Source organism: Zingiber officinale, chromosome 8B, assembly GCF_018446385.1.
Source record: "Zingiber officinale cultivar Zhangliang chromosome 8B, Zo_v1.1, whole genome shotgun sequence".
NCBI lineage: Eukaryota > Viridiplantae > Streptophyta > Magnoliopsida > Zingiberales > Zingiberaceae > Zingiber > Zingiber officinale.
This window is the reverse complement of record NC_056001.1, coordinates 49,444,284-49,516,167: the sequence shown is the minus strand read 5'-3', so window position 1 is coordinate 49,516,167 and position 71,884 is coordinate 49,444,284. Positions and strand designations below refer to the sequence as shown.

Below are 71,884 nucleotides of genomic sequence, written 5' to 3'. Positions count from 1 at the left end.
ATAATTCTCTTTTATTAGTTTCTACAAAAGATTGAGAAAATATTTGATATCTTTCCTTATTTGTAGATTAAAAGAGATTTTAATTTTTAGAGATAACTTTCTTTTTATCCACATGTTTAAAAGAAAGATTTTAATTTATTAAATTTTCTTTTTATAAACCAATCATGAAGGGATTAAATTATTGGAGAAATTTTATAAATTTCTGGAGACAAATTAGGAAGTTTTAATTAATTAAAACTCTCCTTGTTTGTAGCTTTTATGTGGCCGGCCAAATAAAATTGAGAAAGAAAATTATTTTAATTAAATAATTTTTCCTTTTCAATGGAAAAAGAATTAAGGAAATTTTTATTAAATTTTCCTTATTTGTCAGGATCAAGGATTATAAAAGAGGTGGTAGAGGAGGCTTCAAGGCTAACGACTCTATTCTATTTTTCTCCCTCTTTTCCTTGGTGGTGTGGCCGGCCCTATTTCTCTCCTCTCCTCTTGTTGGCCGAAACTCATCTCTTGGTGGAGCTTTTGTTTGTGGCCGGATCAAGGAAGGAGAAGAAGGAGAGAAAGCAAGCCTCGTCTCTAGCATCCCTTGGAGCATTGGTGGTGGCCGAAATTCTTCATCCTTGGAGGAGTTTATTGTGGCCGAAATCTAGAAGAAAGAAGGAAGGTGGAAAGGTGGTTCTCATCTCGGAAGATCATTGTCCACACAACGTCCGAGGTTAGAAGAGGAATACGGTAGAAGATCAAGAGGTTTTTCTAAAAGGTATAACTAGTATTTTTTCTTTCCGCATCATACTAGTTATTTTTGGAAATAATACTAAATACAAGAGGCATACGATTCTAGAGTTTCGAATTTGTTTTCGATATAGTGTTCTTTTGTTTTTCTTTTCCTTGTGATTTGATTGTTCTTTTCGGTTAACCTAAAGTTATTTTAGGAAATTAAATATTAACTTTCCATAAAAGGTTTTGTCTAGTCGGTGGTGGTTGCTCACATATCCAAGAAGGTCATGTGCCTCGCCACGTCAGTACTGGGAACCAATTATGGAAATTAATATTTAATGGAATTAATAACTTAAGGTGACTTGGGTCGAACGTGTTAAGTTTCGCAGGAGATCCAAGTCAAAACCTAAAAGAACAAATAGATTAAGTTTTGGATCAAACGTGTTAAGTTCCGCAGGCAATCCAAAATTTAATTTAAAAGAACACATGGTAGCTAGGAAAAGGTTCAGACCTTTGTACAAATTTTTGTACAGTGGAACTTCTAGGTTTTCCGAGTAGCAACCAACAAAGACTTAGTTATACACCTTGGATAAGGAGTTTTTGCTCCGTGCCAATTGGCACGGAACAGTGCACCTTATTTGTATTCAATGAACAACAACCGAGAGAGGAGAAACTTTAATATATATATATATATATATATTCTTATTTTATCTAAATTTTTTTTAGTTATTCAAAATAGTAATTTTTTAGCTCATATTGTATCGATTTATTTTATTCTATATATTACTCCTTTTTTAGGATATTTACTTTTCTTCAAATTATCATTCAGTAGGAAGGTTTGAGAAGGGAGGAGCTATGGATTTTAATGCACACCTTTTAAGTTACGAGAACCAACAACCATCGTTTTATTTTTAAGTCAAATATTAGGCAGAGATTAAAGCAATGTTACAATACTATTAGCTATATTTCACTCCCCTCGTTGTAGACTTAAAGCCCATGGTAGCATGTTTTTAGGTTATAGAATGGAGAGATAGTATCAAATTTTTTGAAACCTATCAGGCTCATGTTGGGTCTGATATGGTACCATATCAGACCCAATATGAGGCTAAAATTTTTTCAGAACATGTTACCACCCCTAGAGAGTTGTACATCAGTAATGGATAGCACCGTTGGAGTCCTTGCAATACCAGAATCTAACCATACTTTGAATGAGTCCAATTAAAGGTGTCTAGGTCCATCAGTGAATTTTGACCAAAACCCACTGATGGCCTTACGCTGCTTGGGTTTACTTGAAATCAGGTTCCCTATGAAGGTTTGAGAGGGGAGATGATATATATGGTGTCAAGACTTAGTTATACACCTTGAATAAGAAGTTCTTGCTTCATGCCATTTGGCATGGAACTGTGCACCTATTTTTTTTCAATGAACGACAACCAGTGTCCAATTTTATTTTTCAAGCATAACAACAATCATTTTGTCTAAGTTTTAACTTATTTATAGTTTAAAACAAATTTGCATGACTTTGAAATTAACAACCCCTATCTGTTGAATTGAAATGCAGAGATGGACTAAGCATATTATATTTCTGAATATTCACAACTACTAGCGCATTTTTATTTTACAAAATAGAGATATGGTGTGAAGTATTAGTTTTGCCTTGCTGGGGTTGGTTTACACTTCTCATACCATAGATAACACCGTATTATAAAATAAATACTACATACAGAGATATAATAGTAATATCACTTTGCACAACTATTTTTCTTACAATTCTATGGATGTACTGCATACAAAATGTCAAAATATATTGATCAACACCTCCAATTTACAAGTATGTTAAGACCCAGGGGTTGATGACATTCTACAGGTCCTCCGATTATGGCCCAGTTGTTTGCACCGACTGCATTTAATTTTTACCTTCCCATTATATTTCGACTCGATCTGTGCCTTCTTTCGCCTACCTGGCTGCACAAGGCTACGGGGGCATAGAACTATAATGTTGTTTACTCCCCTAGGCCAAAATTCCTTGCTTCAACAGGGGTAAATACGATCCATGTATGTCGCATTCCAATTCTATGAATGAAAATAATGTTCACAATATGAGAGTGTATCCATGTTCCGGTGAATGATGATGGTAATTGCATGTGAGCAAGGCAATCCTGAAATTTGAAACACCCCGCAGTTACAATATTTTCTCTCCAACTCAATAATGAATGAAGCACCCCATGTCTCTACTTCCATTTCAGATTGAGAGTAGGGGTGGACTTTATATCGTCTAGCTTTCTCCCTCCTTGAATCCATTTCTTTGGTAGCATGAGGTGTCAAAGCAACATACCATTTCGAGACTTCCTCCATACGGTTAAAGAACCATTGAGCTACCTTTCTTCTGGTATTATCAATTAACCTATTTATGGGAAGTTCAAGTTGTTGGTGCGGTTAGCACTAACGGTCTAACTCAGGTTTTGATGAATGACAAATCAGGTTAAGTTAGGTTTGTTGTTGTCTGACACTTTTATCAAGTGTGCAGGAAAAGTCCAGCTAGGTCGACGGGCTGACCGGATAGCTGGCGAGAAGTCCAAGCGGGTCGACGGGCTGACCGGACGCTTGGCGAGAAGTCCAGCTAGGTCGACGGGCTGACCGGATAGCTGGCGAGAAGTCCAAGCGGGTCGACGGGCTGACCGGACGCTTGGCGAGAAGTCCAGACGGGTCGACGGGCTGACCGGACGTCTGGCAGGTAAGTGAGGTAAGTCACTGGAGGGGAGTGACTGCGAGGACGCGTTCCCGGGTAGGGAACATTAGGTGTCGATCCGGCTTAGATCCATTTCGGATATCTAAGTCGAGATCGTGACTAGATTCCGGTCTCGGAAAGACGGAATCTAAGTCATACTTTGCTCATCTATAAAACTGTGCTAACACTCTTTGCTGCAGGGTACGTTTGCCTCGGACTAACCTTTTCTTGCAGGAGAAGGACTTTCTGGAGAAGAGGGGTCCGGGCGCCCGGAGGGGATCCGGGCGCCCGGAGGGGATCCGGGCGCCCGGAAGGCAAATTTCATCCAGCTGAGTCGTCGCCACGTGGAGCATCATGGTTTGTGCAGCTACGTCACATTCCAGGCGCCCGGAAGGGATCCAGGCGCCCGGGACAGCATATAAAAGAAGCCCCAGACAGGAGCTTCAGTATCAATCTTCAACTGAGAACTTTTCGACTGCTGGTCCTGCTGCTCTACGTTCCTGCGACGCTAACAAAGCTCCGACAAAGTGCTTCTTCGTTTTCCTTAATTTCCTTGTCGGTATTACTTTGTTTCATTAGCATTTTCTGTATTCATTTTGTAATTATATTCGAATTGCTAGTGATTGCCCAACGAAAGTGGTCAAGGACCACGGGCCTTCGAGTAGGAGTCGTCACAGGCTCCGAACGAAGTAAAAACAACTGTGTCTACTTTACTTTTCCGCTGCGCATATACTCGATATTTTCGAATCGATATTCACCCCCCCTCTGTCGAATCTAACGGTCTTACAAGTGGTATCAGAGCAAAATTCTAAATAACCAAAAGGCATGCTATAATAAAACCGGACTTGGATATAAGTCAAAATCAAACAAAACCTTTAAATCATTATTAACCCAACACAAAGCAACTAAACAAGCCTGGGTCCCGAAAGCATGCTTAACCACGCAAGTAGGACTTAATCAATTCTACATACCTAAAGATAAAATACATTATATAAACTTGAATAAATCAGATCAAAAACTAAAAAATAAATTTAACTTAAAATCAAAATTCAAAACTCAACAAAATTTAGACTATCACCAAGTTGATTATAACTATAAAAAGAATCGACACAAACCCAAAATCTAAATAAATGGCCAATAATTCAGGGGGAGGCTCCAGAATAGCTGGCACCTCCAAAACTAACATACCCGACAGGGTAACCCAAAACAAACTAACCCGACAGGGTAATCAGGATTAGTTAAAAAGAGACCGAGGTTAACTTGACTCATGGTACTGGTGAAGTTTTTGGATGATAGTACGTTAGGGAAGCTTGGGCATCGCATGTCTAGAAAGATATGGCTTCGATCTGGTGCATTTGGCCAAGTGGAACTGACCGAAGCTACCCTTAAACGAATCCTAACCAGTTAGACCAAGATTTAGTACTAAGTTCCGTGGATAGGACTATTCGGAAAACTTCGAAAGGTTGGTTACTTCTAATGATGTCCCTGTGACTCACCAAGCTTAGAAGTTTATCCGAAGAATGCCTATTTGTGGAAACCAAAACTAAATCTGAATCTAACACAAGTTAAACCAAAAGTCTGTAATCAAACCAATTTCATCTCACAAAATCATAGGATTCCCTGATTGATAATATAGATCGGGTGAGATGAATAAGGCCTAATTTAATTTTAAACTTAAAAATTAATTTTAAAAATTTTAATTTTAAACTTAAAAATTAATTTCAAAAATTTCAAACTTAAAAATTATTTTTAAAATTTTAAACTTTAAAATTAATTTCAAAAATTTTAATTTTAAACTTAAAAATTAATTTCAAAAATTTTAATTTTAAACTTAAAAATTAATTTCAAAAATTTTAATTTTAAACTTAAAAATTAATTTCAAAAATTTTAATTTTAAACTTAAAAACTTATTTCAAAATTTTAATTTTAAACTTAAAAATTAATTTCAAAAATTTTAATTTTAAACTTAAAAATTAATTTCAAAAATTTTAATTTTAAACTTAAAAATTTATTTCAAAAATTTAATTTTAAACTTAAAAATTAATTTCAAAAATTTTAATTTTAAACTTAAAATTAATTTCAAAATTTTAATTTTAAACTTAAAATTTATTTCAAAATTTAATTTTAAACTTAAAATTAATTTCAAAATTTTAATTTTAAACTTAAAATTAATTTCAAAATTTTAATTTTAAACTTAAAATTAATTTCAAAATTTTAATTTTAAACTTAAAATTAATTTCAAAATTTTAATTTTAAACTTAAAATTAATTTCAAAATTTTAATTTTAAACTTAAAATTTATTTCAAAATTTTAATTTTAAACTTAAAATTAATTTCAAAATTTTAATTTTAAACTTAAAATTAATTTCAAAATTTTAATTTTAAATTTAAAATTAATTTCAAAATTTTTAATTTTAAACTTAAAATTTATTTCAAAATTTTAATTTTAAACTTAAAATTAATTTCAAAAATTTTAATTTTAAACTTAAAAACTTATTTCAAAAATTTAATTTTAAACTTAAAAATTAATTTCAAAAATTTTAATTTTAAACTTAAAAATTAATTTCAAAAATTTTAATTTTAAACTTAAAAATTTATTTCAAAAATTTAATTTTAAACTTAAAAATTAATTTCAAAAATTTTAATTTTAAACTTAAAAATTAATTTCAAAAATTTTAATTTAAAAATAATTTCAAAAATTTTAATTTTAAACTTAAAAATTAATTTCAAAAATTTTAATTTTAAACTTAAAAATTTATTTCAAAAATTTAATTTTAAACTTAAAAATTAATTTCAAAAATTTTAATTTTAAACTTAAAAATTTATTTCAAAAATTTAATTTTAAACTTAAAAATTATTTTCAAAATTTTAAACTTAAAAATTAATTTCAAAAATTTTAATTTAAACTTAAAAATTAATTTCAAAAATTTTAATTTTAAACTTAAAAATTAATTTCAAAAATTTTAATTTTATACTTAAAAATTTAGTTCAAAAATTAATTTCAAAAATTTTAAACTTAAAAATTAATTTCAAAAATTTTAATTTTAAACTTAAAAATTAATTTCAAAATTTTAATTTTAAACTTAAAAATTTATTTCAAAAATCTAATTTTAAACTTAAAAATTAATTTCAAAATTTTAATTTTAAACTTAAAAATTATTTTCAAAATCTTAAACTTAAAAAAAAAAAAAAAAGGGTCAAAAACCAGGGGCGGGCGCCCCTGGTCTTCTCGTCGGGGGCGCCCGGGACCCTTCCGGGCGCCCCGCCCCAGCGACCCCGGGCGCCCAGAAAGAGTCCGGGCGCCCGGAGTGCCCTATAAATAAGGGGCAGCAGGCGCCCCCAACCTCTGCCCCACTCATTCTCACTTTTGCCAAGGTTCACTTTGAACCTCAGTGCGAAAGTACTCTAAATTAAATTTTCGTGCGGTGAAGACGCTGTTGCGATTCAACCGAGGTCGTCAAATCTATATTTTTTCGATGGCTCCTCGGTAAAATACTCTTCCCCTCTCTAAAATATTTTTTTTGTTATCTTCTAAATTTTTTTATACATATATTCTTTATATACAGCAAGAAACGAACAAATACTGGTGCTGGACCCTCCAATGCTAGTACAGACCCTAGGTTTCCCACAGACGAACTTAGGATTAAATTTGAGTCCACCATCTATAAGGCCATTAGGACTACCTGCGTAGATAGAGCGTTCTTCCTAAGGTCATGTCCCTCTGCCTTAGAGGTTATAGGCCACTACAATTTAAGGAACTTTGTAGAATGTACCAGTCCAATAAACATAAGTCTATGTGCCGAATTTTGCAATAACTTAGTAAAAGTAGATGACTTCACCTATACCACTAGGGCAGCAGGCACTGATATCGTATTTTCCCCTACGACTATCAGAGAGTTTTTAGAGTTGCGTCCTTCTACTTGCCCCTTTTTGTGCTATCCTCCGAGGGATCTACCGTTCGACGATCCCTACTCACATATTACTCTCGATACGATGTATTCGTATTTTTTTGGGGGAGAGAGAGATCCCACTGTGACACAGTTTAGGTCAGTAGAACTTAGAGTCCAGGACTACGCTCTTTATAGAGTTGTAGTTCTTTGTATTTTACCACTGACCACTCGGGACATCGCTGTGATGCGCCCATTCCATTCATTCCTACTTTATGCCCTGATTCATAGGTTGGAGATTGACATTAGCCTACATATCTTCTCCACCATCACTTACGCAGCCGGATACGTGACTGACAGTCGAGTCCATATGCCATTTGGTCACATTTTGACAGCCTATATGTCCTCACTGCACATTGATGTCACTAGAGGAGACGTTGCCCATATGACCGAGTTCGATGTTATATCCTCTCGGAACTTCTCCTTAGCCGGCATCCAGGTAGATAGAGATGACGGGACTATGACTTGGCGGAGGGGGGCACAGCACCAGCCCGATCCAGACGCACAGATGGACGAGTTCATGCTCGCACTATTTCCGGAGGAAGCCGCACCGGCTCCACCACCACCCCCAGCTCGAGCACCACGACACGCTCCCCGCACTCTAGCCGACCGTATGACCGGACTAGAGAGAGCCATGGCGAGTCTCCAGCAGGAGAACTCCGATTTTCATCGGGACATACGGCGAGAGGTTGCCGAGTTACGAGCTGCCGGGGACACCCGCCACACTGAGCTGATGGCACTTCTTCGATCCTTGGGATCTGGACCACCCCCTTCATCATCTCAGTAGCTTTAGTGATGACCTACTTCTGTAGCTACACTATTTGTAAAATATTTTTGAATTTATCTTGTGACATTTCAAACTTACATTGAATATGCTCGTGCTCAATAGACTAGGATCCTTCATAAATACTTTCAAAACTGATTTTATCAACTTATAGGCTAAACTTGTTTGTTTTCAAAAATTTCCATTTTTAAACTTTCAAAAACAGTTTTGGCCTTAGACTAGTCTTACATCCTTAGAAAGCATGTACCCATAGGTTTAGTTCTTGAGCATCTCACCAACACCTTAGGTTTACCTTGCTTGTGGTTGATAAACATAGAAAGGGGTGAGATGCATAGGCCATCTGTCTGGACTTAAGATGCTTATTTCAGTGCATCAGTATAAGTCTGGACGTTAAATACAATTCAAATATTAATCAGATTAAAGTTCATCAGTCGAGTCAAACACTGACTGATTATAATTAACTCAATCTGACTAACCAAGTGAAAGCTACTATTTTCTAATAGTTAGTTAGTACCTAATTGGTTAGACAGCTGGTTGAAGTTAAATATCAAATTCAGGGGGAGAAATAAAACTACTTTAGTTTTCCAAATTGAATTTTAAACTTAATTTTGAAAATCAAAGTTTAAAAATAATTTGTTTAAAATTGTGAAATTTTTTATTCTTTTTACCTATTCTTTGAAAACTGAACTTTTCAAGTATCTTAAACCATGGTTTTAAATCTAATACTTTTAAACTTTGAAAAATTTGATTTTGAAAAGCAAACTTTACAAAAACATTCCAAAAAATTTTTCTTACGTTTATCAAAACTCCTTTGAAAACTAAAGATAAAGATTTAAACTTAATTTTACTTTGAAAATTGTCCTGAGTCTACTTCTTAAAAATTTGACTTTACCTAATTTTGACAATTTAATTTGAAGGATAAATTTTACAAAATTTAGTTTACAAACTAAGCTTCTCAAAGTTATTTTCCTTGTTTTGAAAATTGAATCTTGTACACTTAGTGTTGAAAAATAAAATTCAATTAGTTTTGAAAAATAGACTTTTTAAACTTAGTTTTGGAATTTTGGTTTTGAAAACTTATGTTTAAGTAGCATTTCAAAGTTGAAACTTGTTTTGGAAAAAAAATTTTTATACACTTATGTTTGAAAATTAACCTATCTAAACTTAGCATTTCTTCTAAAAGCTAAAAACTAATGCTTTAAACAAATTTTCAAAACTTTATACCCCCCAAGTCAATTTAATCTTCTCTTGGATTTAAAAACTCAGTTATTGTTCAAGGTATTACTATTTTTCAGTATTTCTCGCTATGATTGTTTACCCTTGTTTTTTGATGGATGCCAAAGGGGGAGGGTTAGGTTGGTTAAGTTAGGGCAACAAAATGCAAACTTAAAAAAACTAACTTAAACCTTAAAAACCTCAAAAATCATGCTTGATTTTTGCATACTTTTTATCACTAACTTAACCAGGTTGTCATTCCATCAAAAAGGGGGAGATTGTTGGTGCGGTTAGCACTAACGGTCTAACTCAGGTTTTGATGAATGACAAATCAGGTTAAGTTAGGTTTGTTGTTGTCTGACACTTTTATCAAGTGTGCAGGAAAAGTCCAGCTAGGTCGACGGGCTGACCGGATAGCTGGCGAGAAGTCCAAGCGGGTCGACGGGCTGACCGGACGCTTGGCGAGAAGTCCAGCTAGGTCGACGGGCTGACCGGATAGCTGGCGAGAAGTTCAAGCGGGTCGACGGGCTGACCGGACGCTTGGCGAGAAGTCCAGACGGGTCGACGGGTCGACGGGCTGACCGGACGTCTGGCAGGTAAGTGAGGTAAGTCACTGGAGGGGAGTGACTGCGAGGACGCGTTCCCGGGTAGGGAACATTAGGCGTCGATCCGGCTTAGATCCATTTCGGATATCTAAGTCGAGATCGTGACTAGATTCCGGTCTCGGAAAGACGGAATCTAAGTCATACTTTGCTCATCTATAAAACTGTGCTAACACTCTTTGCTGCAGGGTACGTTTGCCTCGGACTAACCTTTTCTTACAGGAGAAGGACTTTCTGGAGAAGAGGGGTCCGGGCGCCCGGAGGGGATCCGGGCGCCCGGAAGGCAAATTTCATCCAGCTGAGTCGTCGCCACGTGGAGCATCATGGTTTGTGCAGCTACGTCACATTCCAGGCGCCCGGAAGGGATCCAGGCGCCCGGGACAGCATATAAAAGAAGCCCCAGACAGGAGCTTCAGTATCAATCTTCAACTGAGAACTTTTCGACTGCTGGTCCTGCTGCTCTACGTTCCTGCGACGCTAACAAAGCTCCGACAAAGTGCTTCTTCGTTTTCCTTAATTTCCTTGTCGGTATTACTTTGTTTCATTAGCATTTTCTGTATTCATTTTGTAATTATATTCGAATTGCTAGTGATTGCCCAACGAAAGTGGTCAAGGACCACGGGCCTTCGAGTAGGAGTCGTCACAGGCTCCGAACGAAGTAAAAACAACTGTGTCTACTTTACTTTTCCGCTGCGCATATACTCGATATTTTCGAATCGATATTCACCCCCCCTCTATCGAATCTAACGGTCTTACACAAGTGTCTCCTTGAACAAAGCATTTAAACTCTCTACATAATTGATGGTTAGCATTATGTACCTTCTGCCACTAAAGTGTGCATTAGCCCATCTTTTAGGGTCAATGTTCTGAAGCCACTTATGAGCATCTGGATGTTTTTCAAGCGTGGACTACATTATGAGATCATATTGGAGTGTTGTGTTTGCTCGAGCTGCTGTCCAAAACAAGCCTAAATTTGACCTACTGCCAGTATTTGTTACCATATTATAAGACATGTGTGGCAACAGAAAGCATGATGGCAGTAGGGTAGACTTTCCTAACTGCTGATATAATACCGCGATGTCTATCTGATACTATGCTCATTGACTCTGGATTAACAACAAAGAATCTCTTCGTATGATCCAAAAACTACTCCCATGCAGACCCACATTCAACTTCAGCAATTTCAAAAGCTACTGGGAGGACATTGTCATTAGTATCAATTGTTGTAGCCATCAACAACACATCCGGATATTTCCCTCTTAGATGTGTGGCATCAATTCTAATCAATTTACGTAGATAAGACCTGAATACTCTTCTACAAGCTCCAAAATGCCAAAAATAGCATTGGAACTGATTATCCCCATTCCTGTGTAGTGTCACATAGGTTTCAGGATTACTAACTCTTAACTCATGCAGATATAGTGGAAGATCTCTATATGCTTGGTCATAATATCCAATGATTTTCTTCATCGCTTTCTCTCGAGCTATGTATGATTTTCTGTATGATATGGTCACTCCAAACCTAGCTTTTATATTTGATATAATCATACTTGGCTTGTACTGTTCATTAGCAAGAAATTGCTCTTCAACAAAAGATGCTACAAAGGAGGAAGTGAATGCTTGATGATCAGTACTTTTCCTAATGGTACCACATTGGTGTTCCTTTATATATTTCATAACAATGAACTCTACATTCCCCCGGCCAACTACTCTTCATGTGCATAGTTGATTGAAGCAGATGATTTTTACTTTATTTTTTCGAGTGCCAACTGGGTTATATCTCAAATGTTTAACCATGACATGTTTCACAAGTGCATTCTTGAACTCTTGTCAAGACGGAAAAATCTGTCCAACACAAAATTCATGCTCATCTATTGCTTCTTCAATCGGCCTTTGGAGCAATCAAGAATTTAGAATATATGGATCATCAACTATTGGTAACTCCTCCTCTAAGTCATTGTACTACTCTGGAGAAATTTCATATTGTTCAATCTGTATATCATCAGCTAAGAATTCTTGTACATCTGTATTACATTGTAATTCCTCTCCAATTCAGGTATATACCCTTCCTCCTCACTCAAAGTAGACTCACAGTAATCACCAAGTGTTGTACAGGAATTCAGAACTTCATCTTCTTGAATACTTGCTTCTTCATTTAGATCAAATGTGAAATTACTGCTTCTATTTTTATTTGTGTTAGGCACAACACTATACTCCGAAGACGATGAAATATTTGTTCTAGATAATTCTCCTACATAAGCTCCATGTCCAATGCTAGAATTTGTATCAAGCGTATTCCATATCTCAGAGAGAATTTCTTCAGTTATATGATCGCCCTTGATAAATAAATTACAAACTAATTTAGTTAATTTGTAACTACATAATCAAGTGTTGTTGTATATACAAATTTATAAAAGATCAAGTATATGATGTACCTATTAGATTTTCATAATTTATTAGTGGTTGTGACACAATCCGACTGATATGGGCCTAGGGTTTTTGTAATTTTGTATAATTCCAACCACTAGGAAGGGTTGAGCAAGGAAAAGCTCAATATGATGTAAAAGCAAAATTTTAACCAAACATAATGTTGGACCTGATATGGTATGATATCAGGCTTATCATGAGCCTGATATCATCCAATATCAGGCCCACATTGAAGCAGAAAATTCTTGTAAACTAGGACCATCACTGAGAAAATGAGAGACCTAAATAAAAAATGGTTAGCACAATTTAATTCTTTACAACGACAGTGTTGGGACCTTAACGTCCGCTAGAGGGGGGTGAATAGCGTCTCACCCAAAACGTCACTTCCTACAATGGTTAGTGTGCAGCAGAAATACAAACAAACAAGTATAAAGCTAATCTAAATACAAGACAAGAAATGTAAACCAAGCTACACGATCATTTAACATGGTTCGTATTGGTTGCTACTCGGAATACCGTCCTAGTTCCCCTGTACAAAAATTTGTACAAGCATAAAACTATCCTAGCTACCCATGTGTTCTACTAAAGTTAAATTTGGATTGCAAATGATGCTTAACATTATTAATCCAAAATTTTCCTTTAGAAGTTAAACTTGAATTGGGAACGAAACTTAACATTCCTACTTCAAGTTCAACCGATGTGATCTTCCTAAGTTAAACTATATTACAGAAGTTGATCAAATATCTATTTCAAGGATCGACTTCCAGGTCAAACGCGGCGAGGCACTAGGCCTTCTTGGGTATGAGATCATCCACCATTGCCTAGATAAAGCCTTTCAAAGAAATCGGATATTTAAACTTCTCACAGTAAACAAGGTTTAACAATAGAGACCTCAATAGAAACACATTATCGAAACATGAAATCAAAATGAAAATCGATAACAAAAATGATAATTAAAATCGATAACCTCTTGTGTTTGATTTTACAAAATCTATACAAAAGGATGAGCTAGTTATGATGCGGAAACTAATAACTAGTTATACCTTATGTAGTTTATAGACTTCTTGATCTTCTATTGTATTCCTCTTCTTATCTCGGGCGTCGTGTGGGCGACGATCTACCAAGACAAGACTCCACCAAAACCTTCTTCTTCCTTCCAAGTTTCGGCCACCAACAATCTCCTAGAGATGAAGAATTTCGGCCACCAACCAAGCTCCAAGGGATGCTAAGAAACAATGCCTCCTATCTCTCCTTCTTCCTCTAACAAGATCCGGCCACCAACAACTCCTAGAGATGAGATGCCGCCGGCCACTAAGGAAGAAGAATAGGGGAAGAAGAGGGTCGGCCACCACCAAGGAAGAGAGGAGAGGAATAGAAGATATGTTGTTGTGAGGTGAGGCACCTCTACCCTCTCTTTTATATTCCTTGGTCTTGGCAAATAAAGAAAGTTTTAAACATAATTAAAACTTCCTTATATTCCTTGCCAATGTCTAAAAATGAAAATTTAATTAAAACTTCCTTATAAACCTTAAATGGTCGGCCCCTACCTTGTTCTCCAAACAAGGAAAGTTTTAAACAAAAAATTAAAACTTCATTAATTGTTTCCGATAAGAAATTTTAATTAAAAAATTTCTTTCTTTAAATCCCTTCATGGTTGGTTAAAAGGAAAGTTTTATAAATTAAAATCTCTCTTTTAAAACATATGGATGGTTACAAAAAGGAAAGTTTTATCAAAAATTAAAATCTTCCTTTAAACTACAAATAAGGAAATATATCAAACCTTTCTCTTAATCCTTTGTAGAAAGCTATAAAAGGAAATATTTATAATTTTAAAACTCTCTTTTAAAACCATGACTTCCACATAAGGAAAGATTTAAAATTTATCAAAAAATTAAAATCTTCCTTTTAACTACAAATAAGGAAAGATATAAAATATTTCTCTTAATCCTTTGTAGAAAGCTATAAAAGGAAATATTTATAATTTTAAAAACTCTCTTTCAGTGTGAATGTGGTCAGCCACCCTTGCTTGGGCTCCAAGCTAGGGCCAACCACAACTTGAACCCATCTAACCTTGGTTTGGCCGGCCCTAGCTTGGGCTCCAAGCTTGGCTTGGCCGGTCACCTTAAGGTGGGTAAGAAAGTGGGTATTGGTGGATATAAGACTTTATAAATAAGAGGCTACAATAGGGACCGAGAGGAGGAATTGATTTTGGTCTCCTGATGAGCTTGAGCTTCCCGTATTCACCCCGAACACCCAACTCAAGTTCATCAATAATAACTCATACCACTAAAGAGTTATTATTGCACTACCGCACCAATCTCATATTACTATATGGGCTCCTTCTTATCATGAGTGTGTTAGTCACCCTGTGTTTAAGATATCGAATGTCCATTAATTAAATGAGTTACTAACAACTCACTTAATTAATATCTAGCTCCAAGAGTAGTACCACTCAACTTCATTGTCATGCAGGACTAGGTCCACCTGCAGGGTTTACATGACAATCCTTATGAGCTCCTCAAGGGGACATCAACAACCTAGATTACTAGGACACAGTTTCATTCTATAATCAACAACACACCATATAAATAATATCATTTCCCAACTTATTGGGCCTATTGATTTAATGAGCTAAATCGCACCCTTTGATAAATCAAAGAAATGACTATTAAGTATACGTGCTTATTATTATATCATGATTAAGAGCACGCACTTCCATAATAAGAGAGATTATTCTTTTATATAGTCAGTATAAAAAGATACTACCTCAAATGGTCATGCTCAATACACTCATAGTGTACTAGTGCAATTTATTAATCAAGATAAACTAATACCTAATTACACTACAATCACTCCAATGGTTTGCCCCATTTCATCTTGGTTGTGAACAACTGTTTATAATTTATAAGGAACTGATAACATGAACTTCTGTGTGTCTCCTCACACCATGTTATCTTCAATATAAATTAAATAGACAACTACACTTTGCATAAATATAGACATTTGACCAATGTGATTTTTATATATTTATACAAAAAGCTAGACTTTTAGTATACACTCTAATAGCTAGTTCGGAGATCAGGGCTACTACTCCACGGCCATCCATAAGGTGAACGATCCCGATTCATCAGTGGAAGACTCCCCGGCAAACTCTGACTATCTCACGTAGCTCCTTGTGGGTGGAGAAACCTCACCACAACTCTCACAAGAACACTTGAAACGCTAGGGCACAGGTAGACTATTAATAGGGGTTAACCACCTCCATTTCGTCAACCTCAACCAAGCTCCCAAGGCTTGGTTATATACGCCACTGATTGGAAAATCCCGCCTACTAGTCGACTGCCCTCTTGTGGAAATTCGACCGTTACATCCCAACGGCTCAATACCAGTCGACTGGTAAAAGTACCAGTCGACTGGTAAAAGTACCAGTCGACTGCTCCACACTGGCCGAGCAAATAGAAGCATTCTATTCGCTCTCAGTCGACTACCCAGTTGACTACACCAGTCGAATGATGAAACCACAGTCGACTGCTACAGTAATGTTACATTGACGTTGCAACACTGCTACAGTAACACTACAGTAAAACCCTAATTCTAGGATTTTACCCTCGAGTGCATTCACTCAGCACTCGTCCTCGCCCGATCAACCTAGACCTAGCCTTCTAGCCTCCTCCATCAGCCTTGCATCCCTCGGATGCCTCTCTATCCTTCACGTCTTGCCTTCTGGAGCTTCCATTGGTCTTGTCATTGTTGTCGGGTCTTCCTTTGCCAAGAGGTCGCACCTCTGGGACTTCGTCCATTGTCAAATCACACTTGGACTTATATTGCCAAGACTACATGCTTGGACTTACACCGCCAAGACTCATCCTTGGACTTTCCTCCTTTGCTAAGATCACACTTGGACTTTTCTTGTTGTACTTGTATCCTGCACAGTCACAATACATATCAAATATAACAATAAACCTAACTTAAACTTTTGCCCAAACATCAAAACCTAGGGTACCGAGATTGCTCCAACACACAGAACCTAACAACATGTTAAATGGGTGTAATCAAATAATTTTGGGTCGATAAGTGGCCTTTGGTATAAACACATTGATGGACCAAGGGTAATTGGATTTATGCAAACTCCCAATCACTATGAAGGGTTGAGCGAGAGAGAAGGTAGATATGGTATCAAATAAAACTTTTGATCAAGGTAGAAAGTGAGCCTGATATGATCACATATCAGACCCAACGCCCTGATACCTACCATATTAACCTAACATGCATGAGCAAGGTCTAGCTGAAACCTAGCATCATAGTGGAGCACCTTGCAAATCGATTAAGTATTGGAGTATATCATATTGCAAGTGTTGTTGAATATTTATTCCCCAAACATCCAATAAAACCATAAACACGATTTTTGTCATCGCCCTTTGCAACCAAATTGTAACTTTTTTTTTACATCACTACCCTATTTTACAGTAATAAATCTATACATACATCTGTTGGGATGTATACTATAAGCCTAGCTTTTGTATGAACATCTATTTTGAAATATTTTGAAATGAGAATCACTTTGGTCAAATGTCTGTATTTTATATTTATATATATGTGAATGCAATTGTCCATTTAATTTATATTGTAGATAACATGGTGTGTGGTGCCACACAGAAGATCATGTTATCGGTTCCTTATAAATTATAAATAATAGCTCACAACCAAGATGGATAGGGACGAACCATTGGAACGGTTGTAGTGTAATTTGATATTAGTTTGTCTTGACTATAAAATTATACTAGTACACTATGTGTGTATTGAGCAGGACCATTTAAGGTTGTTCGATTTATACTGACTACATAAAAGAACAGAACCTCTGTTATTATGGATGTGCGTTTTCTTAATCCCTAAATAATAACATGCACGTATACTTAATATTTATTTCTTTAATTTATCAATGGGTGAGATTTATTCGTTAAATCAATAGGCCTGATGAGTTGGGAAATAATACTGTTTATATGGTGTTGTTGATTATAGAAGGAAACTGTGTCCTAATTATTTAGGTTGATGATGCCCCCTTGAGGAGCTCATAAGGATTATCATGTAAACCCTGTAGGTGGATTTAGTCCGGCATGATAATAAAGTTGAGTGATACTACTCTTGGAATCATATGTTAATTAATTGAGTTGTCGGTAATTAAATTAATTAACGGGCATACGATATCTTAAACACAGAGATATTAACGCACTCATGATAAAAAAGGAGCTCATATTGTAATATGGGATTGGTGCGGTAGTTCAATAATAAATCATTAGTGGTATGAGTTATTATTGATAGACTTGGCTTGAGTGTTCGGGCCGAACACAGGAAGTCCAAGCCCATCAGGAGGCATAAACCAATTCCTCCTCTAGGTCCCTATTGTAGCCTTTATATAAAGCTTCGCATCCACCCATTCATAACTTGGTTTGGTTTAACTTGGTTTTGTTTAACTTGGTTTGGTGTAACTTGGCTTGGTTTAACTTGGTTTGGTTTAACTTGACTTGGTTTAACTTGGTTATAGAAAGGGAGACTTTTTTCTAAACAGAATTCTGTTATTTTTCTTTCTTTGTAATCGACAGCAAGCCTATAAAAAGGAGTAAGTGGTGGCTCCTAAAACCTAATTTTCTCTCTTCTCCTCCTTGTGGCCAGCGCCCCTCCCTTTCCTCCTCACTTAGGGTCGGCGCCCCTCCCCTTTTCCCTTGCTAAGAGCCGGCGGCCCCTCTCCTTGCTAGGGTCGGCGACCCCCTCCTTGCTAAGGTCGGCGCCCCCTCTTCTACTCCTTGGAGGGCGGCGACTTGAAGAAGAGGAAGAAGAGAAAGAAGAGGAAGAAGAAGAGAATGTGCCCCATCCTAAGAGCTCCTTTTGTAGCCGGCGGTTTGGAAACCGAGAAGAGAAGGAGGGTGGTTTTGTCTTGGTAGATCGTCGCCCACACGACGTCCAAGAAGAGGAGAGGAATATGGCAGAAGATCAAGAGATCTTTAGCTACAAAGGAAAGGTACAACTAGTTCTTTAATTTCGGTACGTAATTAGTTAGTTTTCTTTGTATCATTTTTGGAATACCAACACAAGAGGCCAACGATCTTGTACTTCGATCAAGGTGTGCTTTGATCATTCAAGAACTTGCTTGATTGATCAAACACATGTTTGATCGAACATGCGGGTTGCTAGGAAAAGTTCTGTTCTTGTACAGGGAAATTGAAACAGAACGGAATTCCAGCGCCCTTCAACATCGCTAAATCTTTAACTGTATTCTTCTACTAATTTCACTCTTGCTAGAAGTTTGTCCTTCAACGCTGACGTTCTTAACTGTTGTTATCCTTTGGATTCCTCTTGAAGCTCTTACGGATCACTAAACCCTAACTGGTATTTTGCAATCCGGCTAATCAACACGAGAAGGAATGACAAGCGAAGGAGGTTCATATTTCTTTCGTGTTTATAAAACCAGGCAGAGGGATGAAGGGAGAGAGATGTTGAGAGGACGTGCATCCGAACCACAAATTAATTTTCAATTCAATTTGTGACTTAAATGCTTGGAAAATGATGATTGAAAACAAGAAGTTGACATGTTGTCAAAGGGGTAAACTAAGAATTGTTTTATTTTTTTCCGCACCTTTTGATATAAACCAAACTATATACCCTGCGCCTTTTGATAAATATAATATACGATTAGCTACGCGTTTTAGTAAATTGCTGCAACTAAATTGAACATTGGCTCATATACCTCTGATTTTTCAGCCAAGTGCATGCACAGGCTAAACAACAATTTTGAATTTTGACTGCGCCGTAGCTTTCAGATAGAAAACAAAAACAACAGGAAATGCGACGGAATTAACACACATGAGATCGAGGATCGGAAATAATTAATGTTGATTCGAGCTAGCAGAGATTTTGCATATATATATAGTTATATAGTTAATTATTTGATCAAGACGAAGGTGATGATGGCGGCGCCGAAGGCCAGAAGTCTGCACTCTTCACCTTGGAGATGCTGTTCAGAACTCCCAACGGCGTTATGTCTCCGACGACCGTCACCTTCTTCATCTCAAAGTTTATGTTAAACGATGTCACCCCTGCAATTGACAAAATCATATGCATCATTCTTAAATAAGTTCGATCGATACTATATATAATATTAATTAATATATATATATACTACTCTACTCTCACCTGCCATTCTTGAGATGTGCTTCCTGACCTTCGATTCGCAGCCTTTGCAGTGCAGGGACACCCTCAAATGCACAGTCGAGAGAGCTGGAGAGGCCACGGGAAGGTAATGGGGCGATGAATCGAGAGAGAGGAGAGGAGGGGGGAGTTCGGAGTCGAAGGTGGGGAATAAGGCGTCGACGACGTCAGTGAGGGTGTCGTCGTCGTCGTCGTCGTGCAGCAGGTGGCGCGAGGACACCCGCTGGCTGCGCAGCTCCGACGGGGCGCTGTCCAAACTCTTCCTGGTTCGGTGGTCGTGGGATCTGGAGGAAGAAGCGGGAGATGAGGTCGAGGCGAGAGCCGGGATCGGCTTGGCTCGCCGTGGGTTTCGAATATGGGAAATTTGGCCGGTGGTCGGCCGGACGATGGAGCGACGGTCGATGCTAGCGCATATCGCCGCCGACGCAGGGGACACGCAGGAGAAGTTCACCCCTTTCATCTCCTTCCTCCTTACTGCTACAGTCGGTGCATGCGCGTGTATAGCCGAGCGCTGAAGTAAGGTAAGCTCATGGTGCCTTTATAGGGACCCATGGCCGAGCCAGAAGGGCTGGGGCAACCGGACTGATCTATTTTTTTCGAATGATAAATTTATTAATTATAATGAGACAGAGATCAAAATTTTAAAAGATATATGTTGTAAAAAAATTCTTCTACTCTTTAACCATTTGAGGATAGATTATACATTCATCTTATAATTTACCTCATGTTACTTATAAGATCCTGGCTAAAGCTCAAATAGGGTGATACGTCTCTCCACCCTGGATGAGAACGAAACACTAATTCACGCTAATTAAATTGACACAAAATCAAAAAAGATTCTGTATCAAACAACCCATAATCCATATTTAAAATATCCGTTCTTATTCTATCGTTGACAAAAAGTTGCAACCTCTTACAAAATTTTTATCAAAATTACATCATATTTTTTTGTAAAAAAAAATAATAAACCAAATAATATTAAATCTGGGATAACTGATACTGTTCCGTGAGAATTTCTTATCGACCGTTAACATAAATAAGTGATACTGGATAAGATAGAGATTATGAAAATTTCTTATAGACCGTTAACATAAATAAGTGATACGGGATAAGATAGAGATTATTCTACGAGCAAGACAACAAGATAAATTGAAGGACAAAACAAGAAGTTAACCCGAAGAATACCAAAGAGAAAATCCATTATTTGTTAAAAAAAAAATTATTAATAATTCAGGAATGATTCCTCACACAGTTAAGACATGTGTTTATATAGACTTTAAATTCTAAGATTAAGAAAGTAAAGAAAAATATGAACCTCCAGTCTTATAGAGAAAGAAAAGAGATGATATAAATTAAAATTAATAGAATAAGATACTGATATAATAAATTAGTACCTATAAATATCAGAAATATTAAAATTATCCTAAATAATATAAAAATAGAAATTGCTAAAAATAGCAAAGATGCTCTGAAAATGATCTAAATAATGGAATTTGAGTTCGAAATTTGCTAGTTATGGGTTCCCTCAAAACAATGTAGATTTAGAAATGTAGCCATCGATAAAGCTTAATTCTAAGTTCTGAGTCAAAAGTTATGACCCTTTGAAGTTGGGTTGATCCCGTATCAATCAATAAGCGCTCGAGGCGAATGACCCAAAAACCCAACATCCCATGGTTGTGTGCTTCATTTGGAGAAAAAATCCCTATAAATACGTCATAATTGAGGATCAAATCACATATACCTTGGTGACAACTTGACACTCCTTCTACACCGTAGCCCTGGGGCTACATCACATTTTTAAATACATTTAATGAAAGATGTTGGAAGATGCATAAAGGAGTTTTCTAAATATTAAATTAGGGTTGAAATGTTGTTTTAATAAATCAAAATAAGATATATTTTTTAATGATATATAATCCTGTTTGAAATAAAGAAAGATTGCGCACTGGACAAAAGACTCTGAAGAGCTGGTGGAGAGCCACTCTTGTAAAGGCAATCTTAAAGTCGTAATGATTTTCTTGGGTTTAGGTTGTCCACTTGGCCCTGTGTGATGGACTTGAACTTGGACTTCTACTTATAAGGAGTGGAGGATATTTTGGACCTGGGTTGCAACGGTTTGGTCTAAGGGGTGGCAAAAATGAGATTGGCATAGTGGCGATCGAGCCGATCGACAGGTCAGAGAGTGAAGGTGTCTGCTCGGATGAAGCAGGAGTGGAATGGTGGGCTCTGGGTGCAGAAGGGAGGGATGGGGAACTCTCTCCCCACTCAGAAGAATGGACATGGAGTCGATGCTTCAATGGAGGTTTGTTGTGCAAGTGTGGCCAATCGGCCTCTCTTGCGCCTTTGGCGTTGAACTAGTGGTTCGCCAAAGGTAGCGGATGCAGAAGGAATCTCCATATACTGCAAAGAAGGTCAAGAAGGTGACATCTCCTCAGTATTTATAGTTGCGTCACTCTCTACGACTCGACTGGCATCTTCTCCGTCGGTTAGCACCTCGGTCGATCAGATCGGCGCAAGCCCACAACTTTCTAGCTCGGTCGCACCGTGTTTGCCCATCTCTTAATCATCCAACTTGGTAGAATCACTAAGACAAACTTTCTACATTGTTTTGGCTGTAAAATAAGAAGAAAAATCAGTCAAATAAAACAATAAAGGGAGGTCGAATTTCTCACCGAAGTTGTCGAGGAGTCGGGCTCGGATAGGGCTAAGCCTGAAGATGTACATAACGTCTTCCACGAGCAGCTTATGGATATTGAATTTCAGACCAATCAATTGACTGGAAGCAGTACGGTTGACCAATGCCCATCGAAATACACCCAACTCGGGAGGAGGGGGCAATTTCATTTGCCAGACGGTGGGGAAAGTTACTGGAAGTACCGATTGGAGGTAGAAATAATGCGGCTTCCAACCTTTGTTGAAAGAGGGCATCTTATCAAAGAAAATAGAGTCCACTCGGGCTTAGAAGATGAGCACACCCGGCTCAGATTTCTTTGGATAAAAGAAATAACGGAAGACTCGGGGGTATAGGGGGACTTGGTACAAACAAAATAGGATAATGATTCCACATGGTAATATAATGTAATTAGGGACTAACTGTTGGAGCGGAATATGAAAGCAGTTGCAAACTTCAATAAAAAATGGATGTAGGGGAAAACGAAGGCCAATAATAAATTGATCTTTGAAAAAAGTTAAGTAGCCAACCGAAAGGAGATTGGGACTAGGGGTGTAAACGAATCAAATCAATCTGAATATGAAGAAAAATCTAAGGCTCAAATTCGGCTCAAATTCGGCTCGAATTAATTATATTTGAGTTCGAGATTGATTCAAAGCTCGAAAAGTACTTTAACATTTTTGGTTCAGATTTGGCTTGAATCAAAGCTTGAGTTTGAGTTCGGCTCGAAAGATTCGAACATGTTCGTGAGCTATTCAAACTATTGCTCAAGAATAAGTACTCGAAAAGCTCAAAATTTATTTATTTAATATATAATTATATTATATTAATAAAATATTAAAGCTCGCGAGTGGCTCGCGAACTATCAAACTAAATAATTTGGGCTCTAGTTCCGCTCGAAAAAAAGTTTGAACATGTTCAACTTCGGCTTGAATTCGATAAGTTCGAATACGAATCAAATATTTATCGAGTCAGCTCGAAAAGCTCACAAATCGGCTCGAAAAGTTGACAAACTGGATCGATTCGTTTACACCCCTAATTGGGACAATTGTAGCCAGTCGGGATGATGATGTGATAGTCATAGGGAAGATGGTAACTGAGACACATCTGATCTACTTCTCTTCACTATTGAAGTTGGAGACAGTGGAAGTATACTAGAGCCCGTGGATGGCGATGGGAGGAGCAACAACCATTAGGAAAGGAAGAGTACACGGAGGAAAGAAAGCAAAAAGAACTTACGATGGAAGCAGGGAACTCGAACAATTGTTGACGACAGCGAAGGAGGGTAAAGAAGAAAGCGAAGAAGAAGATGAGAATGTGAAAATGATAAAGTTGCATGAAAGGATGTAATCCATAAAAACTCTAGCGGTGGTCCCCTATAGTCGTTCGATCATGGAAGCAAAAGAGAGAGACTTAAACTGGATCATTGAATTTGAACCAGCAGGGGTCACATCAAATCTCAACAGTAGTCTATCATTCCAGATATTCTTTTTCACAAACGTGTGACACGTGATAGAAGGATACATGCCACAAGGATGGGAGGCGTTAAGCAAGCTTATGATGAAAAGAAGTACTCATCATACCAAACATTAATGGTAAGTAACATCCCTTATTTTCGAGGTGATGGTGTGACGTTAGCTTGAGTTGAGTGATAGTGAAGACACCGAGCACCCGATTGGAAAACAAAAGATACAAAAAGCACAAGTGTCTAGTCAGTCAGGTTTGTAGTCTCTTTCGACTACACTTGAAGGAGAGGCTTGTTATATAATGTGTAATGTAGCCCCTCCCCCCGGGTTGGGGCCAAAGTCAAGGCAACTGGCTGATGTGGCGGTCAAAGTCATGTAGAGGTCAACATTTGGGGCCAGCACGGTCATCAGACCGAGTGTTCTAACCGATCAGAGCTCTTGTCCGATCAGATCCGGAGCCCCTTAAGATTGATGAAACCCCGATCTATATAAGTGTCCTTTCGAGTCAAGTTTGTTTGGTCACTTGGGGCGGGCTAGCTTAGTCACACCTTTCGACCAAGTATCCTAGCTGATCGGACTTATGCGCTGATCAGATGTGCTAAGCATACGACCCGATCGGACTCTGAAACAGAGTAAAGAGACTGAGTCGTCGAGAGGAACATCATTCTTTAGCCAATCCAACCTTGTCCTTAAATGAACTCCGATCGAACGACACGGGGGACTCAATCGGCCTACCAGCAAAGCATATCAGGGGTTCATTAATCCAACGACCTAATATTCCTTTTTGGCATCTTGTGTAACAGTTGTTAGAGAAATAGGAGAATATTCTTTGTGCATTCTTTACAAGGGAAGCTTATATTCTGTAAATCATAGAAGTGGTGGATCTATTTTTGGAAAGTGTTTAGAATGGTTGGTCCTTTTTTTGACAATGCCTTGAGATTCATGTACAAAGGAAAGGCAACACTATAAAAAGGGTATTCATCTAAAGGCGCAGGTACACGCAAGATTATGCATTCAGAGTCCATTGTTCTTTACTACTTTTACTTGCATTCTTTTTCCTGAGATCATCTATTTGACTTGAGCGTCGGAGTATCTGCGCCGGGACCCCTCCTTGACCCGACTACTTACGTTTTTTCCCTCTACTTTATGTTTTAGACACACAAGAGCGCTCGACTCCATTTTCTTTAAGCTCATAGTCTTTTCATGATCCACATCATAGTTTTTGGCCAGCGCATCATTTCCCCCCATTTTAGACAAGATCCGTATAAATAATCAGAGATCAAACATGAGTTTAATAAACTATTTCAACATAAGGTCTTTTTGTCTCTTAAGAAATAAGAACACTGGAAACGAGAAACAAACTTAAAATTGCATCAATTGATTTTTTTTAAAAAAAAATCATATTTTAAATTTAAATGATATAAATGTTTATATTAGATGATACACACATAAAAAAAAGTTGGTTAGCAATGCTAAAATAAAATAAAATTTATTTAAAATATAAATAAAAAAATAATAGAGAACCAAGTTCAATAATATATGAATATTAATATAGCCAACTCCACCTAACGAGATAAAAATTTAGTTGTTATTATTATTTAACATTGATCTTTCTTTAGTGAAATGAAAGGAAAAGTATAACATATAATGACTAGACAAGCTCCAAAGAACATAATAATAACTTAATTGTGAAAATTTACTAATTTTGGTCCCTCTTATTTTTTTATTTTTTTTTATTGAAACTAAACCATGATTGAACTCCCAAGTTTAATGGAATACAATAAAATTTGACTTAGCTTGCTGATGCATATGTAACCATTTTGGTCAAAAGTACTAAATGATCTTTTAGGACCCAAACAATAAGAGGAAAATCAAAGTAGGACTCTAAAGGCACAAAAGAATGTAGCATATTGCCGTTTGTGGAATTTGATAAATTTAAATCCAACTACCAATTTTAACTAGAATTATATGGTCTTTTTGGACTCAAATAGCAAAAGAATCATTGTAGAACTTCAAAGACTTCAAGGAGCATAATAGATACAGTTGAGATACATCTAGCAAGTATCTTCTGGTACATAATTAAGTGTTGTTGGAGAGGAAGAGAATATAATTGAAAGAGAAAAAGAGGATATAATTAAGAAGGTGGACAGGAACACATGACAGCATGCATTACTGAAATCCTCACTGCTAAAGTGCTTTGTATCATCTTGTGGATCCATCATTAACCACAGGTGCAATACTTGACCTTCTCCTTCCCCTTGAGTTTACTATAACAAACAATCTCAATTACAATTGCGAATCAAACACAGAAATCTCGGGCAAGCTGGCGAGATCCAACTTTTTCCTGCAATGATGCAATAAACAATCTCTAGTCATTGGACATGCACAAGGCCTACCTTCACATGAGTTCAACTCGTAGCAGAGCAAAGTCCAGAAGAGAAACATAAAATAAGGACCTGATTTTGGAGCATGCGTTGTTTCCCTGTGCAGGTGCAGCACCTCCCTCACGTTAAGCGAGAAAAGAGCCACACTCGTACAGTGATGGTGCACTTCCCTACACAAGTTGGCATCAAACACACAATTTCTGGTGGACCATGTGGACTGATATCAGATGAGCATTTCTATCAGTCAAACAACAAAGAGGACATAAGTGCACGAGTATCGAACATCTTCCTGGCATTTCCTGCTACTTTATACAATTAATTTGCATATGATTAAGCTTCACTCGTCCAAAAGTCACAGTCTGTGTATTAACTTTTAGATGTGTAGGAGACAGAGTGAACAACTCAGCTACTTGGGAGTTCAAATGAGAGAGGCCCCTGCTAATAATTTGATGTTTTCTATATGCTCAAACAAGTTAAAGAGAGTATATATAGAATATGCTTCTTGATCCATCTCTTGTGTGTACTTTTTGAGATGGAGCTGAGGACTGAATTGACTGGGCACCAACCCATCAGCATCCAAAGAGTCGCAAATTTTTCTTTGCTAATGGAGACAGAGTCATTGCCCTTGTTTGAATTTTAGTTTCAGCAATGGAATCGAGTAAAAGTTTTGTTATATTTGCAGCAATGTTTCAAAGTTTTCTTGAACAGACATGGAATTACAGATATAGGCCAGTATAATATGTTGACCTAGAGAATTTTTTTAATCCATTTCAGTACTCTAGCCTGTAGGGTTGCAGATATATGCCCAAACCGTTGTTTGTTTTACTAGGCAGAAAATCATTTCTGGAAAAATAAATTATGTTTTGAGCGTGCAAAAGGAGGGTTGAAAATCAAGCCAAATTGGGCTGAAAATCAGCTCACTTTATTGGGCTGAAATAAGCCACGATGCTGTAGTCACTGTTTGGTCAGGGCCCAGTACAAAGAGGGGCAGACTTCTTCTCCCTCCTCTTTATTGTCCCTTTGGCAGCTGTTTTATCATTGCATCACATCCATAGGACTCTTTTTTGTTGTTTTTATTGTTTTTTTTTTAAGGTGACCGACCTATGTGAAAATTTTTTACTGGTTATCAAAATAAAATTAAAAAATATAAATTAATTTGGGCCCAATATAATGAGTGATTTGACCACCATAAACGTATTAGGTGCCCTAAGTGAGTTTCAAACTCTTTATCCTACCGTTTACTATCACACTATGTCCCAATGCAGCTTTGTCTCTTTCATCCATATAAAAGAAAAATCAATCTTTCATTCTAATTCATTCAATTCTCAAATTGCAATTTGATTCTGTTTTCCATTTTTGAGAGTTGAGAATGTTGAAAGTTTCCGGACCTTGAAAGTTAAAGTGCTTGTATTTCCATTAATTCGCATAGTGTTTGTTGTGTGGAGATTTGAGTTAGTAAGCAATGGAAATAAGATGAGTTGGGCGCCTCTCGTGTGCGACAGAAGGGGCGCTGAATCAATTCTAATACAAATATTTTGAATGGATCTGACCCTAGGTTCTATTCCATGACCTACTTCTGCTTAAGGTAAATCACTTAGAAATCCATTATCAATACTTATCCCCTGTTTTTTTTTTTTTTTTTTTTAAGATGGAGAAATCTCATACAAAATTAATGCCTTTACAACGATAAATCAATGAAGCAAGAAAACAAGGTTAATAAATTCGAACGGAGAAAAGAAAGGTGGATGTGGAAGTCTCTCAATTGCATGAGAGTTTAGTCTTGTATTAAAAAATAAGTGATTATGAGGTTGATTTATAATGCATCACAATCTTTAAAATTGTAACATTTATGAGGAGAGTTCATATTCTATTGAATTAAGTTAACTCATGTATTAATATAACCTATGCACATCGATAATAGACCCAAGTAAATCTATCACTATTTTGGCACATAAATCGTTCTCTTTCTTGTTGCTCAAGTATATAACGGATGTATTAATGTACAGATTAATGACGAATTTGTAAACATCGATTTGATTTGCGGCTAGAGACAATGAAGGTTGATTACTCAACCAAGGATAAGAGCTCTTATATAACGGAGTGGTTATCAGGCATGACTAGAAATCCTATGGGCTTTGCCTGCACAAGTTCAAATCCTGCCGACCATGCTTTTAAAAAAGAAATTTAGTCTTCAGGGTGTAGCACAGTTGGAGGCGCATGATTTTGTTACTGAGAGGTCCCGGATTTGATCCTCGGGGTGTCATTATCTGTGGTTAGCGTCCCGGTCATACGCTTTCAATTATGTGCCTATATTTACCTCCCTCCGTATCCGTGGGACCTACTCTAGGGGGTTGTTGATGTGTCAGTTTCACATTTTTTTTTATATAAGGAGGCTCCTACTTTGGCCGAAAGATAAATGCATTGGAGCAGACGAAAAAGAATAAAATCCACCTTCTTTCCCCTTCGCTTCCTTCTTTCTACTGTGTGCTTCGCTCAACATCTCTATCAGTGATAGCGTTTGGGTGCATGCTCAGTTCACTTGAACAACCAATGTTTGGTTGTGTATGTAATTTTTTTATTGTATTATGGAAAATAAATGTCAGAGTGACCTCGAAGCCACCACTGGATGAATTTATTTTTAGAAAATTATGTCAAACGCAGGTCTTGACATCTCATTTCCCACTCAGTCTCAGTCTCCCAACTCAGCAACTCACTCGGACTCGGCAATCGAGCGACTTGACTTCCTGATTTGGCACTTGGTGACCCAACTTGACACTCGACTTTTCGACTTGGGAACACTTGACGTACCTTTCGGGGGCACTCAGCATATTACTCGAGTACCACTTAGTTCTCCGCTTCCCACTCGGGCTAAAGAAGCACTTTGGCGGTTCGAATCTCGCAGCACTTGGGAGTAGCGGCGCAAATAAAGCGAATAGAATAGTATAAAAATATTGATATTCAAATTCGAGCTCGAAAAATATAATATTCAAATTCGAGCTCAAAAAATATATATGATATTCAAATTTGATTAAAAGTAAAATATAAATAATTTTAGTTCAACCTCGATTCAAAATAAAATTTCATTTCGAATTTATTCAAATTCGAGCTCAAAAAATATATATGATATTCAAATTTGATTAAAAGTAAAATATAAATAATTTTAGTTCAACCTCGATTCAAAATGAAATTTATCGAATTTGATTCGAATTGTTTGAACTTTAATTTGAGCATAATCGAACTTTAGCTCAAAATAGTTTAAATTCAAATTATTTGAACCTTAATTATTTAATTCAACATCGCTATGATGCTAATTTTCAAAAATAAAAAAAATATATATAATGAAATTAAACAAAAGTTTGAAAGTGGCTTGCGAATACTCGAACAAAATATTATCAAATATATTCGAGTTCGGTTCGAATTCGATAATTTCAAATACGAATCAAAATTATTTAAACATGCTCGAAAAGCTCGCGAGCTGACTTAATTCATTTGCGCCCCTACTCGGGATTACTCGTCTTCATCCAGCGATGTTTTATTCAGACTATGGAAGTCTAGTTGGAACCTTGACAGTCAACAACTCGACTCTGGCTAGTCGGTGATTTGGTCGTTTCAACCTCATGACACTCGGCGCCCCGGCAGTAGCCTTCTCGCTTGGATCGGCCTAACCAAGTCCATCTAGTAATTTGAGATTACCATGCCATCTTAACCTAGATAAGTCTGAATTTGAATTTATATAATTTCAATTGATTAGATTCCTATGACTCAACTTTAAAGGTTCTCACCAGGGTGCAAACGATTCGAATTGAGTTGACGAATAATATGAAAATATTAATTTTTAAGTTTGACCTAAATATATATATATATATATATATATATATGATATTTGAAGTTTGAAAATACAAATAATTTTAGTTCGAGCTCCAGCTCGATTCGAAATAAAATTCGAGTTCGAGTTCGATTCGAATTATTCGAACTTTGATTAAGCATATTTGAACTATAATTTGAAATGACTTAGATTCAAAGTTGGTTCGAATGATTTGAACCTTAATTTAAGTATATTTAAATTAAAATTATGTAAAAATAATTAAAATTTGATTTGAGTTCAACTCATGAGCAGCTCATGAACGATCAACCCAATTATTATGGATTCAAATTAAGCTTCAAAAAAATTATTGAATATATTTGCAAATTCAATAATTTTAAATAAAGATCAAATATTTCTCGAGTCTATTCGAAAAATAGTAAACCTGCTCTCGTTTGACCCCTAGCTGCCAACAATAGCTAGCTTCCGTGCACCTCTCAAAGAGACTCAACTTTAATGGCTGCCAATAATAAGCTAAGCAATCAATTTATCCATTAACAAACAACAACACATTTCCAATACCATATTCAGTTCGACTTCCAAGTACTATTGCGGAGAGGGGACGAATCTAGTTTTTTAATATTTAATACAAACATTGTGCTCAGCCTACTTGGCACTCGGCTTATTGGTCAACTTGTCAACATTGACTCTCGGCTTATTTGTCAACTATGTTATCATGATAAAATAATTTAGGTAGATATCTAGAATTTGATCTTTAATTATGATGAATTAATAAAAAAATATATTAATTATTTCAGAATTAATGAATGTAATTAACTGAATTTATTATTATTATTATTATTTATCAACTTGACACTCTACCTATTCACTCTACAATTAGCTGCTTGGCAGTTCGGCACTTGTCAACTCACTCGACGATTCGATCACTCACAATTAATCACTCGGCAGCTTAGCACTCAATCACTCGACAACACGTGGCAAAAAGATGAAATCGCTCGCTCTCAGCGCCTTCACCGCACCCGACCCAAGGTCATCATGAGGAAAGTAATTCAGCCACTCGGTAATTCAATGCAACTAGCTTAATCACTCTTCCAATTCAGACCCTCAACATTTTCAATTTGATAGCCTTGAGTTCAGCAGATCAAGCCTATTTTGATCGACCAGGTAAATCTAAAATTTTAAAGTTTATTTTCTTTGGTCTCCACTTTCATCCTATACGTCGCTTGTTTGTTAGTGTGCCACTGAATTGTTATCTGAGGCTTTTTGGTATAACAACTTCAATTTGTGTCGAGGCTGCTGTTCCACTTACTGCTTCGATCACCATAGCAAAGCTGAATGATACTAATCATGTAAAAATCAAACAGGATGATCCGGTGATAAGGACCCATCCCTCATAGGGTCATGGTCACAGCGGAAGTCAAAGTCCAGGCGGTCGACGTCTATGTGTCGTTGGCCGATCGGATAACTTACTCGTCCGACCGAGACAAAGAAGTACCGATCAAATATCACCACAGCTCGATTAGGCACCGAACTTCTGACGCTCAAAATAAGACATACGTTGAGCGGCTAGTTCACTCGGATTTACATTGAACCTTGGAACCGGTAAAAAAGGATCACAGCACGACAACGGAGGTCTGATAGTGGAATGTTGGCCGAGCGACCACTCCGCTCGACCAAAGGGCTAGATCACCCGACCGGCTAAGGGCTGGCCGAGCGGCTGTCCCGCTCGGCCCACTAACAGACAAAAGAAGGATCAGCCGATATCCTCCTGGGAATTCGTGCCATCGACAGATGGCATGGTTGGCGGCATGGACAGTAGAGAATTGTACGGCGAAAACTTCCACTATCATGTCAGAGATATGCTCGGGTCATTGAGATATGATGTCAGGGACGCTCTCCTGACATATCTTTTCAGGATAAGCTTTGAGAAGCGTGCGCACCTCGAGAAACGTGCACTTGAGCCTTCGGAGCCCTATATAAAGGGCCCCAAGCTTCAACGGAGGTAGAGATATACTTTACTATAGCTACTGTTACTCTGCTTCTCTGCTTCCTCGCTTATACATCGCCGAAGACTGACTTAAGCGTCGGAGGGTCATCGTCGAGGAACCCCTCGCTCCCTGGTTCGGCACTGACGCTGTTGTGGTTGCAGGTCTTTTTAACTCGGAGTTCACCAATAGTCAACAGGAGCGTCACGTCTCTCCCAGCATCCATAGCCTCGACTCTCAAACAGGATCACAATATCCTCAGTCCCGAAATCCCTGTGTCCCCCACCTTGCAGTATGCACGATCACTGCTAGACTCCGACCACTTGTCAGACCCTGGCTTTCCTAGATCAGCTGTCACTCCAACTCCTTCGCACGTGGATCCAACCATAATCATGCTGGCCATGATCCCTTTGGGTTTACCTTCCCCCTAAGTTATAATTTGGGTCGAGCCGATGGCCAAAGGCTGTCGACGGTGGGTAGGCTATGGCGAGTGGGGCATGGGGATTCCAAGACAGAGGATCCCGTCTCTACAAAAAGACCATTCCTATATGAGATCATAAAAAAAAAAATAGTCTGATGAGCTATTTTCTTTATTGATGAAGTCTTTGAACGCTAAGGAGGACCAGTCGCCAAGGATCGTATCCATGAAGCCTTACAAGAAGAGAGATAGGAAGAGAGAAAAGGGAGAATTAGAATGGAGGCCAAGGGATGCTCAGCTCAGTTACTCCGATACTCAATTCAGTCTCCAAAGGAGAGGTGGAGAAAAAATGAATAGTAGAGTAATGAGATGTGGTGATTAATCAAAAGTATATATATATATACGAAAATATTACCCGAGAGGTGATCCGTCAGCATCCCGTGAAGATCAACGGCGACCGACGGGAGAAGACAAGCGGGGCTGAATCGATCCACTGATCGATTCAGCCTCGCTGGATCGATCAGTGGATCGATCCAGCATTAATTTTGATGTGCGCCGCACCAAACCACATGGAACATATCGCAGGGTATATATATATATATATATAGTTTATGTGTGGTAATACTTCCCACATAACATGGAATTAATTAGGCCAAAGGGCCCAACCCGCTAAGTAAAGGAAAGTTGGGTCGAGGAGACCGAAAGGAATGAAGTGGGAGTCCAGTAGATGGGAGTGTCCACTCGACGGGCCAAGCAGGGAAGGAGCTGCAATCAGATAGATGGAGCTGATCCAACTGAGCGAGGTGATCAGATTGGAGGTGCTGATCCGACTGAATAGACTGGTGGGGCAGCTCGTCTAAAATAGGCCGAGTGGGAGAGTTGACCTACCTCTCGGATTGAATATTCACTTTTTAGGACAATTAGAGGTTCCCAATGCTACCACATCAACCATATATAGATCACGGCACTAACTAAAATAGAATAATAGATAGTTAATGGCCTGATATACTAGTAAATTTACAAGTGTTTGTCGATCTTCCACACAAATTAATCAATCTAATTTAGGAGAGTCTGCTGGTTTCTTGTTACAATGCTCTGTCGTGCTTCGTCGCAGAGTCCAAGCTGGTTCTCAGCCAACGCAATTCTCTAACGTAGTGATGAAGGCGATCTACTACGAGCGCAAGGAACAGAATGAAACCTGTGAAATTTTGGGTGGGATGAAACTTTTGAATCGAATGCTGTGAAAGAAGAAAGGTGGTGTTAAATGGAGGATTTTTACCCATGAGGGTGGCTTCGAGCAGGTTGCGGCTCATAAGGACCTGGTCGGTGGGCGTGAGCGTGCCGTGCTCGACGGAGCGGCGGTTGATCTTGGCCATGCTATAGAGGCTGGAACAGAAGACTACCAGGGCCGTGGCGGCCACGGTCTTGACCACCACGGGACCGCGGCCGCGCTTGAGGTGGTCGACGCCCATGACGACGAGCTTGCGGAGCGTAGTGCTGAAGAGCAGCGCGGCCTCCGCGGCCAGCACGGTGAAGAGAAGCTGGATCATCTCTCTCGATCGACTTCTGTGGCAGGAAGGAAGAGATGGGATGGGATTACGTTACGTTATTATGTGAAGAAAAAGGGTAGATACCAAAACCCGCCGGAGGGTGAGAAAAGGGAAGGAAGGATACAGGGATTTGGTAGTCGTGGTGGACGCCGGAGGGATTGGAATTTCAAATGTCAATTTTAAAGTGTGTATTTTTTTTTTAAAAAAAATAATGTTACTTTTACAAATTATCTTCATTTTCAAGAGATAATAAAGGTTTGAATGAATTTTATTTTTTAAGATAGTAATTCAAGACAAGGCTGCATCAAGTTATAGTAAAATTCAAGATAGTAATTCAAGACAAGGTTGCATCAAGTTATAGATACTTCACTTCATGTTAATGTTCAAAACTTTTTTACTTGGTATTTTTGTTAGATCCTTTTTTATATAGCATTTTAATTGACAGTCTAATATATCTCACCATCACTATTGACATTACCTATGTTCACTACCGACATTACTTAGAGCATCTCCAATGCAGCTTTTTTAACAGGTTTGTAGAGTTGAAAAAGCTCAACAAAAAAGCTCTAATGAGTGGAGACATAAGCTTTGAGATTTTTATTTTAAGAGCAGGTTTGATATTTCAAATATGTTTTTTCTCTTGAAGATGGAGCCATTAATCATTGAAAATTAATATTGCATGTTTGATTTTTTTTAAATCATTAAATATTTTATTTAATAGTTAAATTATACACTTTTCTGTTGAAAATAAATATATTTGATAAGTTAAAAAATTACAAATGATTATAATTAAATTAAAATTCATAAGTTAATTAAATATTAAATAAAATTTATAAATTAAATTAAAAATCATAAGTTTATTAATTTATTAATTAAAAATTACAAATAAATTAATTTAAAGATGAGAATTAAATAAAATATTAAGTAAAAATTATACAGAGATATTAAATGAAAAAATAAAAATAAAGATGTATGATTTGTAATGTATGACCCACAAAAAAAATTGTATGGAGGTTTTTTTGATTGTGGAGAGAATAGTAGGTTTTTCTATTTTTGATGTGGCATATTGGAAATTAAAAAAAAAGCTTATGAAGAGGTTTAACTATTGGAGATGCCCTTATGTTCTATACATTATCAGCCAATTTATTACTTCTCTCACTTTAATACATTGGGGAGTTGTGCTTGATATATTCGAGGTATCCAATTTTATAGTATTATTTATACTTCTACTTCTATATTAGAGTTATGTGTTTATTTAGATGCAGATTGGAGTAGTGATTCTATATATCGTAAGTTTATTACAATATTTTGTATTTTCTTGGGATATTTTCTTATCTCTCGGAACTATAAAGGTAAAATATTGTCTCTTGTTTTTTTATCGAAGTAGAATATCGTGCTATGACTTTTACTATTGTTGAAATTGTTTGGTATATTGGCTACTTGCTGATATGAATATTTTTTTCTCAAACCCTACCCCTATGTATTGTGACAACTTCGGTGTTATTCAAATTATTCACAATTTTATTTTTCATGAGCGCACCAAACATATCGAGATTAATTATCATCCCACTCGTCATCATTATCAGAATGACACCATCACTTTGTTATTTATCTCATCTTCTATATAATTTGTAAACTTACTCATTAAGGAATATTCTAGCACACGTTTTCAGTTTCTGATTAACAAACTCTCGATGCTTTATATTAATACATCGTGAATTTAAGAGAATGTTAGTATATAACAAATTATTATTATAATATAAAGATAGATTAATCTTTTATTTTACCTTTGTTATCTATTTATATATCTTTTTCCTTTGTAAACATCAAATTTTTAATACAACTATATAGTATTGTTAGTTTTTTTTTCTCTTATCTCTTTCTCCATGTACTAGGTATGTAACATACTCTGACAAATTTTAAGGATAACTTACTTAGCGAATGAAATTTTTTATCAATTATTAAGATAAATTGAGAAGTACTTGAACGGCCTATCAATCAAGTATTATTAGATTAATTCTTCATTAAAAAAAAAATCATCTGCTAATTCACATCCTGTTTCTATTGTCAATGACCAGGGACAGCCAACATATTTAGATTTTCTCGACATTTGGTTGCGCGGTTCTGCCGTTTATAAATACTGATGCATGAGTAAATTGTAAAGCTTTTTATCTTTTTGGAAAAATATAAAATCTAAAAAAAAACTAATTAAATGCCCCTCAGCAAGACTGAATAGCAGCACGGTCCAAGTTACAAATTAACTAAAATCTGCCCTGTTCGTAGCTCACATCCACCCTGCTAATCCTACCCCGTGAGCCTTACTGAATACCATGCCTGTATAGATCCTGCGCATGCCCCTACCCGCTCACGATCTCTTGGACGAGTTCCGCCACCTCCAACATCTCCGGCCTTTCCTCTGGGTTCGCGTCCACACAGGCGGCGGCCACCCTGAGGAGCCGCACCATGCCTTGGACCGTGTCTGGTGCGGCGATGTCCCCGGCCAATTCGCCCGCCTCTCGCCTCTCAACGATAGCCGACGTCGCCTGTTGCACGACGTCTGTTCCGCCCTTGTTGTCGTTCGCGTATTGCGACGGGAACTTGCCGGTGACGAGCTCGAGGATGACGACGCCGAGACAGAAGACGTCCGACTTAGGCGACACGAGGCGGTGCTGCGTGCCTTCCGGCGTCCGGTACGCGAACATAACCTGCGAGGCCTGCGCCACTCCGACCAGCGGAACGAGGCCGTGGTCGGCGATGAGTGGCTCGAAATTGTCGGCGAGGAGGATGTTGGAGGACTTGAGGTTGCCGTGCGGCACGTCCACGGCAGCCAGTTCGGCGTGGAGGTACGCCATTCCGCGCGCGATCCCTAACGCGATCTTGAGCCGCGTTGGCCAATCTAACGCCGGGTGCTCTGCGCCACGATCACCTGCGCGCCACCAACATGAATTAAGATTATAATTAATTGACGTGCGATCGGTCACCGGATGATCACTAGCAAGTTGACCGTCAGCCGATCGAATTACCATGGAGCACGTTGCGCAGGCTACCCTTGGGCACGTACTCGGAGACAAGGAGCTTCTCCTCCTTCCGATAATAGTAGGCTAGCGGAGTGAGGACATTGGGATGGCGAAGGCTCCCCAGCCGCCGCATCTCACCGTCGAAGGTCTCCTTGCCGATCCGGTTCATGTCGCACAGTCGCTTGACGACGACGGTTAAGCCGTTAGCCATGGCGGCCTTGTAGGCAGAACCAAGGCCGCCGTTCCCCAGGACCTCAGCGGTGGCCTTCATCAAGTCAGCGAGTCGGAACGCGCCCTTTTCCTCGTTAATCATGACCAGACCCGCCATCCCCGTCGGCCCGCGGCTCGCTCCGACAGGCTTGCGGCCCGACGTCGCCTCGGAATCCTTCTCCTCCTTCTGTGTCGCGGCAGCCGCGGCTACAGAGGCTGTTCCCGACTCCATGGCCTCTGCGGACGCATCGAGATTTTCCTGATGATCATGCCGTCTGCGACAGAAGAGTGACGCCACCAGGACGAGGAGGACGAGCACTGCAGCTACCACCCCGACCACGACGTTGATGTGGGTTTGAGATCTGGCCTGCTCCATTGGCGGCCCCTCCGAGGATTTTGCCGGCGATGGCGCCGTTCCGCATGAGCTGGAGTCGAGAGGAGGTCCACAGAGACCCGGATTCCCCGCGAAGGAGGAGGCGCCAAAGCGAGCTAAGGAGGCGGGAATGAGACCGCTGAGCTGGTTGTTGGATGCATTGAAAGCCTTGAGAGTGCTGGAGATGTGGTCGAAAGTAGGGATGGTTCCGTCGAAGGCGTTATCCTCCAGCCGGAGCTCGATGAGCTTGGAGTGCGCATTCGAGATGGAGGAGGGGATGCGCCCGGTGAATTGGTTGTCGTCTAGCCAGAGCTTGTTGAGGTGGCGCATGGAGGCGAAGAGCCCGTCGGGGATCTCACCGGAGAAGGCATTGTGGGAGAGGAATAAGGATCTGATGCTCCCGAGGGTAGAGAGTTCCGGCGGAAGTGGCCCGGAAAATTTATTGTCGTTGAGGCTAATGGATCGGAGGCCCTTAACATGAGAGAGGGCAGTGAGATTGACGGTGCCGGAGAGACCGAGTTTGGCAAGGCGGAGGCCGGTGAGGACGCCGCTGACGCAAATCACGCCGAACCAACCGCAGGGAGAGGTGGCGGGAGAAGACGACCAGGAGGAAAGAGCGTCGCCGCCTTCAGTGAAGGAATCCTTAAGCGAGAGAAGGGCGGCGGCGTCGTCGGTCACCGGAGCTGCCGTCTCCTGGGCAATCGTGAAAACGTTGAAGATCGCCGGGTGGATCGTGAAATATAAGACGAGAGCAAAGGCTGTTCGCCATTGCTGTTCCATATTCTCTATTTTCCTCCACTTTTTCTTCTTCTTTCGTTCTTTCTTTCTTTGGCGTATGTTTCTTCTTTTTGTCTAACTCTGCTCGGCGCGGAGCGCAGGGAGGGTCGAGCGAGGTGCCAAATTTAGATAGCCGATATCGAAAAGAATGGAAATAAAAGGAGAATTCGTAGGCTGACAAAAGGAATAAAATGACGAGGTCAAACACACATTTAAACATCTTCATTGATCAAAACCTTAAGAAAAATGAATGATAGGAATTTAAGGTCATGTGCATCAAGATTCGTGCTGACGACGAGGTCGAAGATGATGAAGAATTTGGGAATTAATGGGAAGAGGAGCCGCATTTTCACTGCGGCCCTCTTCTGCTCCAGCAGCGTTTCCGCGGCAGCCCCCGGTTACGCCCTCATGGCAGCCGCCCGAGGCCGCATCGCCGCCTTTCTCACCGACGCCGCCTCCCGTCTCAGCCACATACCTTGGCGGAGTATCGGATCGGACGCCCTCGACCGCGCCTCCCTCGTCGTCAAGGCCGCTTGCTTCGTCCACGTCGTCAACACCTACATCGTCGGCATCGCCTTTGTTAGTCCATCTCCCATCCGCTCTTCCCCTTTCTCCGCATCCTTCCCATGATCGCGTCTTCTTGTCCGCCCCTATTTCCTTGGGGTTCCAGGTGCGAGGTCCCAGCATGCTGCCCACCATCAATCTCACCGGTGATGTCGTTGCCGTCGAGAGAATCACTCCGAGAAGGGGTACTGTTGAAGTCGGAGACGTTGTCATCCTCATTTCGCCGGAGAACCCGAGGAAGACCGTCGCGAAGAGAGTAGTGGGTCTTCAGGGAGACGCTGTCACTTTCCTGGTCGATCCCATCCATGGGAACGCTACACGTACAGTGGCGGTATGCATAGAAATTCTTTTTCTATTTAATTTTTCATGATATTTGAAAAGGTCCTGTATAATTTAAAATTTTTAAGATTGTATTTAAGGTTTACTCTATGCAAAAGTGTGCTTTCCACTCAAATTGAACAGAAAGAATAGAGTGAAAAAGATGTTCGTGGTCTTTTCCTTCTATCTTTCTCTAGCTTGCCTAACCAAATATTGTTGAATCAACACTAGGAGTCATTGCATTGGTAAGACTATCCTCACATTGATTTTTTTTTTTACCCATATTTCACATTGTTATTGAGTAAGCATGCTAACTTTAATGTTTCTAGAAGAGAGCCAAGAATACTCGGAATGTAATTTTTTTTTTTTTTTTTTGAAAAATTAGCTATAGTAAATCAAAAAACCTTTGGGTATTTTAGGATGTCAACTTTTGCCATTCAAACTAGTTTTCTGAAAGTTTGTCACTTTGGTACAATTAACTTTGCTTCACTGTATTCCACACCTCAAAACTGACTTGACTGTAGCCATATAGACTCAGTCATAAAGAAAAGAAACCTCACCTATACTTCCATTGGGCGAGTTTCCTGTAATGCGGCGGAACTTAATTCAATTCAACTGAACTCTGAGAAATTTGGTTGTATCAAACCGAAACCATAACTCAATTTGGTTGAATTTATTTCTTCTTGGCCTTTTCTTCACAACTATTCTAATCTGAATTCAGGGACTAGCAGACTGTTACAAGGTTATAAATCTCAACATAATAGTGTGTAAGGATTTTATGATTTTGTAACGACTGTACAACCTAACAGTTCTTCCATTATCTACTGCAGGTGCCGATGGGGCATGTATGGGTGCAGGGTGATAACATATATTCTTCAAGAGATTCAAGGCAATTTGGTCCTGTTCCTTATGGGCTCATCCAAGGGAGAGCTTTCTGTAAGGTGAAGACTTTGATTATTGCTAACTTATTTTTTTTAAAAAAAAAAGGTTTGGTTGCTCCAACTGGTTTAAATTTTCATTTTCTCAATTTTTTGTTTAGTAACTTAGTTTTTGGATGATGAATGACTAGTTTCCCTAACTGAGAACTTGAAATATCTTAGCACATAGGTTCATGTTGCTTCCAATTATTTTATAAATGGAAACTCTAGAGGAAATTACCAAATGATACTTCTAATATCTCATTTCCAGATGGGACTGAACTTTAAATTAGAACTTTATAATGGAAACTCTTATACTTCTACTTAAATTATACTTCTTTAACCTACTTAAAAGGAGTATAATCAAAACTCGGCGTGTCCGAGCATGCCTTCCCCCATAACTTGCCGCTTGCACTAATGGCTAGTAGCCACCTGTGATTTACCTCCTCCGTATTGGCCGACGGGTTGGTGAAGGCGCTGGGGCGAGCGAATCATCTTTTTATCACATGATAATATAATTAGCCATGTTAGACTTAAGAGTTACTAAAAGCATACAAATGATTTTCATGTAACAATAGGTCTACATCAAGGCATGATCAACTCCCTTTTTCCATCAGTACTAGGTGAGCTTTCTAATATATATTGTAGATAATGGCCTTAAATTGAGTTTATGCTAATTAATTAGATCATAAGTATATACACTCAATGGCTGAATGAAGAGAAAATTTAGAAATTAAACACTCCAAGTTAAGCAGTATTGAAATGAATGTATTTTTATTGATAAAAAAGAATAGAACAGATAATAATAATGGCCATGAAATTTCTAAAAGTGAAAAATTTAAATATTTTGACATATTTGTCAAGAGAAATATCATAAAGATACAATTAATAGGATAAATAGTGGATAGTTGAACTAAGCCTTGGGTTAAAGAGTGGATAATTTATATCATGGTGCACGCCATTAAGCTCTATAGAAGAGCCTACCATATTGAGTAGTTAGAAATAATGTGTACAAAATGTTAATGTAGCCAAAGATCATAACACTATGATCGACAAATTAGCATATGACTTACTAACCAATCAAATAAATGATCATGTTGCATCATCTTGATTTCTCCCACATTTTTATTTATTTTGCATTGAATATTTCAATTACAATCTAATTTTGGAAGATTGATCCCCTTTTTTTCTTGTTCAGCATAAAAAAACTTTACATTTTCTAATTCATTGATTCAATAGAATATACTAAACTTTTGGATTGAAAAAGTATTTTAGTGTCTAAATTAGATGTTGATTGGTACACGATTTTTTATCAATATTTGATTGATTGGCCTAACTCCGCTCATGTTGAACAAACTTTGCCATGACAGATCTCAAACCCGAATAAAGGAGGAGAGGTACGTTAGGTAGATATAGACAAATGTTATGTATGGATCCATCGAACTATTGTGTTAATGTTAGGTTGCTCTTTGGAAGTAATGAGTTGTAGGATCCAACTGCAACATCTCAATAAAAACCGCTACAACTTTATGAGAACTTGGGTGTATAGTTAAATATGTAAGAGTTCTTATACAATAGGTTGGATAAGAACAAACATTATAAGAATGCCCACTTGCAAAACAATGGAGGTAGTAAATATGATGATTAGTAGAAGTATTAGTATTTTATATTTATGAGAAACAAAATGGGTAGGAAAAAGGTAAAGATGACAGGGAACTCAAATTTTAAGTTATAATACAAAAGAAAGAGTAAAATGAGAAAATGGAGTAGGAATTTTTGTAAATAGTTTGCTAAAGGACGAAGTACTAGAAGTAGTTAGGAAGAGGGATAAGATTATAACTCTTAAGATAGTGGTAGCAAAAGAAAATATTAATGAAATTAATATATATGCACTTCAAGTAGATTAGATGAAGACACCAATTTTAGGTTTTGAAAGACCTAAATGAAGTACAAGCAAAATGAATTTAATAGGAGATATAAATGAGTATATAGAATAAAAAATGAGGAATATGATAAGGTGCATGGGGGCCATAGTTTTATAATAAGAAATAAAGAAGAAAAAGCTATATTAAATTACAAACTTATAATAGCTAACACTAGGGTACGTTCAAAAGTGGGAACAATAAGTCACAAGTTGACTTTTTTATGCTAATGAAGAGGGATAGAAAAAATTGTAAAGAATGCAAGATCATTCTTAGAGAAAACTTAACCACCCAATATATGTTAGTGATATTAGATATATGCCTCAAGCATAATATCAGTGGAATGTGCATGACTTCTAGGATAAGTGGTGGAAGTTAAAGGATGAGAAATAAAGTATCTTTTAAGGAGAGGATAAATATACAAGTATTAAGAGAAATATATAATGACTCAAATATGACATGGGATAAAGTGACATCAAATTTGAAAAAGGTGGCTAAGAGTGTATTTAATGAGTCAGAGGACAGTGTGCCCAATAAATAATCTTGGTGGTTTAATGAGAAAGTATAAAAGAAAATGATAGAAAAACGAATAATTTATAATAGTACATTTGTAAGGATGAAGAAAACTTTTAAAAGTATATAATAGTCACGAAAAAGTCAAGAAAGCAGTGAGTGAGGCCAAAAATGAAAATTTTGAATGCTCGTATCGCTAGCTTGATACAAAGAAGGGGAAAAGGACATTTATAGAATAGTTAAAGTGAGAGAGAAAAATAAGAGATCTTATGCATTAAAGATGAATTCAATAGAATATTAGTGAAGGATGATGAAATAAATGAGCGATGGAAGTTGGTTTAAGTGATCAACATAGGTTAGAAAATTTAAGTAGGTTAAAGGAGTACAAAAATTTTAATTTTTATAAGAGAATTTAAATTTCAGAATTAGAATAGACATTAAAAAGGATGCAAAATGGAAAAGCGATTAGACTGGATGATTATTCAATAGTGGTAAGGAAGTACCTAGGGAAGTAACGTATTGAATGACTTACAAAGTTATTCAATCTGATATTAAAAATAAAGAAAATTGTTGATCAAGTTATTCTAGTCCCTCTATGTAAAAACAAAGGAGACATACAAAATTGTGACAATTATAGGAGCATTTGCTTAATGAGTCATACCATGAAACTTAACTTTTGAAAGGGTGATAGATCGAAAATCAATTTGGATTCATACTTGAAAGGCCGATGATAAAAGTTATAAATCTTGTGAGGCAACTAATTGAAAAATATCCCGAAAAAAGTAAGATTTACACATGGTATTTCTTGATCTAGAAAAAGTTTAAGATAAAATTTTGAATAAAATTATATGGAGAATTCTAAAAAATAAAGGTGTTAGCATAGTTTATATTGAAGTAATTAAAAATATGTATTAAGATGGATTGACAAAAGTAAAAACTTTAGGCAGATTAATCAAAACATTTTCTATAAATATAGAGTTACATTAAGGATCAACTATAAGTTTATATCCTTTTACACTAATAACTCATTGGACATATCCAAGACACACTATGATGCATGTTGTTTGTAGTTTTTCTTAGGTATGTTTCCTTCTATTATGGTTTTCATCCATGGAATCTAGAACTAAAAGCTCCTCCAGATTTTTTCCATTTAAACAACTTATTCGTTATCCTTTTAGTGGTACCTTTTTGGATATATAGTTTTTGATGAATGACAGATAAAATAACTAGACTTCTGCTTGAGTTTTATGTTCATCCATCAACTGTTCCTTGATTTTTTTTAGTTATTATTGAACTATGCTTCATATGTTTAATTTAGTTTTACTTGTTCTAAGTCTTATCATTCGTATACATATACTTGAGTCTTATCATTCAGATAACCGATAGTTCAGTTTAACACAACTTGAGTATTGGTGATTCATAGAAACCATCAGTTCTTGTCACTTTTTTACATATGTCATCTTCTAGTGGTCTTGAGATCATTTTCAATCTGGATGTAACATTATGGAGTCTCAAAGTGTTTCTTCAAAAATCTTTGTTGACAGTTTATTTCCCTGTGCTTCATTAATATTAGGTGTGGCCACCTGAAGCTGTTGGATTCATAGGAGAAAAATATTAGAAAGAATGGAGGTACTTCTGAACTATTTCATCAATTTGCTGATTGTTTACCATCTACTTGTCTGTTCCGTCCTGATTAGCATGTGGCAATTCAGATTAACTACTACGTTTTCTCTCTTTTTCTTTAATGCGTAGGTGTTTGCCATCCAAATCTACTAGAGTAGTGATTCTTGCCAACTTTTTCTGAATGGTATATGTTAGCTATTCTTTCCGTAAACAAATTTGGCATGGAGATAGCTTGAGTAGGAAATTTAAGGGAGAGTGAAGAGGAGGATCATAGATTTGTATGAAGGATAAGCTTTCTCCAAAAGCTAACGTGCTATCCACAATGAGTATAAACATTGTGTTTGTAATCGACTCCCGCTGACTTATTTGCTGGCAAAATTTGTCAGGGAATTGCCTGGTATATTTGTGAAGCTTGCTTTGTTTCTTCCTGGATTTTTTAGTACACTTTTTTTGTTGATTGATCCATGTTCCAACATGCGGCATGTATATAAATCTTGTTACAAGCCTAGCTGCTCACGCATTGCGTGGTTTGAGGTTTAACATTTTGACAATTTGAAATGATAGTAATTAAGTTATTTACCAGACTAGCTCTTTTCTAATTGAGTTTATTAGTGTCCAAGTTTATTTATTATATATTATTATTGAACAAATATAAATGACTTTTTATGGAATCAATCTATTAACGTTTGATTTATTTATGAACTACAGCTTTACATATCCAAAGAAGTAAACTGTTGGTGCCCGTTGAAATTCATTGAAGCAAGCTTGAATTGCATTTTCCAATTAATGATATAAGGGAACTGTTGAGACGGTGTAAATGTTCAGGTATCTTTCAAAGTAAATTCAAAAGGCAAAAACATGTTCATCATGGATTGTGTGAAACTACTCCTGCAATAATTGAAAATATTTGATGGGAACTGACAATACTCTTCTCAGACATGTCTTTAAAATGAATCACCTATATATTGAACTAGTAAAGACTAGCGGAATACATAGGGGTGTAATCGAGCCGAGCCGAACTCTTGAATGTTTGAGTTTGACTCGTTTATAATCGAGCCGAGTTCAAATTTTATTTAACGAATATATTCATGACTCACGAGCTTATTCGAGCGTTTATCGAGTCTAAACGAGCTTAATAAATATAAATTATAAATTTAAATATTCATTAAAATTAAATTATATATTTTAAAAAAATTATAATATTCTTATTAAAATTTATAATTTTATTTTAAAAAATAAATTTAATATATTTGTCTATGTTTTTCATAAGTAGAGTGTAAAATTTATAAATTCAATATCAAAATTATTATTTTTTTTATTTAAAAGTTGATTTATGAGCTTAACAAACATGTTCACGAGTTAACGAGCCGAATATTGTGAAGCTTGAGCTTGATTTGTTTATCTTAACGAGCCTTATTAAACGAGCTCAAACGAGCTTTTATCGAATCGAGTTTCGAATAGCTCACGAGCGGCTTGACTCATTTACACCCCTAGGAATATACAATTGAAATAGAAAAAAATAGTGTAAAAAATTCCTCATTTATAAACCGTTTTGGTTTAGATCTTAAGGCACGAGGGATTCACAATTACGAGATGTTGGACTTTTATGTCTTTCACTGTGAGCACTTGTTGATTTATTCTATAAATTTATGTGGAGTCAAATCAATTGTACGGTTCAATATTTTTTTAAGGCAAGATATTTACCTGAAAAAAAATCTAAGAACATTTTTCATTTTATTCAATCTTATTTGATTCTCTAGAATTAGTGATATGAGATTTATTCTACCATGCGTCTAACTCCTTTGTAACTGAATTTACCTCTTTCTATATTTGTGGGATCGATATTAAGGGATCGTTAAGATAATAGATCTACTTTTTTTTTATTCAAGTGCTAAAAGAAATAACAATATCTAGTTAAGCTTTTTTATTCACTCCAACCCAAAGCATTAAGGTGACCCAATGGCTGGGGCCAATTCAGACCCCTAATTTATAATATTTTAATATTAATTAGTTCTATAAAAAGCTTACTTTTAATTTTAAATTATCTTTAAAAATATTTATTTTTAGTTTTAGTTTAATTTAATTTAATTTTATTTATTACAAAGTTTTTAATTGTATATTTTATTTTTTAAAACCTAATTCATTCTTCCTTTTCCACAATTGTAAAAGACACGTGCCTCTCTTTTCTGTGTTATTTTCCTCCTTCGTGCAGTGATATTGTATCCTTCTCTTTCCTCGTCGATGATAATTCTTTTTTTTTTTTTGCCTTTCTCATTGATGATCTTCCTTCCTCACTCTTTCTTCCTAGGATTCCTACTCTATTCGAAGCAAAGCAAAATGCTTGTCTTTTAAAACATCAAATTAATTCTTTTTTTAATTATATAAAGTAAAAAATGACCACCATTAATAAATTTTTACAATATAAATATATAATGACGGTTGTTCTACTATATCAGTTTTAATAGTGGCAAAGGACATTTATTTGTCCTATGTCTCCGCTAGTTTATCTCTAGACTAATAAAAAAAAAATCATAAATAACTATTAACTTTGACAGTTAAATAATATATGAAAAAAGGTAGACACCTGATTACTAGTCTGAATTTAACTCCCAAACCTTATGATAGAGTATTCATATTTATTATGATTTCTACCAAAAAAAAATATATTATAAAATCAAAATTTCATTAAGAATATATAATTAAAAGAAACAAACAATTTGATGAGAATGAAATCAATGAATTAAATTATTTACCTAAAAATCTTTAAAAATTAATTATTTAAATTATATTATTGATAATGTAATTTCTTCATAGGTTTGAAAATTTTAAGATATACAAAATTATTTTGATTTATTTTATGAGGTAGAAAAGTTAAAATTATTTGATGATGAATTTCTGAAAGAAAAATATTTGAACAATTCTTTTTAAAACATGTGATGGTTTAGATTTATTTTTAAAATGAAAAGTTTAAAAGAAATAAGGACATCAGAATTAAAAAATAACAAAATAACACTTGAGGTACTAAATTTTATAATTTTTTTTTTCAATACATGGATATCTTATAAAACACTACTAACAATAGCCTATATAATATCTCAAGATTAATACAGCTTCAACAATTTTTTTAACTAAAAATTAATAAAATTTTATTTACGTGTCAGAAATATTAAATAATTTAATTATTATATCAATTGAAAAGATTTATTATCTAAATTTGAATATAAAATTGTAATTAAACACTTTACATCTTACAAAAGTTAGAAAACTATATTTTATATAAAAAATTTATTTTATAAATTTATATTTTTTAAAAAATTAAAGGATTTAATAATTTTTTGCCTAGGCTCAATAATGATTGTGCCGGCCATGTTTATTCATTTTGCATTTATTTTGTATGAACTTAGAGATCATTATTTATAGTTTTTTTTTTAAAAAAAATCAAAAGATATAATTTTTTAAAAAAGTTTTATTTAAAAAAATATCACAAAAGTTTTTAAAAAATTTATATTACTTTTCTCTGTAATATTTTAAAAATCAAATTATTTTTTTATAATCTCATTTTAAAAATTTATAAATTTTAACCAAAATAGCTACAGTCTACTTTGTAGATTGACTATGGATTTCGACGTCTCTGAGAACATTGATAGAAAGAAACCTTTATTTGTGGCTCGTTGCCACGTTAAAAGTAGGAGTGCACCATATCTAAAATTTTATATTATATTATGGAATATTTTGATATTTAAAAAATATATACTAAATTTTATACTTCAGCATACATATGGTCAACTGTTCATACTAAAATTATTTTATATTTTGGTATTTTTATATACTAAAATTATAAAAGAATTTTTTTTAATATTTACTCAATTCATCAAAATTATTTTGTATTTCATTATTTTAGTATATACCGATACTGATAACCTAAATTTAGGTACAATATTATACCGTATTAAAATTTTTATGGTACCAATGACCAATTCAACGTTTATTTAGAGTTTTCATGAAAAATTTTTTTTCCCAATTTAGCTGTGGAGTTCCATGATTTTAGGTTTCACTCTTTCCATCTGTAATAACAATTGCTTGAAAAGAGCTGTAATCTCATTCTGGAAGCCTTAATTTGGTTAAGTTTCTAATTAATGATTGCTCCTCTAGCACCTCATCTCCATCCTTTTCCCCTTCACAATTAAACTAACCTTCCAAGTTCTCCATAATTCGTTAGACTTTACTATATTTTTCACAGGTATGTTTCAGCATTACCTTCAAGATATGTTTCTCTAGTCTCTCTCAATGCTTCGTATCTTTTATCTTCGCATTCACCAACAAAATTTACCTTTTTTTTTTCCCGAATGATCGTTTGCTAGTTCTTTATCATATTCCCATGCTCTCTCACTCGTTTTTCACTTATTTCCAATGTATTGTGTCGACAGATTACTATTTTAGGAGAACATGGACTCCATTGAGGCCGAGGAGAATCTGTACGCCGCGAGTGATGCAAAGGTTCGATGTCCAACTCGATCGATCTCCTCGATCTCCAGATCTTTAATTCTCTGAAATTCTTTCAACTTTTATGTGGAACACGACAAATCTCTCACCTTAAAATGGGTTTGTTGCAGTTGCATGGCGAAATGTGCAAGCAACTTTCTGCGATTGTCTACGACATATTGAAAATCTTTCCCAGCGTGGAGGAAGCAAAACCCAGAAGCAAGTCAGGAATACAAGCGCTGTGTTCGTTGCACGTCGCCATCGACAAGGCCAGGAACATTCTTCGCCATTGCTCCGAGTGCAGCAAGCTTTACCTGGTAAAATTTAAAAATAAAAGTAGCATTTTTGCAATCCTTCAGCCACTGTCTGATTCCGTGAATATTGTGCTTTTCAGGCTATAACTTCAGATTCTGTTCTTGTGAAATTTAACAAGGTGAAATGTGGTCTCGAGGAAGGTCTTCAGCTTGTCCATGGCATAGTCCCCCAACAAGACATTAGTCGTCGGGTACTCTCTTCCTAAGCTCCCTAGATAGCTATCGATTGCAATTAGTTTTGATGTAGATTTTTTTGGTATTTAATTTTAGATTAAGGAGATCATGGAGGCGGCGGCGGGGACTGGCTTCGCTCTGGATCAATCGGAGAAGCAAGTGGGCGACGAGGTTATCTCTTTGCTGAACAAGGAGAAAAGATTCGACGGCGATTCCAATGATCACGAAGAACTGAAGATATTTCATCAAGCCGTCTTGAAGCTGGGCATCACCTCCTACAAAACAGCTCTCTGGGAGAGAAGATCGCTGAAGAAACTGTTGGAGAGCGCCCGCGCAGAGGAAGACGAGAGGAAGGAGTCCATCGTCGCTTACTTACTCCATCTCATGAGGAAATACTCCAAACTGTTCAGGAAAGACTTGCCGGACGACCCCGACTTCCAGCAGGGTTCCTGTCCTTCGTCCCCCACCGTCGACTGCACCGCCGTCCAGGAGAAAGGTTGGCGTTTGGAGAAGCGAGCTTCTAAGTTCTGCGCGATCAATTTCAAGCAGAGTGGAGAGGAATCAGGCAATGCGCCGGTGCCGCCGGAGGAGCTGAGGTGCCCGATCTCTCTGCAGCTCATGTACGACCCTATCGTCATATCTTCCGGGCAGACGTACGAGCGCGTGTGCATCGAGAAATGGTTCGGCGACGGCCACAGTACTTGTCCCAAGACTCGACAGCAGCTTTCTCACCTCTGCCTCACGCCGAATTACTGCGTCAAGGGGCTGATCGTGAGTTGGTGCGAGCAGAATGGAGTGGCGGCTCCGAGCGGCCCGCCGGAATCGCTCGATCTCAACTACTGGAGGCTGGCTCTGTCGGTTCCTGACAACCAAACCGTGCCGGCTGAGAACGGAAGCGCCAAGACACCGGAGCCGCTCACGGCGGAAGAGAGCGTGAGTTTGGAGAAGAAAGGCGATGAGCTGGATGAGGTCGCCAAGTGCGAGAACTTGCTGGCCGCGTTGAATCAAGCGAGGACCATGGAGGAGCAACGCGAGGCCGCGGAGAAAATTCGGCTTCTTCTCAAGAACGACGAAGAGGCGAGGATCTACATGGGCGCGAGTGGCTTTGTGGAGGCGATCGTCCAGTTCCTGAAGTCGGCCGTCGATGAGGGCGATGAACCAGCACAAGAAACTGCAGCCATGGCACTCTTCAATCTCGCCGTCAACAATAACAGGTGATTTTCTTACGACTTCATTACAGATTTCAAAGGTAGATTCGATTCGATTCCATTCGATCGATCGATCAACCAATCAATCAATCAATTGATGCATAGGAACAAAGAGAAGTTGGTGTCCGCCGGACTGATGCAGCTTTTGGAGGAGATGATTCGAAATCCCAAAATGCATGAGGCGGCGGCTGCTCTGTACCTCAACTTGTCATGTCTCGAATCGGCCAAGGTCATGATCGGCTCGAGCCCATCGGCGGTGCAGTTCCTGGTTCAGCTGCTGCAGGCCGCCAACTGCAGAAGAAGCTGCAAGCACGACGCCCTATACGCTTTGTACCACCTTTCCTCCCACCCAGCCAACGTCGCTCCCCTGCTCTCCGCCGGCGTCATAAACGTCCTTCATTCCCTGATCGCCGCAGCGCCCGCAGCATCGGGGAACAAGATGTGGGTGGAGAAGGCTCTGGCCGTGCTGATAAACTTGTCGTCGAGCCCTTCCGCCAACAGGGAAATAGTCTCCACCGCGGGCCTCATTGCGGCGATGGCGAGCGTGCTGGAGAACGGGGAGGCTGTGGAGCAGGAGCAGGCGGCCTCCTGCTTCCTGCTGCTGTGCGAGGGCGACAAGAGCTGCAGCCACGTGGTGCTCCAAGAAGGCGTCATCCCTTCTCTCGTCTGCGTCTCCGTGAACGGGACGCCGCGAGGGAGAGAGAAAGCGCAGAGGCTGCTGAAGCTGTTCAGGGAGCAGAGGCAACGCGAAATGGCGCACCAGGCGGTACTGGATCAGACGCCCCAGTTAGCGCCGGCCTACGGCGGAACTGGTGACGAGATCATCGACAGCTCCGAAGGGATTGTCTCCGAGGAGATGCCGCTGAAGAAATCAAGATCGCGGAGGCTCGGGAGAGCTTTCACGTTGATGTGGAAGCTGAGGGGTTCCTGGAGCGTGAGGAATCATCGATAGGATGCCAAAAAAAAAAAAATGAAGGATTGTAATCAATCGTCAATTTTATTCTTTAATCTCTTTTCTGCTGCGGGTGTGGCAATTTTTTAAGTGTTGAGTAGTGTACGGGAACGACTCTAATAAATCAACCTTGCGACTTATCATGACCAGCGGGACTTGATTGCTCAGTGGATTCTAAAACATTCGGAATTGGGCGGTAGGTTTTAAGGAAAATGATGAACAGTAACTAAGTTAGTATCATATTAGTAAAAGGTGACTATGTTTGCTCTCAGTGTTTCTGTCAAATATGTTTTAAAGTTAATACTGAGAGGATAAATTATAAATGAATATTAACTTTTGAATAATAAAGGAGACATGATACAACTAAAAAGAAAGAGAGAGAGTTGGAAAGACAGACATGAAACAATTCGCTTTCTATCACTAGTTTGTAGAGAAGTAACTCAAAGATGCACGAAAGAGTTGTGAGAAGCACAAGAGGATGTGGTAGGATTCATGGCATCTAGGGAGTGATTTTGATCCGTACATGACTTTAAAGCAACAAATGGATCACATGCAACAAAAGTACAATGACTTTCGTGAGCACATGGAGTCTCAAGTACACAATCTCCATAACATTATTGAGGTCCTTGGTGACCGAAACGTCATCCTACTCCAAGATATTGAGCAATTGTAGGAAGGAGGAGGTAACTTAGAGGGTGAAGATCCCGAGGAGGATCCCATGGAAGAGGAAGTGGAAGGGGAAGAGAATTAGGAAATGGATTAGTAATAGACTAGACTATATTAGACTAAGCTATATGACTTAGTTGCTTTTGTAATAAGGATATGAGTAATGATATGCTCAAGGAAAAGTTCAAGGATACACATATAAATTTATGACTCATCATTTTATTTTTTGTAGGCTCCATCATTTTATGTGTTTATCCTTGAACTTTTCATTGAGATTTTTTTCTTGTGCATATAATTTTTCTAAGAGAGCTCTAGTCTATCTTGTAATATATCTCATCCTTTTAAAAGTTAATAAAATGATTCATTCACCCATTCAAGCTTTGATCACTACAAGAAAATTAGGATTTCAAAACATTTAAAAAATAATATGTTTCTCAAAAAGTATTTTTTACAACACTTTTAGAAAAAAACATTGTCTATGTTTTATATTTCTTATTAAAGATAATACTTTTTTAAATAAGCGTTGTCTATTGGAATTTTTTTGAGTTTAGAATTTAGGATTTAGGGTCTGATCCCGTCCGGAAGCTGAGTCAGATGAAGGCGGGCCTTGATGTACTGGAACTTGATGGAAAGTCGCCACGGCGTCTGATCTACCTGGCACCCCTTGGAAAGGTTCGCACGGGCGGATAATGAAGGAAGATGACTAGGATGATGACAACACGACTTTGCGCACACTCAGACGAGCCCACGAATCGTTAGAGACAAGAAACCAGGGAAAAGTCTCCGGGTCAGGCCCTTCGACGCTCAAGTCAGGTCCTTTTTCCCCAGAAAACACAGAGAAAGGACAAAAAGTAAAGACTAGTGAGAAATGACGAGTGAGCGTACCTGCATAAGGGACAAAGCATCCCTTTTCTGCAACGGATGTTTCTGGGCTCTAGCGGGTGTCAGGGAATGTCGGCTATCAGACTTTGTCTGGCGGTAAATGACACGCGACACCTCCTCATAGGCTGTCGACATAACCAAAGGAGTAATGAGCCCCGACTGTTAGCATATTCCCTGACACACTGATTATTCTCTGACATTCTCTGACAAGCAGTTACGATTCCCTGGCTTGTTTGTCCTATAGTGCCTGGACGCTAGGTCTGCATTCCGCGGTCTATATTTCGACCTGCTTCTGTATGCTGTTATCCATGGTTCGTATGGTCCGACTTGTACGCCAGGTCTATATCCCGACCTGCTGCTATCCATGCTTGTACGTTCCGACCTACATACCAGGTCTGTATCCCGACCCGCATCTGTTTATTGTTATTCATGGCTCGTACGTCCCGACCTGTACACCAGGCCTATATCTCGACCCGCATCTATTTACTGTTATCCATGACTTATACATCCCGACCTGTATGCTAGGTCTATATCCTGACCTGCTTTTGTCCGCTGTTATCCGTGGCCTGTACGTCCCAACATGTATGCTAGGTCTGTATCCTGACCTGCTTCTGTCCGCTGTTATCCATGGCTTGTACGTTCCGACCTGCACGCCAGGTCTGTATCTTGACCTACTTCTGTCCGCTGTTATCCATGGCTTGTATGTTCCGACCTGCACGCTAGGTCTGTATCCCGACCCGCATCTGTTTACTGTTATCCATGGTTTGTACGTTCCAACCTGCACGCCAGGTCTGTATTCCGACCTACTTCTGTTTACTATTATCCATGACTCGTACGTCCCGACCTGTACACCAGGTCTGTATTCCGACCTACTTCTATTTACTGTTATCCATGGCTCGTAAGTCCCGACCTGTACACCAGGCCTGTATCCCGACCCGCATCTATTTACTATTATCCATGACTTGTACGTTCCGACCTGCACGCCAGGTCTGTATTCCGATCTGCTTCTGTTTACTGTTATCCATGGCTCGTACGTCCCGACCTGTACACCAGATCTGTATTCCGACCTGCTTCTGTTTATTGTTATCCATGGCTTGTACGTCCCGACCTATACACCAGGCCTGTTCAGCGCCAGAGACCTTCCTTTCCTAGCCTTTGCCTGGCATGTAGGCACATTCCTTAGCTGTGTCTGGCCCGTGGGCCCAGTTCTTGATCGCTATAGAGGCCGGCTATTATCCAACTTGCAATCCTATCCTTTGACCGCCCTGTCAGCTGAGACTTTGACCTTGGCCATGCAAGCTTGACTTCTGACCTCCACGGAGGCTGGACTTCTAACCTCCACGTAAGCTTGACTTCTGACCAGCTACAGAGGCTGGACTTCTGACTTCCACGTAAGCTTGACTTCTGACCATCCACAGAGGCTGGACTTCTGACCTCCACGTAAGTTTAACTTCTGACCATTCTGTAGTTTTGACTCCTAACCACATCATCTTACTGACCCCACGATATGCACCGTATCACAAGCCTCCCCCTCAAGTCTAGTCGAAGGAGGCTCTTGTCCGACTGACTAGACCCCAGTCCCTTTGTTGCCTGACTTGGTTCTCATGTCCTCTACCGACCTATTTTCCGTCTATCTTCTGTAGCATTTCTCGCCGTCCTAAGAGATAATCGGGCTCATTCTATGCGTATGCTGACTCCTCAACTTCCGAGTATACTCTTTTCCTATAAATGTTACACTGTTTTCCATGCATCCACTCAAGTTCCGAGGAAATCCCTTCACCTTCTTCTCCCTTATAAAAGGTCCGAGCATACCCTTCTCCTCTTTACCTCAAACTATCCTCTTGTTAATAAAGCATCAAGCCTCCATGGAACCTGCAACGGAATCCAGCGAACTTCCTTCGTTGCTTCAACAAACTGCCCATCTGACAGAATTAGTGGCTCAGAAAGAGGAAGCCTTGCTGGAGATGACTGCGAGCAGAGATCTTCAAGCGTCCCTTACTCATGAAATGGAATACCTCTGGCTGGCCACCAAATCTAGAACCCGGGCCGAAATTGCTCTCAAGCTGAAAGCTCAATCGGACTTTCAGAGCCAAGTTCACTATATTATCTATTTGAAGATGAAACATGAGGATGAGGTGGCTCTCCTGAAAGAGGAAGGACGGATTAAAGATGAGACTATTGAGCGACTGAAGTGCGCTATCGATCTTATCAAGGAAGATCTAACTAGAGCTCAAGCTCATCTGTCCAGAAAGGATCAAGCCTCTGGATCTGGTAGCAATGTAAACCCTTAAAAAATGTTCCTCTTGTTATCGAAATAAAGCATGCTTCTTGGATTTCGTTCAGGATGTAGCCCCCTGTCCTCTGGTTCTGATGTTGATATGTTTCTATAAAGCACCTGCATTTTTCTTGGTATTTCTAATAAAAATAATAAAGATAACTTGCTTACCCCATCTTCCTCTTACCTCATAACATATGAGCCCCCGGTCGGAACAACTGAGACGCTTGAGAATGTGCCTACAACTTGAGAATGTGCCTGCGAAATTTCATATTTAGCAGAAACCTTGGAAATATGGCTTACTGACCAGTCAGGCACGAGAACTTGGCTTGTTGTATTTTGCTTCGGCGAATATAAGAAGTGCTGACCAAGAAAATCATTGCACCGACCGGGAAGGTCGTTGGGCGTGAGAGCATAGCTCACTTATAACTCGCACCGGGGAGAGAGTCTAGGACCCGACCTGGACGGTCGTTGGGCGTGAGAGCATGCTTACTTATAACTAGCACTGGGGCGTGAATTATTTTTAGTCATGACCATCAATGTAGTACTATTTAAGCATTGTAATGATTATATTTCTTTAGGGGTTTAAGGTTTTAAGAGATGGTAATCCATGGAGGAAATATATATGGTCCAAAGGCGACTGATAAGGTGCATAATGGTAGGGCCCAGTTGTCAGAAGTCAAGAGGACATGATAGTCAGAAGTCAAAGAGATGTCACAGTCAAAAGTCAACGAGATGTCACAGTCAAAAGTCAAGGGGACGTGACAGTCAGAAGTCAAGGGGATGTGACAGTTAATATACGGAGAAGGACCACCTGGGGCCATCCGACGTATAAAGCGAGGGTGGGGTCTACCGGTTAGGAAACCGGGTCTGCAGCATGACGCGCGATCAAGGCGAAGACGGACCTATCTTTATCGGTCGAGTTTTTCAAGCCAGCCTGCGTAAATAGACTTGTCATTCTCGGTCGGGTCTAAATCATAAAAATCAGAAGAAAGGGACTTTGATCACACCCCTTCATCCATCCAGTCTGTTCATCAGACTTAGCGAATCGACCCGGACTGCCTCGATCACACCCCGGCAGGATAGTAGGCGCTACGCGACAACAAGTCAGGGAATCGTAACCACCTGTCAGAGAATATCTGCTGCATGTCAGGGAATATTCCAACGGTTGGGGTCATCTGCAAATAGAACCTTCCTCCAGTCTATAGGAGAAGGCTACGTGTCCTCCACCACCCGATAAAGTCCTGACACCTAACACCCTCTGGTAGGGGTCAGTCTCCAGAAGGTACGCACTGTCATATAAAAAGGGGCGTCCTCTCCCTTGTGCATGTACGCTCACTTGCACACTTGTCTTCTACTTTTCCTCTTCGTACACTGTTCATCTGGGGAAAAAGTACTTGACTTGAGCGTCGGAGGGCCTACTCTGGGGACTTTTTCCCTGGTTCTCGGCCCCTAACATTCCGTGTGCTTGTCTGAGTCTGCGCAGAGTTCTAGTACCGCCGGCTCAGGCCCAGCAGTCTTTCAGAGTCACATAGGGGTCCGTTCTCTGAAACTCGTGCGACCGCAGCATCACAGTCTCTTCCCCATCAACGCCTGTGACACTTCATCCTATTGGGCGTTACTGGAGATCCATACGAAGGGGCACAGATTCCCCTTCGTTACTCTCTTTGCTGCAAACGCCAAGGAGACGAAGGGGCGTCCTTTCCCCTTCGTCTTCCTTAGCCTTCTTATAAGAGGCGTCCAAGGCAATCAGAAAAAGGACGACTGATGTTGTGAAGGTGATCAGAGAAGAACATCCAGGGGCTGGGATTTGGCTCGTGAATTTTAAAGCGCTTTCCGGTTGCTCCGTGATTGTGCTTCTAACAGTGGCAACCTCTTCGTCGACCGGCGGTTCTTCAGCGACGTTTCTTCGGGAGATCCATGTGAGTGGTTACCGCTTTATTTAATTATTGTTTCATGCTCTCAAAACTACCAACAATGGTATCAGAGCTTGCATGGTTTTGAAAGCATGGAAATCGACGCGAAAAAGTTCGCGTTTTCCTTCTTCTGTCGCAAAGAAGAAGATGAACAGTAACACTATTCATCAATTGAATCGATTAACCAATCGATTCAATTGAATTGAATCGATTGAAATTTCTTTTCAATCGATCCAAAATCGCGAACAGTGCCGATTTTGACGAAGCATAGTGTTGAATCGATTCAACACTGTGCATGAATCGATTAAAAGGCACAGTGTTTGTGCTGAATCGATTCATGAATCGATTGAGAAGAAAAAGTGAGATGAATCGTACTTTTGACGAAGCACAGTGAAAAAAAACTAGCATTTGAATCAATTCAAGAACCGATTAAAGAGAAGAAAAAAAATGCATGAACAGTGCCATTTTACGAAGCACAATGAGTTGCGTTTTTTAATTTTTTTGCATGCACTTGAATCGATTCAAGAACAGGTATAAATCAATTCAAGAGTGAAAAAGGCATGAACAGTGCTTTTGATGAAGCACTGTGAAAAAAAAAACCAAAAAAAAAAGCATGCATAATTTTAATTTTTTCTTCTTCACGAACAGTAATTAAATATTTATTTATTAATTAATAATACATATCTATATGTATTTAATTAATAAATAAAAATATTTAATTAATTTTTGGTTCAATTTACTGAAAATAGAACCCTACCAACTTGACCAATCAAACTCATGTCTGGTTTAAATTATTAATTGATTTAAGCAGACCAGTTTGATTTAATAAGAAGTTGGGTTGATCAAATATGACCGGATTAGTTCTGGTGTGTCAAATTTGATCATAAAAATTAGATTTATTCTAATGGATCAGACTTAATCCAATGGGCAATTAGATGAATCAAACGGACCTAAGTTTGATCAATAAGTCTGAGATTGACTCAAATGAGCTTAAACAATAACAGAACATAGGTCCAATTAGATTAGTTCTAATGAGGACAATAGACTAAGTTTAACATTCGGACTCCTGATTGACCGGTATAATAGGTCAATTGACTTAAACTCCTGAAAATCGAGAAGATTTATTTTTCTTGATTTATAATGGTGGTATGCCTGTATAAATTAAATTAAACTGGTTTTGTACTGGTTAGTCGGTTTTGTACTGACTTATTTAAATTCAATTTTTCAGATGGCACGGACAATTTCTACATTGACTCGTCGCGAAGTGCGGTGAAACCAGCTCCGAGAGGAGATTCAGGAGATAGAGTATAAGTCTGCTTATGGAGTCGACGGACATGTTAAACGGCTGGATATACTATTTTGGAAACTTGAGCAAGAAGAGTTTTCAGTCCTGGACAGTTATAGGATCTGGGCATTGATGCATTCATTGCCAGAGTATCCTAGGATAATATCAGACTATGTATGGGGGCGTCATGAAGGACGAGTCACATATTCAGTACTATGTAAGGAACTACTTCACCATATGGGTGAAGAAGAGCCTGAAGAGTCTGAAGAGGACCAAGAGATGCTCGAGGAAGATCCAGAAATGGATCTGATGGAGAATCCTGAAGCTGCCCCATCTGAGATTATCTCAAATGAGTCCAGGTTAATAGGGATAGTGTTGGCTGCTATACTAGTGTTTGTCCTAGTGGGAGCAGTGCTGACTTATCTAGTTTACTAGTGTTCTGTTTGTTGTCGTTATGTACGAACAGTGTAAGTTCATCTAGTTTTTGAGTCATGTAATAATTTCTGTCGTTATGTATGAACAGAATTAAATAATGAAAAGTTATGTTATATGTTAACAAACTTGGAAATGATTAGTTCATGTGAATATGATTTGTTCATATATCCATATAATTAGTTCATATGAAAAATGATTAGTTCATTTTAATAATGATTCGTTCATTAGATGGGATGTGTGCAATAAAATTGATCAATGTTGATTAGATTAGAACATACAAATGATGAGTAGAAATAATATTATCACTTGATTTTGTAAACTAATTCTAATTTACACTGAGTCAATGATTAATTGCACATATATGAATTACACTGAAATGATAAATAATTTGTTTATTTATGTAGATCATGACAACTAAAAACATCATAGCTGAACTCAATAAGGGTGAGAAATTATATGGGGACAACTACAAAATCTGGCACCTCAAGATACAATACGTTCTTGAGGAACAAGAAGTTCTAGAGGCTGTAAACCAAATTATGAAGGAACCGGTTGATGGTTCTTCAGCACAACATAGACGTGACCTTGATGCCTATAAGGCATGGAAAAGGAAGGACTCCATTGCTAAGGAAATATTGATTAGTTCAATGGTGGATGACCTGGTGTTTGAATATGAGCCATTACCATCGGCTCATGCTGTCCGGGTAGCCCTTAGAGAGAAGTACAGTGGAGTCAGTCTGAGTAAGCTCCGTCAACTAACTATTAAGTTTGATAGTTGTAAAAAGCGCTCGAATGTTACCATGGCCCAACATCTCAGGGAGATGGGTAACATGATTCGAGAGCTCAAGACTGCTGGTTATATGTTGACCGATGAACAACAGGTTCAGGCAGTTATCCATTCCCTTCCTGATTCTTGGGAAACGATGAAACAGAACCTGACCCATAGTGAGTGTATCAAAACTTTCACTGATGTCTCATGCCATGTGGAACTTGAGGCGGAGAGGATTGAATCTGCAAGGATTTCGGGTCAAGCTTTTGTAGCTGAAGGTTCTGGTTCCAAGAATAAGAACAAGTGGTTTAAGAAAGGAAAGGGGAAAGGAAAGGAGGCTAATGCTGTTGCTGCGAAAAACCAAATCAAGAAGAAAAGAAAGAAATATGGACAAAAACCTAAGAGCAGGTTGACTTGCTTCAACTGTGGCAAGAAGGGCCATTTTGCTCGGGATTGTACTGAGCCTAAAAAGGTAGATACATTTTTGTCTTCTTTCCACGAGCAACATGTTGCAAGTACAGTGTTGTTAGCTGATTCGTATCCTTTGTGGATTGTAGATTCAGGGGCAACGAACCACGTAGCTCGTGATCGAGCTACATATGTGGAGTACCGTCGGGTACCAGCTGGCAACAAATGGATATATGTAGGAAACAATGCAAGAATTGAAGTCAAAGGAATTAACACTTGCAAGCTCAACCTACGTGGTGGAGGCACCTTGTTTCTACATGATGTCCTGTACGCTCCTGAGATTCGACAAAATCTGGTTTCCGTATTTGTTTTCTTGATTTAGGTTACAATGTAAATTTTTATAGCCGTTGTGTGAAACTTCGAATTAACTCTGTGTTAATTGAATATGATTATATAACAAATGGTTTTATGGTTCTTGATGTAAAACCAAATAATAATAGTTATTTTTCAAATATTGCTCTTACTAGTAATACTGATGTTAATGATGAAATTTGGCATGCTAGATTGGGACATATAGGACAAGAACGAATGAATAGATTAGCTAAGGAGGGCCTCTTAGGCACTCATGCTAAGATTAACTTGTCTATATGTGAGCATTGTCTTGCTGGAAAGACGACTAGGAAACCATTTGGTAAAGCTATTAGGGCTGAATCACCATTGTAATTAATTCATTTGGATATTTGTGGTCCGATGAATATGAAGGCTAGAAATGGGAGTTCTTATTTCATTACATTTATCGATGACTTCACACGTTTTGGTCATATGTATTTGATTTCTCACAAATCTGAAGTATTGGATTGCTTTCTTCGTTACTTGAACGAAGTTGAGAATCAATTGGAACGTAAGGTTAAAACCTTGCGCACTGACCGTGGAGGAGAATATTTGTCTGATCAGTTCAATACAATGTGTAATGAGAAAGGGATTATTAGACAGCTAACTATCCCTGAAACTCCACAGCAAAATGGGGTTGCTAAAAGAAGAAATAGGACTCTTCTTGAAATGGTTAGGTCTATGATGGCGCAGGCTAATTTGCCAATCTCCTTTTGGGGAGATGCATTATTAGTTGCGACTTATATACTTAACAAAGTGCCTTCAAAGTCAGTTCCATCTACCCCACATGAACGTTGGACAGGCAGAAAGCCGGATTTGAGTAATCCGAGACCTTGGGGGTCAGCTGCCTACGTTCATGATAAGACTCATGAATATGGAAAATTAGGACCCAGAGGTAAGAAGTGTATCTTTATAAGGTACTCTGAGACTTCTAAGGGTTATGTTTTTATTAGTGAGCGACAAGATGGAATCATCTCTAAAATAGAGTCAAGAGATGCTACTTTTCTAGAAACTGAATTCTCAACACGAGGTGAAGTTGATAAGACAATTCCTTTATATGAGATAAAGGAGGAGGATAATGTTCCTTTATCAACATATCAGGAGATGCCTGAATCTAGTCAACAAAGTGGGAGTAATTTGCCACTGAATGAGTCAGTTTCTCAACAGTCTAACCTTCAAAGAAGTAGTCGTCAGATTATTCCTCGGAGAAGGTTTGATATTGAGAATGAGGCATTGATGGTTCTCCCAGTTGACGATGAGGAACCTCGAACAGTTGAGGAAGCTTTGAGAAGTTCAGTTAGAAAAGAATGGAAAATTACAATGGATGAAGAAATGGAGTCAATGAGAAAGAATCAAGTTTGGGATTTAGTCGATCTTCCTCCGGGCCGAAGGGCTATTGGGAATAAGTGGATTCTCAAAGTAAAGAGGAAAGCAGATGGATCGATTAATCGATAAAAAGCTCGATTAGTTGCAAAAGGATATACCCAAATGGAGGGTATTAACTTTGAAGAGACATTCTCCCCAGTTGTAAAGTTTGTGTCAATACGTGTCATCCTAGCTATAGTAGCACAATATGACATGGAATTACATCAGATGGATGTAAAAATGACTTTCCTTAATGGTAATCTTGACGAAGAAATCTATATGGTACAGCCAGAAGGTTATGTTGTTGAAGGCCAAGAGAAAATAGTATGTAGACTTCGGAAGTCTATATATGGGCTAAAGCAAGCGTCAAGACAATGGAACAAAAGATTTAATGAAGTAATATTGTCTTATGGTTTCGAAATAATCAATGAGGATCATTGTGTTTACCTAAGAAAGGAAAAAGGAAAGCTTGTCATTTTATCATTATATATTGATGATATGCTAATAGCTGGAAGCGACATAAAGTGTGTGATAGAAGTCAAAAGTTGGCTTTCATCACAATTTGACATAATAGATATGGGAGAAGCAGAGTACATCTTAGGAGTAAAGATCATTAGAGACCGATCAAAGAGGCTTTTGGATTTGTCTCAAGAATCTTATATCACTAAGATGTTACAACACTTCAATATGTCAGATTGCAACATTGAACAGACGCCTATATTGAAAGGTATTGTCTTGAGCAAAAGTACGTATCCCAAAACTCCTGAGGAAATAGCCGAAATGAAGAAGAAATCATATGCCAGTGCTATTGGTAGTTTGATGTACACTATGTTGTGTACTCGTCCCGATATAAGCTATGTTGTTGGCTTAGTTAGTTATTTCCAGTCAAACCCAGGATCGAGATACTAGAAAGCGGTGAAGAGGATATTCAGATATCTTAAAGGAACAGCTGATTATTGCCTTTGTTTCCAAGGATCAGATATGAGCCTAAGTGGTTACTCAGATGCAGATTGGGCAGGGGACCTTGATGACAGAAAATCCACATCTGGTTATGTCTTCTAGCTGAATGGTGGCACCATCTCATGGAACAGCAAGAAGCAAGCTTGTGTAGCCTTGTCGACAATGGAAGCTGAGTATGTGGCTTGTGCAGCAGGTGTGCAAGAGACTGTCTGGCTAAGAAGGTTCCTGAAGCATCTGAGGATTGCTGAGGATAGTGGGAGTCCTGTTACTGTGTACTGTGACAGTCAAGCTGCGATAGCTTTTTCCAAGGATCCCAAATACCACAGCAAAGGTAAAAATATAGAAATTAAGTATAATTTTGTAAGGGATATTGTTGATAAGAAAAAGATTATTCTTGAGTACATCCCTACACGGAATATGCTTGCTGATCCTTTTACTAAGCCATTGACTAAAGAGTCATTTCATGGGCATGTGAAGTCTTTGGGACTTCGAAGAATGTAACAATTGTAAAGATATTTTGATAAATGAAAAATGCCATGATCTATTTAGTGTATATGTCTTGGTTACATTCGAATAAAAGTCTCGATAAGCATGTTGGCAGATTGAGATTGGTCCACTCACATGGACAATCATCTCTATTTGTTAAGTATGAATAGAGGTAAGACCGTTGCTTATGGGACAGCTTATATAGTTGTGAATAGAGACATACCCATAAGTTAAGGTCGCCTTGATATTTGTGTCAAGATGAGATCATTTTGTGTAATGATTGGAGTAAATTCACCCACCATTTACTGAATCTGTTTAAGGCCAGATTAGAATTCATATGTTGAATTCAGGATTAGACATTGGGAATGTCTAGATCGAAATCTGTACGATGTTAAATTTGGGAAAACATTCGCTCTTTTTAGTAAAGAGAATAACATCGTAGCATGTGATTCATACCACATGTGCTATGGCGACAAGAAGGGTAGTAGGAGAATGGTGTTGGTTGCTACTCGGAAAACCCAATGGCTCCACTGTACAAATATTTTGTACATGATCTGAACCTTTCCTAGCTACCATGTGTCCTTTTAAGTTAAACTTGTATCTCCTGCGGAACTTAACACGTTTGATTCCAAGTTTAACTTATATGTTCTTTTAGGTTTAGATTTGGATCTCCTGTGGAACTTAACACGTTTGATCCAAATCACCTAGGTTATAAATTCAATTAAATATTAGTTTTCAAAATTGGCTTTCAGTATTGCATGGCGAGGCACTTGACCTTCTTGGATATGGGAGCAACCACCACCGATTAGACAAAGCCTTTTAAGGAAAGTTAATATTTAATTTCCTTATATAACTCTAGGTTAACCAAAAGGAACAATCAAATCACAAGGAAAAAAGAAAAAGAACACAACATCGAAATTAAATTCGAAAAATAAGAATCGAATGCCTCTTGTATTTGGTATTTATACAAAGAAAAATTAACTAGTATGATGCGGAAATTAAATACTAGTTGTACCTCTTCCTTGTATGCTAAAAACCTCGAGATCTTCTGCCGTATCCCTCGCCTCCTCTTGGACGTCGTGTGGGCGACGATCCTCCAAGATGAACACCACCCGGAAAGCTTCTCCTCTTTCTCTAGAATTCGGCCACCACCACCACAAAGGAGAAAAAGAGAGCAAAGGGAAGAGAGGGAGAGGGTCCGGCCACTTGATGATCTCCAACAACACAATATCAATTGTTATGTTTTTCAAGGCCTCCCCTTCCCCCCTTTTTATATTAGTTTCCCAACGGAAAATTATGGAAAGAGTTTTATAAAAAATTAGACTCATTCCTATTTCCTTTTAATTTTTTCTTTTTATTTCCTTTTAATTAATCAATCATAGATTGATTTATTAATTAAACAACTATTTGTTGATGTTTAATTATTTGACCGGCCCCTTGCTTGGGCACCAAGCAAGGTGGCCGGCCACTTATTAAAAGGGAAAGAAAATTTTTTTTTATAAAATTTTAAAAGAAGAAAACTTCTAATAAAATTTTACAAACTTTTTTTTTCTAATGTGGATATTAAAAGGAAAGTTTTAAAATTCAAAACATTTCTAATAATATTTCTTTTTAAAAGAAAATTTTATAAATTTTACAACTCTCTTTTAAAACCTTGTGGCCTAATTTAAATTAGGAAAATTTTATAAATTTTTAAAATCTCTCTTTTTACAAATTGTAAATATCTGAGGAAATTTAAAAATTTAAAAACAACCTTCCTAATTTAAATATTGCGGCCGACCCCCTTGCTCAAGGCAAGGGCCGACCACTTCTAGAGAATATGTAGTCGGCCATTGCTTGGTCACCAAGCAATGAACCGGCCCCTTCTTGGACACCAAGATAGACTTTTCTTTGGATTGACTTGAGGCTTTATTGAGGCTACAACAGGGACCTAGAGGAGAAATTGGTTTTGGCCTTCCGATGAGCTTGAGTATCCCATGCTCGCCCCGAACACACAACTCAAGTTCATCGATAATAACTCATTCCACTAGAGAGTTATTACCGCACTACCGCACCAATCCCAAATTATATTATGAGCTCCTTCTTATCATGAGTGTGTTAGTCTCCCTGTGTTTAAGATGTCAAATGTCCACTAATTAAGTGAGTTACTGACAACTCATTTAATTAATATCTTAATCCAAGAGTAGTACCACTCAACCTTATCGTCATGTCGGACTAAGTCCACCTGCAGGGTTTAACATGACAATCCTTATGTGCTCCTCTTGGGGACATTCTCAACCTAGATTACTAGGACACAATTTCCTTCTATAATCAACAACACACACTATAAGTGATATCATTTCCCAACTTATCGGGCTTATTGATTTATCGAACTAAATCTCACCCATTGATAAATTAAAGAAATAAATATCAAATATATGTGCTTGTTATTATATTAGGATTAAGAGCACACACTTCCATAATAACTGAGGTCTTTGTTCCTTTATAAAGTCAATATAAAAGAAATGACCTCTAATGGTCATACTCAATACACTCTAAGTGTACTAGTGTAATTATATAGTTAAGATAAACTAATACCTAATTACACTACGACCTTCCAATGGTTTGTTCCTTTCCATCTTGGTCGTGAGCTACTGTTTATAATTTATAAGGTACTGATAACATGATCCTCTGTGTGTGACACCACACACCATGTTATCTACAATATAAATTAATTGAACAACTACATTTATCATAAATGTAGACATTTGACCAATGTGATTCTTATTTCTAGATAAATGTTTATACCAAAAGCTAGGCTTTTAGTATACATCCTAACAATCTCCCACTTATACTAAAAGACTAAGCTGTCATATCTGCTGCCATACATCTGATTCCCAACCCTTCAACATGTCCATCAAAAGCTCTTGCCTTAAGGGTCTTAGTGAAAAGATCTATAGGTCATCATCTGATGCAATCTAGGCAGCAACAACTTCTCCTCATTTATACGATTTCTCGTATTGGGTGGTACTTGCGCTCTATTGTGTTTACTTGCCTTATAGACTCATGGTTTCTTCGAGTTTGCTACTGCACCACTATTATTACAATAAATTGTAATAATCTTTGGACAAACTAGAAATCATATCTAAGTCTATCTTGAGGTTATTGAATCATTCAACTTTTATGTCTACCTCAGAGGCTTGCCATATACTCAGCTTCTATGGTGGAGTCCAGAAAAACACCTATGTTTATCACTCTTCCATAGTTATGACTTTACTTCCTAAAGTAAACACAAAACCCCGAGGTTGACTTAATATTGTCCCTATCCGATTGGAAGTCAAAATCCGTGCAACCTACATGGACCAAATTAACTGCCTTGTAAGCTAGCATATAATCTCTAGTGCCTCTAAGGTACTTCAATATATGCTTTACTGCAGTCCAATATCCTTGTCCAGGGTTACTTTGATATCTGCTAACTATGCCCTTGGCAAAACAGATTTCTGATCTCGTGCATAGCATACATTAGGCTTCCGACAGCCGAAGCATAAAGAACTGCCTTCATTTCCTCTATCTACTTTGATGTATACGGAGACATCTCTTTAGATAAAGCTACTCCAAGCCCAAAAGGTAAGAAACCTTTCTTGAAGTTCTGCATGCTTAAAACGAGCAAAGATTTTTTCGATATATGAAGCTTGGGATAAGTAAAATATTCTTTTCTTGTGATCCCTTATTACTTTGATCCCAAGAATATATACATTCTCCCAAGTCCTTCATATCGAATTGTTTGGACAATCATACCCTTCCTTCTGACAACACTTTGATATTGTTTCCAACTACCAAAAATGTTATCTACGTATAGTACAAGAAATACCACCATGTTTCCATCACACTTTTTGTATACACAAGACTTATCCGGTCACTAAATAAATCCATAGGTCTGGATTACTTTGATAAACCGGATGTTCCAAGACCTTGAAGCTTTGCCTCAGTCCATAGACTGATTGAGCTTGCACACAAGATGCTCTTTGCCCTTTGCAATGAACCCTTCTGGTTGCTTTATATGGATGCTTTCTTCAAGACTTCCATTAAGGAATGTTGTCTTGACATCCACTTGCCAAATAGATAAAAGAATCCGGATAGACTTAAGCATGGCTAACAGTGAAAAAGTTTTCTTTTTCATCAAGCCTTGCTTTGAAAGTTTCCACCTTCCTGTCTATCCATCTTTTCCTATTGTAGACTTATTTTCACTAAATGGCTTTTACACCATCTGGTGGTTCTACAAGCTTCCAGATTTTATTAGAATACATATATTCTAATTCTGTATTCATTGCTCTTTGCCAAGATGCTGCATCTTTATCTTGGAGTGCTTCATCATATGTCCGGGATCAGACTCATGTTCATTTGGGATCAAGTCCAAAAGACTCTCCCAAAACATGAATCTTTTAGGTTGTTTGACAACCCTCCCACTACGATTAGGCACTGTCTATAATTGTGTATCAATTGTGATACGTGTTGCAGTTTCTTGTGATATTTCATCTTGTACAGTTGGTACTAGATTAGACGTGCCCTTTATTAAGAACAAATTTACTTATGGGCTTGTGGTTCATTATATAGTCCTCTTCTAAAAATCAGTCATTGATGCTAACAATGACCTTTTGATTTTTAAGACTATAAACCTACTTTCGTTTCTCTAGGATAACCCACAAACAAGTGAATTCCTAACCAACTTATCATTGTCTCTCTTTAGCATATGTGCTGGACTACCCGAATCCGAATATGCTTCAAAATAGGCTTGCGCCTATTCAGCAATTCTATATGAGTAGAGAGTTCTGACTTTGGAAGGTACTATGTTCACTTTCTTTTTCAGAGTATATCCTTAAAACGAACTTGGTAATTTTCTGAATAACTCATCATCAATCTAATTATTTCCATAAGAGTCATATACTTTCTTTCTACTACACCATTCTGTTGGGGTGTACCAGGTGCAGTTAGATGGGATTGAATCCCTACTTTTGATAAGTAACTCCTAAATTGTCCCAATAGGTACTTGCCACTACGATCTTACCATAGTGACTTGATACTTTTACCTTAATGTTTCTCCGCATCAGCCTTGTACTTTTTGAACTAATCAAAGCACTTAGTCTTGCGACACATTAAGTAAATGTATTTGTATCTTGAATAGTTGTCTATAAAATAGATGAAATATTCGATACTACCTCTTGTCTGGATAATCATAGGATCATATAAATCAGAATGAACCAATTCCAACATATCTTTGGCTTCATACCCCTTAGACTTAAAAACTTCTTGGTTATTTTTCCTTCCAAGTAAGACTCGCAGGTTGGAAAGATTTCCACTACTAATGAACCCAAAAGTTCATCAGCTACCAATAAATCCTACTCAAGTTAATATAACCAAGCCTTAGATGTCAAAGATATAATTGGTTTATTTCCGAAGGTTGCTTTCTCTTAAAGTTAGAAGATGTGTTATTAATTTCCATTTGTTGCATCGTGGGAGTTATCAGATTTATAAATTGCCAACCAACGTACCAGAACAGATAACTTCCCTCTTTTTCTTAATGACAACTTGTTATTAAAAGAGGAAGAATATCAAGTTCTTTGAATAGTTTAGAAACTGAAAACTAGTTCTTTCTAAACTTGGTACGTAAAGACAATTACTCAAAATCCATGTTGTTGGTGCAACATCCCTCAGGTCAAGGTTGACCTGGTTGACCAAGCTGAGTCTTGGTTTGAGTTTAGATGCTTGACAATAAGAAATTGATTGAAGAAGAGTCAAGTAGGTCAAGGTTGACCGGATACTTGACTGGGAAGTCCTAACTGGGATGTTAGGTAGAATGGAAGTCCTGGTGAGTGAAGCCAGGCAGAAGGAAAGTCCTAGTGAGTGAAGCTAGGCAGATTGAAAACCCTAGTGAGTGAAGCTAGGTGAAAGTCCTGGTGAGTGAAGCCAGGTGAAAGCCCTAGTGAGTGAAGCTAGGCAGATGGAAAACCCTGGTGAGTGAAGCCAGGTGAAAGCCCTAGTGAGTGAAGCTAGGCAGATGGAAAACCCTAGTGAGTGAAGCTAGGTGAAAGTCCTGGTGAGTGAAGCCAGGCAAGGGAAAATCCAGATGGATCAAGGATGATCGGACATCTGGTCCAAGTAGGTCAAAGGATTGACTGGATACTTGGCACGAGGAAATACAGATAGGTCAAAGGGATTGACCAGACATCTGATGGAAGTCCAAGTAGGTCAAGGGAGTGACCAGATACTTGGCATGAATAGAAAAGTCCAAGTGGGTCAAAGGGATTGACCAGACACTTTGTGGGAAGTCCTAGCAGGTCAAAGGAGTGACCAGATGCTAGGCATGATGTATCAACAGGTCAAGGTTGACCGGATGTTGGTTTGGTAGGCTTGGGACTTGGTTTTGGGCAAAAACCAAGTACTGGATCGATCAGTGGATCGATCCAGGCCTTTTCTAGCGAACAGAGAGCCTCTGGATCGATCCAGATGTCCCAATCGATCAGTGAATCGATTGGGACGCTGTTGCTTCGCGCGATAAGCGCTGGATCGATCCAGGCGTTTTTCCAGAGCACAGAGGCGCTCTGGATCGATCCGTGGATCGATCCAAAGCCTTCCCGATCGATTGGGAACATTCGAATCGATCGGGATCCGACCGTTAGCGTCGATAAAGGCCGCAGGCGCACAATTCCTTCGGCATCTCTTCACCGATTCACTCCAGATCTCTCGCCAGCTCCTCCACAGCATTCACAAAGCTCAGATCGCCAGTTCTTGAAGGATCTTGGAAGTTCTCCAAGTCAAGAGGCGGATCAAAGCCAAGAAGAGAAGCTAGGGTTAGGGTTTATACTCATTGTAAGCTTGTAAGCTTGTATTTCTTGTATCCTTTCCCTCTCTTCTTGTATTGAGTTGTGTAGGGCTTCTCCGCCCTTGGTAGTTACCATAAAGGAGAGTTTTACTTAGTGGAGGGCATAGTTTGTAGAATCGCGATTCTACGTAGAATCGATTTAGGGTCAGGATCGGATCGGTCAGGATCGGATCGTAGAATCGTACGATCCTACCAAAAACCCTTAAAATATTATCATACATGATTAATAATTAGAAAAAATACTTAAAAAACTCATTTACATATAAATAGACAATTAATTTTGCATATATATGCAATCATTTACACTCAACACCTTAGATTACATTACTACATGTACAAATTTAAATTAACTAGTAATTTAACTACTATTCTCACATAGTAATAATATTTATATTTTCATATCATAAAATGAAAGAATATAAAATTTCTATTAACACAATAATAATAACACATTCAACGTCAAAAATATTTCCTTGGTTTATAAGATGATCCAATTTAAAGGCCAATAAAGCACCTAACGTACATAACAGAAGTTATTGGATCCTTTGATTCAAATATGAACGTCGAAAATAATCTTCTAAAGATTGGTTGATATCACACAATACTAGACAATAGATATCCAAAAATTCATCATTTTGGGGGGAAAATGACATAATATTATTGATAAAAAACTAACTCAAAAATAATTAAATATATGTTTAAATAATTTAAAACCCTAACAAGATGAAAAAAATATAATAAAAAAAGATAAAATCTTCTAGGCATCCGAAAAGGATTTAAATAATATTTTTTGGGTTTGAAATAGGGTGGTTAAGGATAAACTTTGAAATTTATTAAAGATCTCTGAACGAGCTTCGATTTGATATATTATAGGCCACGTGGTTCAATCCGAGTCAAAAGTTATGACCTCTCAAAGCTTCCACCGATCCTGCTCCGATTCTGTTCCGATCCTGTTACGATCCTACCGATCCTGTTCCGATCCTACCGATCCTACCGATCCTGCTACGATCCTGCTGCAAAACTCGATTCTGCACGATCCTGGATCGATTTTGGGTCTTAGGATCGTAGGATCGTACGATCCTACGATCCGGATCGCGATTTTGCAAACTATGGTGGAGGGTGTGTGTGTTGGTGTGGATCCTTGGATTAGTCACCTCTTGTGAGGTGGATACCAAGTAAACCAACCGTGTTAGCGTTGTATGATTGTTTCTTTGTATTTTCGTTGCACATCTTTGAAGAAACAAGCAACGCCGAGCAACGAGCGAACACGACGAGCTATTCCCCCCCCCCCCCCCCCCTCTAGCTACTTTTGGTCCTAACAAGTGGTATCAGAGCAAGGCCGCTCTTCACCGGAATCATCGCCGGAAGGGTCAAGCATAACAAGAAAAGCTAGAGGGTGAAGAAGTTGAAGCAAATTCATCAAAAGTCAAAGATTTCAAGAAGCTCAACTTCAAGATGCAATTCCAAGATGGACTTGGATTTGACACAAGGGTGGCTCCACCGTACACTTCCACGAGCTTCGATTCTTGGAAATCAAGAATCGAAAACTTTCTTATGATGGAGATAGAGCAATGGTTTGCTCTAATGGAAGGATTTGAAGCTCCAACAAACTCCAAGGGCAAGCTTCTCAAGAAAAGCAAATGGAGCTCGGAGCAAGTCCAAAGGTGCGATGCAAATGACAAAGTGACCAAGCTTTTGGTCAATTTATTGCCAAGCACCATCCTTTGCAAAATTGGAGAATTTGAAGATGCAAAGGAATTATGGAGAAAATTGGCTAAGCTTCATGAAGAGATCCCCTCCACTGTACAAGAGCAAGAAGTATCCAGAGAGGGTGACTCTTTGGAGCAAGACCAAGAGGAGGACTCTGAGGTTGAGAGATGCTCAACCTCCGAAGAAGAGGAAATCCAAGAA

The 71,884-nt window shown here is 38.3% G+C and overlaps 5 protein-coding genes across 6 annotated transcripts; 2 read left to right on the top strand and 3 right to left on the bottom strand.

The window, feature by feature from the left end:
* Positions 1-19,131: 19,131 nt before the first annotated feature.
* Positions 19,132-20,150, bottom strand: LOC122016780 (protein SODIUM POTASSIUM ROOT DEFECTIVE 3-like). The gene is made up of 2 exons (XM_042574179.1): positions 19,602-20,150; positions 19,132-19,504 (listed from the first exon to the last, which is right to left on the bottom strand). Exons 1-2 carry the CDS (start codon positions 20,074-20,076, stop codon positions 19,359-19,361), a joined length of 621 nt encoding a protein of 206 aa, XP_042430113.1. The 5' UTR covers positions 20,077-20,150; the 3' UTR covers positions 19,132-19,358.
* A 13,158-nt stretch (positions 20,151-33,308) lies between these two features.
* Positions 33,309-33,930, bottom strand: LOC122017525. Its single transcript, XM_042575162.1, has 2 exons — positions 33,643-33,930; positions 33,309-33,561 (listed from the first exon to the last, which is right to left on the bottom strand). Exons 1-2 carry the CDS (start codon positions 33,911-33,913, stop codon positions 33,449-33,451), a joined length of 384 nt encoding a protein of 127 aa, XP_042431096.1. The 5' UTR covers positions 33,914-33,930; the 3' UTR covers positions 33,309-33,448.
* A 2,340-nt stretch (positions 33,931-36,270) lies between these two features.
* Positions 36,271-38,293, bottom strand: LOC122013795 (pollen receptor-like kinase 3). Its single transcript, XM_042570022.1, has 2 exons — positions 36,937-38,293; positions 36,271-36,839 (listed from the first exon to the last, which is right to left on the bottom strand). Exons 1-2 carry the CDS (start codon positions 38,291-38,293, stop codon positions 36,271-36,273), a joined length of 1,926 nt encoding a protein of 641 aa, XP_042425956.1.
* A 311-nt stretch (positions 38,294-38,604) lies between these two features.
* Positions 38,605-45,064, top strand: LOC122017151 (mitochondrial inner membrane protease subunit 1-like). 2 transcript variants are annotated; one of them, XM_042574686.1, is made up of 5 exons: positions 38,605-38,869; positions 38,961-39,185; positions 40,003-40,113; positions 44,098-44,153; positions 44,856-45,064. In XM_042574686.1, the coding sequence occupies exons 1-4, from the start codon at positions 38,699-38,701 to the stop codon at positions 44,140-44,142; spliced, it is 552 nt and encodes a 183-aa protein (XP_042430620.1). In that variant the 5' UTR covers positions 38,605-38,698; the 3' UTR covers positions 44,143-44,153; positions 44,856-45,064. The 2 variants fall into 2 exon arrangements, with proteins under 2 accessions (XP_042430620.1, XP_042430619.1); XM_042574685.1 differs by having other exon boundaries at positions 44,277-45,064.
* A 3,529-nt stretch (positions 45,065-48,593) lies between these two features.
* On the top strand, positions 48,594-51,296 carry LOC122013794 (U-box domain-containing protein 7-like). The gene is made up of 5 exons (XM_042570021.1): positions 48,594-48,644; positions 48,761-48,946; positions 49,024-49,134; positions 49,214-50,331; positions 50,431-51,296. The coding sequence occupies exons 1-5, from the start codon at positions 48,594-48,596 to the stop codon at positions 51,275-51,277; spliced, it is 2,313 nt and encodes a 770-aa protein (XP_042425955.1). The 3' UTR covers positions 51,278-51,296.
* Positions 51,297-71,884: the final 20,588 nt, after the last annotated feature.

Excerpts from the sequence above, each read along its gene's own strand:
- LOC122016780 (XM_042574179.1), bottom strand. The coding sequence starts at position 20,076 with ATGAAAGGGGTGAACTTCTCCTGCGTGTCCCCTGCGTCGGCGGCGATA. Across the intron at positions 19,505-19,601 it reads GCACATCTCAAGAATGGCAG|GGGTGACATCGTTTAACATA; the intron begins GTGAGAGTAGAG and ends TGTCAATTGCAG.
- LOC122017525 (XM_042575162.1), bottom strand. The coding sequence starts at position 33,913 with ATGATCCAGCTTCTCTTCACCGTGCTGGCCGCGGAGGCCGCGCTGCTC. Across the intron at positions 33,562-33,642 it reads GCTCGAAGCCACCCTCATGG|GTTTCATTCTGTTCCTTGCG; the intron begins GTAAAAATCCTC and ends AAAATTTCACAG.
- LOC122013795 (XM_042570022.1), bottom strand. The coding sequence starts at position 38,293 with ATGGAACAGCAATGGCGAACAGCCTTTGCTCTCGTCTTATATTTCACG. Across the intron at positions 36,840-36,936 it reads CCTGCGCAACGTGCTCCATG|GTGATCGTGGCGCAGAGCAC; the intron begins GTAATTCGATCG and ends GGTGGCGCGCAG.
- LOC122017151 (XM_042574686.1), top strand. The coding sequence starts at position 38,699 with ATGGCAGCCGCCCGAGGCCGCATCGCCGCCTTTCTCACCGACGCCGCC. Across the intron at positions 39,186-40,002 it reads ACGCTACACGTACAGTGGCG|GTGCCGATGGGGCATGTATG; the intron begins GTATGCATAGAA and ends TATCTACTGCAG. Across the intron at positions 40,114-44,097 it reads AAGGGAGAGCTTTCTGTAAG|GTGTGGCCACCTGAAGCTGT; the intron begins GTGAAGACTTTG and ends CATTAATATTAG.
- LOC122013794 (XM_042570021.1), top strand. The coding sequence starts at position 48,594 with ATGGACTCCATTGAGGCCGAGGAGAATCTGTACGCCGCGAGTGATGCA. Across the intron at positions 49,135-49,213 it reads AACAAGACATTAGTCGTCGG|ATTAAGGAGATCATGGAGGC; the intron begins GTACTCTCTTCC and ends ATTTAATTTTAG. Across the intron at positions 50,332-50,430 it reads CTCGCCGTCAACAATAACAG|GAACAAAGAGAAGTTGGTGT; the intron begins GTGATTTTCTTA and ends ATTGATGCATAG.